This window comes from Silene latifolia, chromosome X, assembly GCF_048544455.1.
Source record: "Silene latifolia isolate original U9 population chromosome X, ASM4854445v1, whole genome shotgun sequence".
Lineage (NCBI taxonomy): Eukaryota > Viridiplantae > Streptophyta > Magnoliopsida > Caryophyllales > Caryophyllaceae > Silene > Silene latifolia.
In genome coordinates this window covers 319828022-319900043 of record NC_133537.1, presented here as the reverse complement: position 1 = coordinate 319900043, position 72022 = coordinate 319828022, and the positions used below count along the sequence as shown (strand labels likewise).

Here is a 72022-nt window from a genome sequence, read left to right as displayed (position 1 = left end):
TATCCTAGTCTTACCATAATTCCTTCGCGTGATTAGTATAAATAGGAGCCTTCGCTCCTCATATTTCTCACGCGAGTGTCCGCCCTTCTCTTCTCCCTTTGCATTCTAGACTTTGTTCTTACTAATTGGCGCCTACGTGCTTGAACATTCGACCACGTAAGCTCGGATCTTTCCGGGTACCAGCCTCTCCGTTGCATGACCGACCAATTTGACCAACTACACTCAATCAACTTAATTAATCAATCGTTTTCCTCTTACGAGGGCACTCTCTTTGCATTCGCGTCGAGCATTCACTAGTCGATATCTTAGTTCATCTCGTTTCGTCAACATGTAAGTCTGAGGGTGTATAATCCTCTTTTATTTATTGTATTTACTTTTCGTATCACCATTGTAAGATTTATGTCGAAAACACCATTAAAACCGATTTCTAAAACCGTGCTTTAAAACTCGTTTTTGCGGATTTCCGTGAGATGACGTCGAGAAAAGACGCAGCAATCGCTGCGCGCCTCTTTCGAAGGAGCGCGAGTTCTGCTGCGCCTCTTCGTGAGGCTGCCGAAGTTCCTGTTTCTTTTCTTCTTCCTCGTCCTCTGTAATTCGTTTCTTTTTATTTGTTATTTGTTCGTCCGTTAATTCTTTGATATAATCGTCACTGATAATTCACATGTATATTGTATCACATAATTCATCATTCATTAACATATATAATTCATCATTGTTCCGACTTAAATCCCAAGTAATTCATATTTGCGGGTTTTCGTCATTAAATTCAATCCGGGTTGTAGAAATTCGATTTGTTCATATTGAGTTTCTGGAATTCGATCTTTGATATATTTTCATCTGTTTATTGTCATATTCGTCGCTAATTTGTTGTCAATTCGTCATATTTAACCTAATTAATTAGTTAGTTTGTTTAATCCATTAATCAATCTTTCACCCCTGTAATTAATTCGTTTAATTCCGTCTCATCCATGTTTATTGCTTTTATGACTAATTCATATGTAATTAATGCATTAAATCACTTTCATCCGAGTCAAATATCATAATCAATCCTTAAAGTCATCAATTAATATTAACGATTTGCAGTTCCGGCTTCACAGCCAGAACTCACCCTTGGAACAGACGCAGCAACTGCTGCGCCTCTTCCAAAGGGCGCGATCTCTTCTTTGCCTGTTCCCAGTTGAGTTCGTCTCGAACTCCGTTGTTGCTTGACCTTAATTAATTAGCTTACGTATGATTAACTATTATCCATAATATCACGCTAATTCCTGTTCGTTGATTTATTTAATTCTTTCTTTTGTTCTTTTATTCTTTTTCTCAAATTATCCGTTTTAAAGGTATTTTCGACATAAATCGCCTATCCATTTTTATTATTGTAATTCATAGTTATTGTATTTCTTTTATTGTTTGTATGTTTTCACATGTAAATCAACATTAAACCCTACTTCGACCCAATTGTATGCTAATTATGTGTCAACCGACTTAGTATTAATTCTCACATGCTAGGATTAAAACTTGGATGTTGCATTGCATGCATATAGCCGACGATATATCAAGTACGAATAACTTCCCTAATCATTAGTAGAGGCCGCTATCGAGGCGGGCGGGATTAGGTGTTCGATCAAAAGAGCTTCCTAATACGTACCCTCGCCCCTTACTCCAGATCTCCGTGACCACCCGTGTTCATTGGCATCCACGAGAGTCATTCTAGACATAGAATGCTAAGGGTAACGATTGCTTAGTGTTCATGTCACTACTTTGTGTCTTGACATGACACGAGGTACTCGAACGGTTCCAATTTCCCATAAAAATTGGTGGCGACTCCATACAAAATGCAAACGCTTGTTTTCGACCTTCACCAAGCGCCCCCGTGGGCGGCCCGCTGTCCACAATATACCCCCTCCACATGGATGTGTAATGGACATCAAATGTGGAAAAGAAGATGTCGCTGGCCGGCGGGTCCAAGGTTGAGAGTGCCGGATGCTTTGATTGCCCCGGCGTCTTTGCCAAGCTTGGTTGATCAGCTGGCCGTTTGGCAAGTAGATAACAAGGAGCGTGTTGAAGAAGATACGTCGATTGGCATTCCGCCAAGTAGCGTGTCAAAGAAGATTGGTAACTGTTGTGACGATTGACATTCCGTGGCTGCATGCTTGACGCGTGTCTCGTTGTTGATTGGTTGACGCTTCATGGGCTTTGCCCTGATTGGTCGGATTGAGTGGGCTTTGCCCTATAAATAGGCGATTAGCCCCCGAATTTGGCCTTCCAAATTCATTCTCTCAAAAAATTTTCTTCTTTTCGCTTAGTTTTCTTTGACGAAACTTCTCTCTAGTCTTTGAAGCGTTACTCGGCGTAACACTCTTCCCAAGGTAAAGAAACAAATTTTCCAACTTTTAATTGTTAAGTTTTTGTTGTGAACATGTCTTCTGCTGATGTCGGACCTAGTAATCCTGCGCCGGGGGGTTCCCCGTCGCGCCTTGATGAGGAGGAGGCACTGGCCGCTATCCCGATAAGGTCTGGGAGCCCTAGGTCTCCTTCTCCTGAGGTTGATGATCAGTATTTAGAGGATTTCTCGGATGATGGTGATGGTGATGATGACGGTGATGATGAGGAAAAGACTCATTCCGATGAGGAGAGGCCGCAACTCCTGGACCACGGCGCCGCCTGTAAGATCGGCCCTGATCGTGCTTGGACCAATAAGTTCGCCAGTTGTTCTGGTTCTGATTTTTTTGAACATCACTTCTCCTTCGGCAGGGAGTATAGGATTGTTATTCCTAAAGAGGGTCAGGTCGTCTGTTGCCCTCCCCCGGGTTGTATCGGCGTATACATGAGACACCTGGAGTATGGGCTCCGGTTTCCTCTCACTGCATACGTTGCTGCTATAATTAAGGCAATGAACGTCGCTGTGGCACAGTTGCATCCGTTGTCCATTCGGACGATTGTTGGCTTTGTGTGGCTATGCCAGTTTAAGGGGGAGGCCCCAACGGTGAACCTATTCCTCCGGCTTCATCACCTTCGACTGAATGTTCAAGGTGGCAGGGGGTGGTATAGCATACAGACCGAGCCAGGTTATATCACCGTCTCTAAGCTTACTTCCTGCAAGGACTGGAAGGCACGGTGGGTATATGTTGAGGTTCCAGGGGATTATCCACTGCCTCGGTCCTTCCAGCACCGCGTCAATTTGCGGTGCGAGAGCAAAGGGGAGCGTGAGAAATATGTATCCCGGCATAAGCTTAAGATGGACGCCTTGAAGGTCCCTCTTAATGCGGATGAACGGCGGGCAATGAAGCTGTTTGAGACTGAGAAGGATGGGTCGCCGAAGGGATGGATGCCCCCGACGCAGATCATTCTTCAAGATGAGCCGCTCTGCCACGCCGGCCTCATACCGGCCCTAGCACAGGGTGAGTGGGGTCGGTGTAAGGCCCATCTCTGCTTTTAATGTTTCTGTTTTTGAACCTTGATTTATTTCTTTTATTTAACTCTTGCTTCGTTTCTTTTACAGACCGTTTTGGCCGGATGCATGTCGAGGAAATCCTCAAGAAGATGGGACTTGACAAGGACAAGAACGTTGTTGAGATGCATCCGAAGGCGGATGCACGTGATCGCAGACCGGCGCCAAACGACCTCATGGACCAGCAGTTGAAGGTCCTAGATGTGACGGCGGCCCAGGCGAAGGTTGCCGGTAACGTGCCGCGCCGAAAGCGAAAAGCAACGTCTTCGGCGGCGACGGCGTCAACTTCAGTTCAACCTCCAATCCCTGCAATCCAAAAGGAGACGGTGGTGATCGTCGATATTACCGATGAGGAGGTCACCTTGGCAGAGGAATCTCCTCTCTTACGCAAGAGAAAAGAGACTGCTGCTGCCGCTGCTACTGCTGCCGAGGCCGGCAAAGAAATGGGTCCTCCGGCCAAGAAGGCCAAGCCTGGTACAGATCTAACCTGTGGCTCAGACTTAGCCGGTTCATTAGGCGTTCCTGATGACAGGCTCTCTGGTATGTCCATGAATGTTGACATGGATGCTTTGTCCGAAATTTTTGTAGATCAACCGCCGCCATCTACCGGTCCTACTGAACGGCGTATTGAGAAGCGACCTGCACAGACGGGTGGTAAAGATGCCACCGTCGTCTCCTCCTCCCCGAAGCCTTCCCCCGCCCAGATTAGGTCGGAGGGCATAAGGTTGTCCAAGATGCTGGCGAAGTGGGCTGACGTGGCCGGTGCTCATATTATGGAGCAAGAAAAGGTCATGGCTGAAGCTGCCCCACAGCTTGAGCGGCTCAGGCTTGAGCTCGCTGCTGCGAAGGAGGAAACTGAGAGGGCCAAGGCTGAGGCTGAAAAGGCGGTCCTTGCTGAGCAAAAACTTAGGGAGGACGCTGAAAAGGCGGTCCTTGCTGAGAGAGCTAAGGTTGAGGCTGCGGGGGCTGAAGCCGCTAAGCTGCTGGAGGAGCGTGACAAGCTTCAGGCTGTCGTCGACTTCACTGCTAAGAAGAGGGACGAATGGAAGTCCCTGTTTAAGGCCCAGGGGAAGGTGCTTCGGAATACGAAGGCTATCATCGCCCAGAGGGAGTTGGACATTGAGACGCTCCAAAGCGTCATCCTCCCTAACATGTGCGCCCAATACCGGGACCTGGCCGAAGAAGCCGCCAGGGAAGTGATCGGGGAGCTCTTTCCTGAAGACTCCTTCCCGTGGCAGAGATTTGACGAGCTGTTTGATGACAAGCTTGATGCTAAGGCGAAGGCCGCGGAGGAGAAGGCTGCGGAGGAGGCAAGGGTGAAGAAGGAGGAAGAGAAGGCCGCGGAGAAGGCGGCCCATGCTGAAAAGGCGAAGGCGGCCAAGGAGGAAGCTGAGAGGGCAAGGGCAGCTGAAGCTGAAGCTGCCAAGTTGGATTCTGGGTCGCCCACCGATGGTGATGTCGTTGCTGCTGCTGATGTCGCCGGTGGCGAGCAGCAACAGGCATAGGGAGACGGGCGGTCGTCACCAGATTCACCCGGCATCTCGGATAGCTTCAGCTGTTCGGGGGCCAATTATTAAGCCTTTCCTCCCTGCCATCTTTTGGCACTTTATGTCATATGTCTGTACCCTTTTGCTGTTCCTTCTTTTTTGTAAACTTTGGTAGGTAGTGTTTAGGTTATCCCTATGGGGACGGCCGTCGATTTCTTCCTTGTAACCTGTAAACATTTTTAATAAGAGTTTGTTTACTTTGCTCCTGGCTTGGCCGAGGTCTTTTTCTCATTTTTGTCTGAGTTGTCTCCTTACGTTATTAATTGAGCGCTTCTTTTCTGTTTCTACCTTCGGCTTTGCCGGGGCAGTTAGAATGCGTATCTCAACTGTACTTAACGTTTTTAAACATGCTGGCTTGTCGGTTGCCTCCTCCACCGCCCGAGGCGGTCAGATTTGTGTTTCCCAACCGCCGCTGTGAACATGTTAGCGTATCGGTCGTTGTGTCCCCGCTGCTTCCCGGCCTTGGCCGAGGGAATCGGGGTTACGGCGCGACAGCGTTCGTATCTATAGACGATATTGATCACGTTCTCGTTCTCGCTCGGTCTTAATTTGCCGAGGTGTCAGATTTGCGTCTCAACTGTACTTATACGTTCTTAAGCTCGGTTTTAATTAGCCGAGGGCAAGTCGTGGTTCCCTCGTTTCTTCCCGGCTTTGGCCGGGGCAACCGAGTTAACGTTTTGACTGCTGTTGTATATATGTTAGCATATCGGCTCGTTCCCCCATCACTCCCGGTTTTGGCCGAGGTGATCGAGGTTTTGGCGCTGTCTGCTGTGTACATATGTCTTCTTTTGTAGGATTATGGGAGGAACACTCCATTTTGATGGAAAACTTGGAACACTCTTCATTAGAAATAATCATGCGTTGGGGTGCCCACAACGGTCTCGGACACCTCCGCCGCTATATGAAGTATTTTCTGAGGTTGTCTGTGTTCCAGTGGCTCATTAGAGGCACTCCCTCCATGTCGGTTAGCCGGTATGTACCCGGCCTCCTTTCCTCAACCACTTTGTAGGGTCCTTCCCAGTTGGCCGTCATTTTGCCATGGATGTTTCCTTTGTTGGTGGCGGCCGACTTTCTTAGGACTAGATCTCCTACTTTTAAGTCCCTTTTATGGACCCTTCGGTTGTATGCTCTTCTCATTCTGTTTTGGTAAACGGCCAAGTTGAGCCGTGCCGTATCTCGGCTTTCTTCAACCAGGTCTAGGGAGGCTTTCAGGCCTTCCTCATTTTGGACTGGGTCAAAGGTTTGCCTTCTAAATGTAGGCACCGTTGCTTCAACTGGCAGGACGGCCTCAGACCCATAGACAAGGTGGAATGGACTGTACCCCGTTGCTTCTTTCTCCGTGGTTCGTAGTGACCATAGGACGCCGGGTAGTTCATCAGCCCATCTTCCCTTTAGATCTTCTACCTTCTTTTTTAAACCGTTCAAAATTGTCTTGTTAGCTGCCTCCGCCTGCCCGTTACTCTGAGGGTGGCAGACGGAGGAGTATGCGAACTTGATACTGAGCTCTTCTAGCCAGTTCATCACCAAGTCACTCCAAAATTCTCGGCCATGGTCAAATACCATGACTTGGGGTAACCCAAAACGAGTTATGATGTTTTCCCAGATTACCTTTCTCACGGCCGCCGTGGTCTTGGCAGGTACTGCGACAGCTTCTACCCATTTGATGAAGTAGTCAACGGCGACAATTAGGTACTTTCTTCCTCCGGAGGTCGTCGGAAATGGCCCCAGTAAATCCATCCCCCATTGTGCAAATGGTAACGGACTGAGTACTGGTTGCAGGTCTCGGGAAGGTGCATGTATCACCGGAGCATGCATCTGACAGTTCTTGCACTTTTTGGTCTTAGTTCTGGAATCTTCCAGCATGGTAGGCCAGAAGTAGCCGGCTCGGAGAGCTTTGTGGGCTAGCGTTCTTGCCCCCATGTGGTGTCCGCAGATGCCTTCGTGAATCTCTGTCAGAATGAGCTCCGCGTCGGCTGGGCCGACACATTTCAAAAGTGGTCTTATCACAGACCTTCTGTATAGTTCTCCTTCGAACACCAGGTATCTTGCGGTGATCCTTTTTATCTTCTGGGAGAGACTGCGGTTTTCCGGCAACTCTTTTGTAAGTTTGTACTTCATTATCGGAGTCATCCACGTCGTCTCGGCTTCTATGTCGCCCACCATGTCAACGGTCTCGGTGATGCTTTTAGCATTCCTGATATCCACCAGCACGGTTCGACTGACATTCTTGATGGTTGAACTGGCAAGTTTTGAGAGAGCGTCGGCTCGGTTGTTCTCGGACCTGAGGATGCATTGGATCTGGAAAGATTTCAACTTTGCTGTGTCAGCTTTTACCTTTTCCAGGTATCTTACCATTCCGTCGTCTCGAGCCTCAAACTCTCATCTGACTTGGTTAGTAACCAATAGTGAGTCTGTCTTCAACACAATGTGTTCTGCCCCGGCTGCTCTAGCTAACTCGACTCCGGTTATCACCGCCTCGTATTCGGATTCGTTGTTTGAGGCCGAGAAGGTAAACTTCAAGGCGTACTCAAATTCGTCCCCGTTTGGGCTGATGATAAGGATGCCGGCTCCTAAGCTGTTCGTCGTGGAGGACCCGTCGGTGTATACCTCCCATACACCGGGGTGTGATTCTTCTTGGTATGTGCACTCGGCAAGGAAGTCTGCAAGTGCTTGCCCCTTTATCGAGGGCCTCGGCCTGTATTGAATGCCGAAGCCGGATAGCTCCACTGCCCATTTTATGAGTCTGCCGGATTGTTCAAATTTTTCCAATGCTTTCTCCAATGGCTGGTCGGTTAAGACCGTTACGAGATGTGCGTCGAAGTAAGGTTTTAGTTTCCTTGCGGCAACGACGACAGCAAAGGCTGCTTTTTCAATCAGTGGGTAATTTCTTTCGGCGGGCAACAGTGTATGGCTGATGAAGTAGATTGGGTCTTCTTGCTTGTTTTCCTCTCTCGACGATTACGACGCACGGCCGTGGCCGAGGTAATCTGCTAAGTATAGATATAGAGTTTCCCCGAGCGTCGGTGCGGACGGGGTCGGGAGAGTTTGTAGATGAGCTTTCGGTTGCACAAAAGCTCGCTCTATTCCTCCCCCCAGCAAAAGTCTTTATTCCCCTTCAACACTTTGAAGAATGGGGTGCTCTTGTCGGCTGACCGAGAGATAAAGCGGGCAAGAGCCGCCATCCTCCCGGTCAGCATCATAACCTCTTTGCGATTCCTCGGCTCCGGCAGGTCTAGAATTGCTTTGATTTTCTCTGGATTGGCATCAATTCCCCTGGCGCTGACAAACACGCCGAGGAACTTGCCGGCCCGGACACCGAAGTTGCATTTCATTGGGTTAAGTTTCATCTTGAATTTCCTTAGTGAACAAAATGTTTCGCTCAAGTCGGACAAGTGCTCGCTGTCCGACTTGCTTTTTACAATAGCATCGTCGACGTAAGCCTCGATATTTCGCCCTTTTTGGTCTTGAAACACTTTGTCCACCAGCCTAGTGTAAGTTGCGCCAGCGTTTTTCAAACCGAACGGCATCATTTTGTATATGTATGTGCCGTGTATGGTGATGAATGCGCACTTAGGCATGTCTTCTTCGGCCATGAATACCTGATGGTACCCAGAAAAGGCGTCGAGCAGGCTCAGCATAGTGTAGCCTGCCGTTGCGTCTATTAAGCTATCTATTCGAGGCAAGGGATAGCAATCTTTAGGGCATGCTTTATTAAGATTTGTAAAATCAACACACATCCTCCACCCCCCTGATGACTTCTTCACCATTACAACGTTTGCTAGCCACTCAGGGTAAGTACAAGGCATGATAAAGCCCGCATCTAACAACTTATCTACCTCGGCCTTGATGGCATCATCTTTCTCGGCCGAGGAGTTCCTCATCTTCTGCTTCACAGGGCAAGCGCTGGGGAGTACGTTCAGCTTGTGAACGATAACTTCTCGGCTCACGCCTGGCATCTCGGCGGCTGAGTACGCGAAGACGTCTTTGTTCTTCCTCAGCAGGTCTAGGAGATCGGCTCTGAACTTTGGCTCCAGGCCGACACCGATAGTTACGGTGCGCCCTGGGTCAATCTCTATCTGCTCGGTCTCGGCACCTTCGACCACGCCGACGTGGTTGGTGCTCATCGGATCACCCTCATGTCGTAAGGATGGGCTCTTCCCTTTCTCTGACTTTTGCGCCACTTTGAGGGACTGCATGTTGCACCCTCTGGCAGATATCTGGACATTGACAACTTCGTCCCTCTCGTCCTTTGAGATGAGCTCTTGCACTTCCCCCCGGTCCGAGACATACATCAATGTCAGGGCCCGGATGGACATCACAGCATCGGCCTCGCTCAAGGTGACTCGGCCTATGAGGACGTTGTAGGCAGACGAACCATCAATGACCACGAACTCAGATAAAACATTCTTGGCCGCATCGGCTTGGCCAAACATCACCGGCAATCTGATAGACCCCAGGGGTACCAGGCCGGCCCTGGAGAAGTTGTACAGTGGGTTGGTGCAGGGGCTCAGGTCCTCAATCTTCCGACCGAGATTGAGAAAGCATTCCCTGAACATGATGTTGGCATAGGCGCCTGTATCAATTAGGCACCTCTTCACCAAGTGGTTGGCTATGTCTAGATGGACCACCAGCGGGTCGCTGTGTGGGGCTACGACTCCTTCGTAGTCTTTCCTTCCGATGGTTATATCGGGGACGGTGTGAGCGGGGATCGCTATGGTGGGCACAAAGTTGATGGCTTGGTAAAGCTCATTTAGGTGTCGTTTGTGCCCATTAGCGGACCCACCGTTCTCGTTTCCTCCGATGACAACCTGGATCACTCCCATCCTGTGGAATACTGATTTTCTCTTCTCCCCGCCGGAGCTGGATTCTGGGTTCCCGGCTACGTACTTGCTGAGGGCCCCCTTTTGGCTCAGCTCCTCAATGGCGTTCTTCAGTTACCGACAGTCGTCGGTCTTATGGCCGGGCTGGCCGTGATAGTCGCAAAATTAGCTTGCGTCGCCTTCCCTCTTCATCTTGGGAGGTCTTGTCCACTTCTGCCCTTCGCTCTTGCTCAGGGCGAAGACCTCGGCCGGTGATTTGACCAGAGGGGTGGGACCGCTGTACCGCTTATGGGTGTATGGTCCCGAACTCCCCCCGGCGCCCGCCGAGTTTTGCTTCCTGTTGGATCTTTCCGTGTGGTCTATTCTTTGTCACGGCGTCCTTCATCCTCGTTGTCTCGGCGGCTCCTCCTTCCCGAGTGCCCAGTTCACCGTGGCTTACCCAGGTCTTGTGGTAGTCCTCCACCTTTATGGCTTGGTCGGCCATCCTTCTGGCGGAGTCCAGGTTGAGGTCCCCGCACTTGATCAGCTCATCTTTGAGCTCGCCTTTCGGGAGGCCCTTCATCAGTGCGAAGGCCGCCAGCTCGGCATTCAGCTCACGGATCTGCTGAGCTTTCGCGTCGAACGTCTTCACGTATCTCCGGAGGGACTCGTCCTCCCCCTGTCAGATAGTGAGGAGATCGGATGTCTCCACGACCCTTCTCTTGTTGCAAGAGTACTGGGCTATGAAGTTGTCTCTTAGGTCGGCGTAGTAATATACCGAGCCATTGGGTAGCCCCTTGTACCAACTTTGGGCCATCCCATGAAGGGTTGTTGGGAAGATTCGGCACCAAACCTCATCAGGTTGCTCCCACACCGACATGTAAGACTCGAAAGCCTCGGCGTGGTCGGTTGGGTCGCTATCCCCTTTGTAGGATAGGGGTGGCAGCTTTAGTTTATTCGGCACCGGGACCTCGAGGACATAGGTGCTGAGGGGCTGTCTGACCACGTGCCGAGTAGCACGTGGCAATCGGCTCCTTGTGGCCCTAGTCCGGCTTCTCTCCCCGTGACGGGAAGGGCTTCTTGTTGTCCGACTTTGGAGAGTCGGACTTCTGTCTTCATTTCTTCGGGGTGGCCTCTTTGATGCCGCGGCGACGCCCGTCCTCCCTCGCGTGGGGAAGGACTTTGGTCGGCCACTGACACCACGGGCACCGCCAGTGTCCTAGTATGCTCCACTCCTTGCATTGCCCCGGACAAGTTGTTCGGGGTCACTTTATGGGCCCTGGTCACCTGCGGGTGTGCTGCCGTCACCGGCGTTGCGGCGGGGGTGATCGACGTATTACCCATTAGGTCCAGGAGTAGCTTCAGCTTTGCTGCATCGACCACATGTCCCATGATGGTGACTTGGCCGGTAAGCAGTGGTGTTTCTGGTTGTATCGGCATCCCGTACGCCGGTTGAATTACTCGGCCGGTGGAGGACGGCCCGATCTCAGAATTAAGGACTGTGTCATCCTGATAGAATGCAGTTTCGTCAGTCACAATTGCTTCTGGCTGTTTTGACATTTTCTTAGCTTGTTGGGTGGGTTTTGTTTTGTGTTTTTTTTTTGTAAGGGATTTGACTAGCTTCTAGTATTTCAGTTCCCACAGACGGCGCCAATTGTTCCGGGCGTAATTCCAGAGCAGATTTGTTTACCACGTAAGCTTGGTGAAATGATGTCTTTCCTTGTCTTGACTCTTCCTTTCGGTCTCTCCTGAAACGATGAACAAACTGAGGGCTCGGCTTTGCACCGAGCGTACTCACTCCGACGCTCAAGTCAGTAAACTTAAAGGGATTAAGTTGTGTGTTACTTGACAAAGTATATTGTAGAGAGATAAGGGAGTTTATACCAGATGAATAGTGAGTTTTTAGGTTAGATTGTGGATCCCCTTCTCAATGAGAGAAGTGGAGTATTTATAGACTTTCACCTTTTGTCACGTAGTGGCCAAGTGGCTAGAGGGTGGAAAGACTGTTCTACCCTCGGCCGAGGGACCCATGGCAGGCCGGCTGACTCCATGCCGAGGGGTCTTGGATATGAGTACGCGGATATGTCTCCCGGCTGTCCGTCACCAGCCGAGACCCAAGTGACCCGCCGACAGGCTGCATCGGTTAGGCGGTCTAACATGTTGACTTGCTGTCTTTTGATCTTTGACCTTGTTCAATATGTTGACTCGGTCAGCGGGTGCAAAATATGCCCCATCAGGAATTATAACGGGCCGTAATTATGCTTGCATCTAGTAATATTTAATTTAATTTTTATTTTTATTTTTTAGGAACAAACAACAACGGTTATTTATAAAAAACCTGTTGTCTTTAGTTATAACAACGGTTTTGTATATTACAACCCGTTGTTATAACTTTCCCCCCAAAATTGAATCACATTTTCCACAACGGGTTTTTATACTTAAAACCGTTGTTAATAGTTTTAACAACGGGTTCCTTAAGAAAACCAACCGTTTTTAAAACCTTTTACAACGGACGCTTTAACAACGTCCGCTTTTTTATATAACAACGGTTTTTAACCGTTGTTATAGCCTGTATCTGTAGTAGTGTAGCCATGAACCTAACAATTTTCACATCCGCATCCTCCCTTTTCCCAGGGTAGTTCAACCAATTAATGATCCATTCCCCGATCTCAATAGACGAGCAGAAATTGTTGCGAATACCCAGGTCCGAGCAAGCCCAGATACGCCTTGTGATACTACAATCCCGGAAAAGGTGCGTCCTAGTTTCAATGGTCTCCTGATCCGTGGAACATAGCTTACAAGTAGGATCCACAGAGATTTTCCTTTTTGTGAAACCACATCCCATGGATAAAGAATCAGTTAAAATTCGCCATAAAAGCACCTTCCACGACCGTGGACCCGGTAATTTCCAAATCTTCGTCCTACAGAAATTAATCCCTATAATGTTAATCCGTGTCTTCTCCTTCATGCTCCCATGCAAAGTCATAAATCTACCAAACGCAATCCCATAACCACTTTTAACCGAGTACTTTCCGCTTGCTGTATGCTTCCAATAAATGTTGTCTCGTCTTTTCGAAACGCAGATAGGGATCGCCAGTATATTGTCCACAGCCTCTTTATCAAATAAATGCTTAATGCCCCTCATTCCAACGACCATCAACCAACCGTAGATCCTTCACCCTCATATCCTTGAGAACAACATTACCTGGCAAAAGCGCTTCAGCACTTGGTTCAGGAATCTCACCAGTGACCCAACCTGAAGTCCAAGTATTGAGGTTCGACTCAATCCCCGATTTCCATGCAATGTTTTGGCAAATAAGTTCTAACCCATTGCCGGAGACTCTTCTCTCCCCAAGACATATTACTCTTCCTATTACACACCAACCCATCATGCATCCCGCGCCTGCCAAATAGTTTAGGTCAAAAAATCCTGCAGAAGACGGACTCGTGGTCAGTAACAATCCATCAAGCATGTTTGGCCAGCAGAGCTTGATTCAAACATTCAGTATTACGCATTCCAAGCCCACCGGCGCTCTTAGGCAGGCTTAAGAAGTTTCTACTACACCAATAGATATTTTTCCCATACTTACATCCAGCCCACCAAAAATGTGACAACAAAGAATTAATCTTGTTTTTCACACTTACCGGTATTTTAAAAACCGATAGAAAGTAGTTAGAAATATTTGACAGGACAAATTAAATCAAAGTACGCCTTTCAGCCGGTGAGAGAAAAATCTCATTCCAGGACGAAATAAGTTTCATGACATTATCAATAAGCCCCTTAAATAAATCACGCTTTGAGCATTGAAACTCCGTTGGGAGGCCAAGGTATTTCCCAATTCCTTTATTATTCCGAATGTTGAGAACTTGTAAGCATATTGTAGCCTGACTCAAAGTTGTGCTAGGACTAAATAAGACTCCCAACTTAGAGTCGTTTATCTGTTATCCCGAAGCCTTACAATAAGAGTCCAAAATAGCCTTCAGACATTGCACAGAATTTCTATTATCATTTAGAAAGAAAACCGCATCGTCCGCAAACAAAAGATGTGTTAAAGGGGGACCTCCCTACATAATCTAATACCTTGCAACAAACCTTGTTTATGTGCCTGCATCACCTTCCCAGATAGGACCTCTATGCAAAGAATAAAAAGATAGGGCGACAACAGGTCTCCCTAGCAAAGCCCACACTTAGGTTTAAAAGGAAGAAGAGGTGACCCATTAAACAGGACTTCATACGACACCGAAGTAACACAATTCATGATCAGGTGAATTATATTTTCCGGAAATCCAAACTTGTACAGAACCATCTCAAGGAAATTCCACCGAACTCTGTCATACGCCTTACTCATATTTGCTTTAAAGGCAAACCTATCATACTGACCACGTTTATGACCATTAATATTATGGATTGCCTCATCTGCCAACAAGATAATGTCACTAATTAATCTTCCTGGGACAAAGCGTTCTGAAGTTCTCCTACCAACGAATTAACCCATAATCTTGGCAAGGCAGTTAGCAACGCATTTGGTAACAATTTTCATGAAGACATTACAAAGACTGATAGGACGGTGGTCTTGCACCACTTCCGGAAAACATAGTAAAAGAATAATATATAATATAATGATGAAGAAGCGTAATTAGTGATCGTATGAAAATAATTTGGTGCAAATTAGGTTGATGTTTTGGTAAGATTTTACCGACTAAAGATTTGTGAGTCAATGCGGTTATTCCAATTAAAATACGATATTAAAGACTTAAGTAGATCGGTAGTAAGAACATAGCGAGAACGAAAATAAACAACTAGTACGAAAGAGAAACACACGAAAAGAAAGAGAGACAAACGACACAAGCGAAATGGTGACGCGGGAAACCCAAAATGTGGGAAAAACCGCGGGGGGAATGGTATCCCACCAATGATCCACTAGTAGTAATAGTATTCGACGGTGAACCTAGCTGGAATGATCAGGAGGTACAGCAGTGATCTCCAAATGACTAAGTACAAATGATACGAACGATATATAAATTTCTAAGTGTGTTAATGATATTAATTGTTGCAGGTGGTGAATGATATTTTTTCGAGTGGAGTCAATGATGAATGCCCTTGAATCTGATGTTCATTGCTTTTTTATAGCCCTCCTTTGACTTTGTCAAAGCTTTTGCTGATCACTGCAATGTTCCTGCTGACCACTTCAACGTTCCTGTTGTCTGCTTGTTACTTAATTCAAACTTGGCCTTTGTATCACTTGAATGTCTAGGTTCATCCCCCCTTGTTCTTCCTTGCGTCTAGCAGCTTGCTGCCTTGTTATTGATCCGTGTGCCTTTATTTTATCCAATTGTGAGTTGCCACGTCATGATGAGAATGAGAGGGTATTTTTACCCATACAATTACCCCCAAACAACTGCCAGGTTCTGTTCTTGCTCGATGGATGCTGGGAGTTGCTTCCCTCCCGGACGTTGCGTGTATTGACGATGTCATAGCGTGACATCATCCCACTTACATTCTTATCCACTGAGTCTGACCGTTAGAGGTCTAATCAGTCACTTCCTCTCAATAACTCCCCACCTCCCTCACGTCTCCTTTCCCTCGATCCCCCTCCCCCCCCCCCAACCTAACTCCCTCCCTTAACTCCCTTCTCTTAACTCCCTCTCTTAACTTCCTCTATTAACTCCCTTCGGTTATAAATACACCCCTCCCCCTCCCACTTCCTTTATTCTCGTCCTTATTAACCCCTTTCCCTAAAACCCTTTACGGTCCCTCCCTTCTTATAAAATCTCCCTATCCACCAGGTAAACCCCTTACTTTCTTCCCTCTCTCTTAATTTTTTTACCTCTAAACTTCGCAATCATGGTCAAAAAGGCTATCCGCCGCACCGCTCCTCCTCCTTCTCCCCGTGGGGGGTCCATCTGCTGCTGCTCTCTCTCCCTTCCGATCCTTTGGGATCCTCGTAGATCACTATTTGTGCAATTCCAGCTTTGTCGATACCCCCCTCGAGGAGGTGAGAGAGAGGTTTGGCCTTGGGCAGGAGGTCGAGATTCACATTCCTCAGCCTGGGGAGGCGCTGGATGCCCATAATCCCGGTTGGGTATGCCTGTTCGAGTACCCTTTTACCCAGGGTTTGTCTTTTCCCTTCCCTCCTTTGGTGCAAAGGATCTTGCGTCACTACAGGTTGGCGATCTGCCAGCTTGCGCCTCATGCATGGCGCATTCTGGTTTCGCTCTGCATCCTCGCTGAGGATCACGCTCTGGGGATTGGTCTGGATGACCTCGCCCTGCTCTATACTTTTAGGCCCTTTGTTGCCGGGCTTATCACCTTGAGGTCCTGCGACACCAGCAACCCTGGCGTGATCCTTCTTCCCAAAGTGAGGGATGAAGGCTGGAATACGAACTTCATCTTCGTTAAGATTGACTCTCATACCCCCACCCCTGAGTACTTATTTGACAAGTGGGGGGGCCTCTAAATGTAATTTTAGTTTTTGGGTGTCTGTCGTTTTTCTTTTATCTTAATGTTCTTACTGGTGTACTGCTGCAGGTTTGAAGCGCCAGTTCCCTCAAGAGATCACAGCGTGATTAGCCGTTTATTTGCCATTCATGTTGCAACTCGTTCTTACCCTGGTGTACTTTCTTCCCCTGTTTGTGCATCTGTCTCCGAACCTCTTGACATTAGTGAAGGAGAACAAGAGGAGGAAGAAGAGAGATAAGAAGAGGAAGAAGAGGACGAGGAAGAAGAAGAAGAAGAGGAAGTTGGTACCTCCACCAGTCAGCAAGAACCACCAGCTGCCGAATTCCAGATGTCGTCTGGTAAGGCTTTGTTTTTTATAGGTTTTCATTCTTACTATATGGTCATTTGCGTTTATGTTCTAACTGTGTTCCTGTACTAGGGAATACTCCTGTTTCCTCTCTCTCCCTGCTGGATAGAAAGAGGAAGCAAGTTGCTTCTGCCTCCTCCGGTCCTTCTCCCAGGAAGAGGTCATCGTTCCCTGCTGAAAAGGAGCCGGTTAACACGCCTGACCTTATTGAGATTGCTCCTCTGGCTACAGTGGCTCCTAGGCCTCCTCTGCCCAATACCTCCACCGTAATCCACCTTCCCAAGGGGTATGGCTCTAGTGGGGTGCCCCTCTGGCCTCAAATGGAAAAACTCCTGCTCCCTGATGTTGTCCATTCCCTGGGAAAATTCCCTGGGAAATACCTCTCTTCCTACAGTACTAGATGAAGCTCCTGGACGCGTCTTGCAGGTACTTTTTTAATTCCCTTTGTGCTTCAGTGGTCTATTTTGTTCGTGCTGCTGACTGTTCTTCTTGCAGGTCTTGCAGGACGGCCTGTTCCTACGCAGGGAGGTTGCCAGCTTGATGAGGGAGGTGAACAACCTCAACGTCAACCTGGGGAAGGTGGGGGCAGATCTGGCGCTGGCTAGGAGGGAGAAGGTGGCGACCCAAAAGAAGCTGGCTGAGGAGAAGGCGGCTGCCCAGAAGCAGCTAGATGTTGAGAGGAGGGCGGCAGAGAGGCGTATGGAAGAGGCTCACAAGGAGGTGGAGCTGTTGAAGCATCTGCTCTTGGACTCTACATTGGTTTCCACCTGGGAAATAAAGATCAAATGCATCAAGGAGTTTGAGGCGGGTGAACACTCCAACTAGGACCTTGCTGAGGAGGAACGACTGTTTAATGTTGTATATCCAATCAAGCCGGACTTCAGCCTCATCAACGACTTGTTGGGTGGTGATGAAGGAGAGACCAGTGCTACGACTGAACAACCAGCTGTCACGTCGGTCGAGGAGGTCAAGGAGGATGCCCTTGTTGCCCAGGGAGGGGAAGGTCCATCTGGGGGAGAGGCTATTGTGGAGCCCAACACCCCTGAAGATGTTCCTACTGGTGCCGACCCGGATTCCGCTGCTGCTGCCTAGTTTAGGCATCTAAATTTTATTTTATTTTTTATCTTGATGTTTTGTTGGGCACCCTGTATGGTGGTCCATTGTAATCCAACTCTTGGTGTCTGGTAGTTTTGGGCAACTTTTAGTACTCTTTTGTTTTTGCCTCGTAGGAGGGACAAAAATACTTACTTTTCAAGTTCCCCCTGCTGAGAGGTGTATGAAAATTCCGTTTTGTTCCTTCTGTTGTTTTGCTAGCAATTTTTTTGTTCTTTCTGTTTGTGTGCCGGCTTCGTACTTGTAGAGGTGTCTATGGTGGTTCAGGGAGCTTTCTGTCCATCAGGATGCTGTGGACAGCGGGCCGCCCACGGGGGCGCTTGGTGAAGGGGCTCGAAAACAAGCGTTTGCATTTTGTAAGGAGTCGCCACCAATTTTTATGGGAAATTGGAACCGTTCGAATACCTCGTGTCATGTCAAGACACAAAGTAGTGACATGAACACTAAGCAATCGTTACCCTTAGCATTCTATGTCTAGAATGACTCTCGTGGATGCCAATGAACACGGGTGCTCACGAGATCCGGGTAAGGGTGAGGGTGCGTATATTAGGAAGCTCTTTTGATCGAACACCTAATCCCGCCCGCCTCGATAGCGGCCTCTACTAATGATTAGGGAGTTTTATTCGTACTCGATATATCATCGGCTATATGCATGCAATGCAACATCCATTGATTAATCCTAGCATGTGAAGATTTAACTAAGTCGGTTGACAATTAATTAGCATACAATTGGGTCGAAGTTGGAATTTAATGCTCATTTACATGTGAGAACATACAAGCAATAAAAGAAATACAATAATTATGAATTACAATAATGAAAATTACATTAATTACAATGGACTAGGTGATTCATGTCGAAAATACCTTTAAAACGGATTATTTGAGAAAAGAAATAAAAGAATAAAACACGACGATCGAAGGTGATAATACGAATATTAGTGAATTAATACGTAAACTAATTAAACTACGTCAAGGCGAGAAAAGGAGTTCGAGGGACAGAACTCATCCTGAACAAAGCGCAGAGTACTGCGCCCTTTGGAAGAAGAGGCGGCGATTCTTTGCGTCATTCCAAGGGTGAGTTCTGGCTGTGAAGCAGGAACTGCAAACCGTTAATGTGAATTGTTAATTTTATGGACCGATTAAATTATCTACTTGGATGAAAGTAATTAATGGATTATTTACATGCGATTAAAGTCATAAAAACAGTAAAACATGGATGAGACGGAAACAAACGGACTAATTATGTGAAGGGCCGATGTTAACGAATAATTAATAAAACAAACTAACTAAACTAATTACTAACGTGATGAATACGACGAATTAATGAATAAACAGATTAGAATGTATCAACAATAAATCCCAGAAACTCAATATGATGAAATTGAACTTCTAAAACTCGAATTGAATATTAATGACGAAAAACCCGCAAATATTGGATTATAAGGGATTTAAGTCGGATTAAAACATGTGAATTATGGATGAATAATATACATATGAATTATTAAACTATCATGATGAACGAATTAACAGACGAACAAAACAAAAGAAATATTTTTGATACGAATTACAGAGGACGGAGGAAGAAGAAAAGAAGCGAGAATCTGCGGCGGCCCTCACGAAGAGGCGCGGCAGTGCTGCGCTCCTTCAAGAGGCGCGCGATTCTTTGCGTCTTTTCTCGACGTCATCTCACTGGAAATCCGCAAAAAAGGTTTTAAAAGACGGTTTTAGAAATCGGTTTTAATGAGGTACTTTCGACGTGAATCTTACAATGATGATTCAATAAATAAAATACAATAAATAAAGAGGAATTATTACACCCTCAGACTTACATGTTGACGGAACGAGATGAACTAAGAAGATCGATTAGTGAATGCTCGACGCGAATGCAAGGAAAGAATGCCCTCGGGAGAGGAAAACGATTTAACAAGTTGATTAATTAGATTGATTGAGTGTAGTGGTCAAATTGGTCGGTCATGCAATGGAGAGGCTGGTACCCGGAAAGATCCGAGCTTACGTGGTCGGAAGTCCAAGCACGTAGGCGCCAATTAGTAAGAACGAAGTCTAGAATGCAAAGGGAGAAGAGAAGGGCGGACACTCGCGTGAGAAATATGAGGAACGAAAGCTCCTATTTATACTAATCACACGGAGGTTTAGGGTTTCGGAGACTCTTTGGAAGTGAATCTCGGAAAGATATAAAAAAGATACGTAAATCATGCAAAGAAGGGCACGGGAAGAGGCGCAGCGATCATCAAGCGTCTCTTGGAAGAGGCGCAGACACTGCTGCGTCTATTCTCAGGAGGTTTCCTCCTGTTTAAGAAAGATTTCCGCGTTTTAGTTATGGTAGGACGGAATTGATTAGATTATCTTTAATATCTTACGTAAATATTACGGGATATTATTTGCCAAAAGATAAAATTTGAGAAATATGGAATAGAATTATCCGGAACATTCCAGAACATTCTGACTCGGGATTTAACAGCTATCAGAAAATGGAGACGGTTTTTGACCCGGACTCCGAATGCACTCTAATTACTGCCAAAACGACCGTATCGGGACGTAGATGACAACTAAGAGGTTGACATTAATATTTGAGCAATCACTTGACGATAATCTTACGAATTGTCACAAATCGTTCCGCGGATCAAACATGCGGCCCAATCATCACCGGGTGGTTTGCGAGAGGTGTAGAAACGAGGTGTCTACAGAGCCCCCACTTTGACTGAGGCTTGGACAAGGCGAAAGTCAAAGTATAGCCATCAGGTCAATCGAAGATTACAACCTGACGACTATGGCGACGCGAGGCGGCTCAAGGGGTCTGAGCCAAGGACCTGTCGTCGGGAACATTTTAGAGTCTGTCGACTATCGGGGAGGGTCGTTTAAAGTCCATTAGACTACGTAAGGAAGCTCGACCACAAGAAGAGATCATACCGAGACTTAATCGAACTTCGGGAAACAAGAAATATTGAAAGCAGCAGGACGTCGGTAGAAACTGCTGGGGATCCGCTTGCGTCGGTCTCAAGCGAACTCTGGCGAAATTTGGAGGTTGAATCCGCTTGCGTTAGTCTCAAGCGAACTCTGGCTGGGTGACCATATCGATGACTTTGGGGGAATCTGCTTGTCTCTGTCCTCAAGCAAACTCTCGTTGGGTGATTATTTTGACGACTAGGAACATCTTGATCGTCATGGGAGAAACTTCGAGTGAGCAGTACTGCAAAATACTACTGTGCTGGATAAAATAAATTGAGCAATACTGCAAAATACTGCTGCGCGGGATAAAATGGGTTTGGACAATACTGCAAAATATTGTCGCGCTGGATAAAACGCGGGCCGGAACGAAAGAAAATCGTCGAAACGGACCAAAATGGTAAAATAGCATTTGAAGAAAAGGCGCACCAAAGATGGGCCCACAAATAACGAACTCATAAAGAACTTTTGAAAATTCGTATGGAGGGAACAAAAGGAAGAGGCGCAGCAAGAGCTGCGTCTCTTGGAAGAGGCGCAGCGCCTGCTGCGTCTTTTCCCCAATTTGGCAATTCTTGCGTAAAAACGCGAAATCAGAAAGGTTTATGTTTCATTATTCGAAACTCATTTTCTTCAATTTCTCTCTCAAATCTTCACCATTTCCGTCAAGGTTGGATTCAAAAGCTTGCTTTAAATATGACTAATCGAGGTATGTGTCTTAATCTTGCATTAATCATCCATATTTGTCGAATTTCTAGCCGCAATAATTAGGGTTTTCGACCCATTTGATCGAAAATTTGGGGCTTTTCCCCCAAATGGATTTGTCTTGCCAAATTGATGCTAGGAATGGATAATAGGTAATGTTAGGAACATAACCATGCATTTGCTTTGAATTTTCATCGAGTTTTGAGCCCTTGAGCGAATTTTGAGACGGTTTCACAGCTAAACCGCAAATTGCTTCGAAAATGGTTTTAGGATTGCCCATTTGTGATGAAATTTGATATTTGGGACCCTTGGATGATGGGTAAACTTCTTGTCATCTTGGAATTTTGGTTTGTGACAACTTTTTCAGGACATTCTTCTAGGGCATAACCGCCATTGTAGCGAAATGCTGCCGAATTTTCAACTTGAACCCGGAATTAGGCCTTGACTCGGACTTGACTTGACCCAATTTGTCACATGAGTGATCGGGTTGGCGAGAACATGGCCAAGGATGGCCAGAAATAGGGAATTCCCGGGCCTTGGAGGCTCGAAAATTTCTTAACAGAGGCTTGTCGTCACGTGACGCGGCCTGAATTCACTTTAATGTTGCAGGTGATGATGCTTCTACTTCTGGGAGGACCCCCATGGATATAGACGCTGCTTTGTTGAGAGGCTTTGGAGCGGCCTTCACCGCCGCGGTGATGGTCAGCTGCAGACGAGGTTCCCGAGGAGGAGGCCGCCGATGAGGAGGAGATTCCGAGACGGGCCCACCTCGGACGAGGGGGTCGTCGAGGGGGGGAGCTCTGCGTGGCCGAGACTCCGGGAGAGTAGACACCTTGTGTGGGCTGCAGAGGGTCATTTGTCCTACAGGACGGTGAAGAGCTTGGTAAATAGGAATTCCCTAACTCATTACCTACCCCTTTCTTCTTTTGTTTAATTTACTTTCAAATTTACTCAAAACTAAAGATAGCTTTATTTCGAATCATAATAGGAGGCTGGGAACATCCGGTCGTTCTCGGGGTATACGACGGCGATGGAGCACTACGAGCGGCTGTCGGCGGAGGAGAGAGCCATGATCGAGCGTGGAGCGTTTGGTCCTCTGGTTCAGGTCTGGAGGGATATCGTGAAGAGGAAGTTGCGAGCCAACCTTAGCCTGGTTCGCGCTTTCTTGGATCGATTTTGGGATACGACTTCCACGTTTCACCCGCCTTTTGGTGAGGTGGGAGTCACCTTGGAGGACTACGGCATGATTTCCGTCCGTGCGGGGATCGAGGAGATGGTGTGGCGGAGACGGCATGAGGGCGGATTCGGCCGAGGCGAGGAGGTTGATCGGTGGAACTGTCGCCGAAGGGCTGTTGCGGTGCGGGTTTGGTACCAGTACCTATGTTCGAGATTACTTTGCGGGGAAGACCCCGGCATCGGTGGTGATTGATGGGAGGGAGATCGCTCCTCCTCCTTGTCTGGTGAGCGAGGGCTCGTCTTTGGCTTTGGTGGTTCTTGTCTTCGATTTACCTCGGAGACAAGGGTGAGAGGCTGTCGACGAAGCTTCTCCCCTTTCTTTCTGACTTGAGTTCCCTAGAGCGTTGGGATTGGGTCACTGCTGGTTTTGCGGTCCTCATCCGCTTTATGAGGGCCATGGTTCGTCCGGAGTTGATGGAGAAAGGGACTTCTCCTGGTGCCGTCGGACCTGGGCTACTGTTGGAGGTATGAACCTTCCTTTAGACCAAAGTAAATTCTTTTCTTTGTTGAGTCACGAAAGATCGTCATTGATTATTTTGTTTTGCAGGCGTGGGTGTACTCCTACTTTCCGGGCCTCGCGCCCAAGAGGACGGAGCCACTGGAGAGGGCCTACCCCGCGGTGAGGGACTGGGTCATGTGCCGGACGAAGAGCAAACGTTCTTCTCACAATGTCTACCGGCGAGATGTGAATGCTCTTCACCGAGCAAACAGAGTATCCTATTTGTATGCACTTATTCTTCTCATACTTTGTTTTAAATTGATCATAGGAATGACCTTTGCCTTCATATCATCGCAGTGGGTGCCCAGACCTTGGGCGGAGTACGCTGGAGCGCCTCCTTTTGTCGCTGAGGTCCTTCGACCTAGGAGCTCGAGTCGGCTGCTGTTGTGGACGTCGATGGGTCCTGTGTGGTATCTGGGCGAGCGGTTAGCTCGTCAGTGCTTTCGGGGCGCGTTGACGGTTCCCGTCGATCCTCCTAGGACGATGTTTAGGGAGCCTTCTGAGGCTGAGAGGGAGGCGGACTTGGCTGGTGCTAGTGGCGACGACCTTCTTCTCCCTGACGAGGATTACTCGGCGTTCCTTTACGGGAGGTTGGCGTATTGGCCGGTAGTGGTGAGTGTCTTTTGTTTCTTGTTGGATTTTGATTTTCGAGAATTGCGACGAAAGATCGTCGATTAACGAGAGCCATTTGTCTTCGTAGGAGGTTGAGGCGGCGGGCATCGAGCCCCAGTACCGAGACCCTCGAGTACACGACGCTGCCGGGAGGACGACGATCTCCGAGCTGCGTGACTTTGACGTGGGCCGTGACGGATCTTGGCCTAGACGACGGCATCGATTCGGAGGGTGAGTTCTATTTTGCGCGATTTTCGTGTAAGAACACATTTGATTGAACTTGTTCGATTCTTGAAAATTCTTTTGAAATGCAGGTCGCGCCATCTCGGTTTGTGGCACTATGGAGGGTGGTCAACCGGCTACGAGCTACAGCCATCGAGGCACTCGTCGGCGGTCGAGGTCGTCAGGTATGAACCTCATTTGTTTTTTTCTTGATCTTTGGTTTTTCAGTTTTGTTTGAGTTTGATTGACATGAGCCAATTTCTTGTTGTCCACAGGCCGATCGTGAGCTGGAGCGAGAGTTGACCCAGTCTCGGGAGGAGACGGCTCGTTTGTCGAGGGAGCTCGAGTTTCGGGATGCCGAGATCGCCGCTCTTATGGCGAGGTTGCCGAGTTGGAGGGTGCCAGCAGAGTCCGCGTGGTTTTGATTTTGAACATTTTTGGATTTGTTTGGGCGCAAGCCCCGATTTAGATTTGGACTTGTTTGGGGCGAAGCCCCGATTACACATTTGAACTTTGTTTGGGCGAAGCCCCTTTTGCTGTATATTTGCTTTTTGTTGTATATACGACGGCCTGAGTGCCTTTTGTTGCTGGGTTGCGTTATTCGTACCTGCAGGTTAGCTTTTGAACAGGTTTGGTAGACAACGGTTTACACCGTCATGCTGCCGAAATTTACATAGACAAATCACATAAAACATACATTTTTATATACACATAAGGCCTTTAATTAGTGCAAAATGAGACTCGAAAAGATGTGAAAATGCAAAAATTTTGTCGGAAATGACCGGACGGTAGGGAGGGTTACCCCCGAAAAAAAGAAAAAGAGAAATCTATAAGTTAGAAAATGGAAAAAATAGAATTTAAGAAAATGAAACGACTAGGTAAATGTTGAAATGAAAAAGAATTATAATGAAAACTAAATATAAAAGTGTGAGAAAAAAATGGCGGAAAATGTCGATGTTGCCTCGAAATGCGCGCTTGTGGATTAAAGGAATCTGAAGCATGGTAAATTACTCGGATTTACCAAAATAAAATCCCGTAGGAATAGGAAATTATTCGCATATAGAATTAGGAAAGATCCAAACGCGGAAATCACAGAAATAAGGCTGGGGAAGAGGCGCAGCAAGAGCTGCGTCCCTTTGAAGAGGCGCAGCCGCCGCGCTTTGTTCCCAAGCAGTCGGTTCGACGGATTTTTGGAGACAAAAATTAGTATAAATAGAAGCGTCGACGAAGCTTTAAATCATATAATTCTTCCGTCTCTTCTTCGTCGATTCACACATAAAAACTCCCAATAAATTTTCAAGAGAAAATTATCATCATGAATACCTTAGAGATTCGCTTGAAGGAATGGACTAATGAGTTTTCGAACATTGAGAAACATGACATGGGTGCTTATAACCTTGGATCTTTGTTGAGTTTGAAACTCATTAAGGTTGTAAAACCGTTCTTGGACGCTTGCCTTGATTATTGGTACCCAAATTACCATGTTTTTGCGTTCCCGGAGGTGATATTTGTCCTTTTCCTGAGGAAATTGTCTATTGGGGTGGGACCCCGAACATTTACCTGCCATCCCTTCTCTTTGCTCAAGGGTATAAGAGCAAGTTTAGAGATTTGCTTGGACTTACTAGACTTGAGGTGGATCGCCTTGTTACTCCGAAGGGCGTGAGGATGCTAGATTTTATAGACCGATTCATCAACGGGGCCGACCCTTACTTTGTCTCTTATGTTGCTAGGAGGAGAGCATTTGGCTTCTGTTTGCTTCATATGTATGTCTTTCAGGGACATGTTGATGAAGATTTGAGAGGTGATCCTCGTCTATTGGGTCTTATTGAGCAAATGGAGCTGCGCAGGAGCCCAGCTTGTCTATGTTTGGGGGAGATCATCTTGGGTTTGGACAATAGGAAATCCAACCGCGATCTTCCATTTTTGGGGAGTCCCGTTATCCTACAGGTAAAAGACACCTTTCTTTTTTTTTTTTTTTTTTTTTTTTTTTTTTTTTTTGTCGGTGTCTAATACCTGTTTTTGGTAGGTTTGGCTTATGGAACGGCTCCGATTGCTCGAGCCCCCAGTACATGCACTTTCCTATCATGCCCGTATGATTTCGATGAGGACACGGTTTGTACATGGTGGACTTCACCCGGTCCGCGATTATTGGAAGAACAAGTCAAGACGATGATGGCCCGCCGATCGGTGGGTCGTTCCGTGGTGGCACCTCAAGTCCATCACATTGGAGTGTCTTCTTTGGATCCTACTAGGTCCGTGCGCATTCCCGGATTGGAGTTTATGGTGTGCATCTTTCCCGAGAGATTGATGAGGCAAGTCGGGTTGAAGCGGATGATCCCTAGGCTTGACACCGTTCATGATCTGCTATGGCGCTTACTACGAGAGCCAAGGGAGTGGGCTATGAAGTGGGCCCAAAGGAACATGTGGTTCTTGAACTTCTCTTCCAATGCCTTGTGGGTGTCGGACTCTTATCTGATGTGGAGGAAGGCCGCAACTTCGGAAGAGCGCGAAAGACTGAGGAAGCGCGAGCCCGTTGACTACAAGGTGCGCGAGGGAGAAAAGAGAAGGAGAAGCATCCATCAAGGAGAAGAAGAAGCCGGGTTCCAAGTCATTCATCCTTCGAAGAAATCGAAGACTACTCCTGTCGCGGAGATGGTGGTTGGCAAAAATGGAAAAGTCAGGCCTCGAGAAAGACCGTTGGTGATTAGGTCTGAAGTGGTGCAAGAGCGCCCGGCTCGAGGTCGTGACAAGAAATATGACAAGAACGACAAGGGCAAGGGAAAGATGGAGGAATAGCCCAAGTCTTATTTATTATTTGATTATTATTATTATTGTTGTAATAAGAAAGGAGGGATTTTTAGAATCCTAGCCTAGTCTATTTTTATTTATTTGCCGTATTATTATTATTAGAAATTGAATGAAATAAAAAGGTTGAGTGGTTATGAAACCGTAGTGATTTTCTTTAATTATTCTTGTCGAATTTCAAATGCAATGCAAATGTCCTTCTATTTACATTTTAAATATAATGGTGGGTTGAATCCCGTGAAGGATTGCCTACGTATTCACTTAAAAAGCGAAATCAAACCCTTGCGCGTAGTTCGAGTAAATGTAAAAGAATAATTGTTCGAAGCAAGAGCTTGTAATGAACATAGAAAATAGGCATGAGCCTTTGCTTACTCTGGAGGTGCGAATTTAGTTTGTTTGATGATATGAGGATGACAAGTTTGCCAAGATGCACAAGCATAGTGACATTCAAATGGGCCAGGGGCCGTTTATTTAGTGCCACAAGAGCGACACGTAGGTTTACGCGAGGCGCGTTTTTGTTCCTGTTCTAGGCATAGTATCGTTTCAGTTGGTCGAGATTTGTGGGGTTTGAGAACTCATTCCGTCTAGGTCCGTGATTCTAACCGCACCCCCAGGAGTATCGATTTGACTAGATATGGTCCGGCCCGATTAGGTTTGAATTTTCCCCTCGCCGGCAGGTAAAAGAGCTCTGACCGATTTAAGAACTAAATCTCCTTCTTTGATGTTTCTTGGCCTAACCCTTTTGTTGAAAGCTCGTTTGATACGTGCTTGATATGTTTGGACATTATGTAAGGCACGAAGTCTACGTTCATCCAGGAGGATGAGTTCTTCGTATCTATCCCTCTTCCAATCGGCCTCCGGGATTTGACTCTCTAGTAGGATGCGCAAGGATGGTATTTCTAGCTCGATTGGTTGTACGGCTTCCATGCCGTAAGTCAAATAGAAAGGAGTAGCCCCATGGGCGTCCGACGGATGTTCGATACCCCCACAAAGCGAAGGGTATTTTGCTTGGCCAATCTCTATAATTGTCAGTCATTTTCTTGAGGATTGTGACGACATTCTTGTTAGCCGCTTCTACCGCGCCGTTAGTTTGTGGTCTATAGGGCGAAGAGTGGTGATGCTTGATTTTGTATTTGGCTAGCAATTGTTCGGTTTCGGCTTGGAAGTGGGACCCATTATCGCTAATGATCTCATGCGGGCAACCATATCGACAGATGATGTTATTTTGTATGAATTTGGCTACATTTTTGGCCGTAAGAGCGGTGTAGGAAGCCGCTTCTACCCACTTGGTGAAGTAGTCAATTGCTACTAGGATGAAACAGTGACCTCTGTTCCGGCTGGGGTTATTTTCCCAATTATGTCAATTCCCCATGCGGAGAATGGCCAAGGAGATGTCATCGTATAGAGCAACGAAGGAGGGACATGTTGTACATTCCCGAAGATTTGGCAATTGTGGCAATGTCTCACATATTTGATGCAATCGGATTCCATTGTGGTCCAATAGTACCCTAGACGTGTGATTTTCTTTGCCATCATAGGTCCACTCATATGAGGACCGCATTCTCCGTCGTGGACTTCTTCCATCACCTTTCGTGCCTGTGAATGATCAAGGCAACGTAGGATTACACCAAGAGGTGTTCTTTTGTATAATTCTCCTTGCATGAGAACGTATTGTGAAGACAATAGGCGTATAGCTCGTTGTCCCCTCTTGTCCATATCTGGTGGATAGGTACCATTAAGCTTGAAGTTCAGATTGCTTGGAACCAGGGTTCTGTGCGATTTCTTCTTCATCGATAATTTGATGGACATAAGCGCTCCGACCGTCGTTCGATACACAAAGGCATTTCCATCATGTAATCTGGCATGTTTATCAAAGATGCAAGTTTTGCAAGAGCGTCTGCAAATTGATTTTCTTCTCGAGGTAGGTGTACGTAGGTTACGTGATCAAAGAATTGAGCGACTTGGTCTATCCTAGCCTGATAGGGTGCTAGGCTTTCACTTCGGATTTTCCAGGATCCCGTAACTTGGTTGATGATTAGTGACGAGTCTCCATGCACTCGGAGGTTTTTGATGCCTAAGCTTACTGCCGCTTGTAGTCCAATTAGACAAGCCTCATACTCTGCGGCGTTGTTTGTCACCTCGAAGTCGAGTTTGACAAAGAATCGGTGTATGCTCACCTTCGGGAGAAATGAGCAACACTCCTATCCCAAATCCTCTTAGGTTTGATGCTCCATCAAAGTATAGGTCCCAGGAGTCTACATCTGTTTGAAGTATATCCTCGTCGGGAAATGACCAAGTATCTATGGTTTGTGCGTCGTCGATGGGATTTTCTGCGAAGAATTCGGCGACGGCGCGACCCTTTATTACTTTCAGTGGCACATATTTGAGGTCAAATTCCGAGAGCATCATGGTCCATCTTGCCAGGCGTCCGTTGAGGACGGGTTTCTCGAAGAGGTATTTGACTGGATCCATTTTGGAGAATATCTTGACGGAATAGCTAAGCATGTAGTGGCGTAGCTTCTTTGTTGCCCACACAAGAGCGAGGCATGTCTTTTCGAGTTGTGAGTATTTACATTCGTATTCCAAGAACTTCTTACTCAGATAGTAGATAGCTCTTTCTTCACTTCCTACGGTTTGAGCTAGCATGGCACCCATGGCGGTTTCGGTTACCGTGAGATACAAACCATAAGGTTGATCTTATTGTGGTGGCATGAGCACTGGTGGTTTAGCCAATATCTCCTTGATTCGGTCGAACGCCTTTTGACAATCATCATCCCACATGGCGTGTTCTGTTTTCTTGAGTTTCTTGAAGATAGGCTCGCAAATCATCGTAAGTTTTGATATGAATCGACTTATGTATTGAACTTTTCCCAGGAATCCTCTGACTTCTTTTTCTGTTTGGGGTTGTGGCATTTCAATCAGAGCTTTGATTTTGGAAGGATCTATTTCTATACCTCGTTGGCTAACGACGTATCCTAGGAGTTTGCCGAGGCGTTACCCCAAATGTGCATTTACGAGGATTGAGTCTCATGTTATACTTCCGACCTTGCGAAGAACTTGCGAAGGTTCGCAATATGTCCCTCTCTCTCTTTGGACTTGACGATCATATCATCTACATATACCTCAACTTCTTTGTGCATCATGTCGTGTAAGAGTGTAGTTGCGGTGCGTTGGTATGTAGCTCGGCGTTGATCAATCCGAACGGCATTCTTTGTATAGCAATAGGTTCCCCATTGGGTGACGAACGCGGTCTTATGCATATCTTCCATGGCCTTCTTGATTTGGTTATAACCCGCATACCCATCCATGAAGGATAGTAGTGCGTGGTCTGCAGTATTGTCCACCAATATGTCGATGTGAGGTAGAGGGAAGTCATCTTTTGGACTCGCTTTGTTCAAATCCCTAAAGTCAACACAAACTCGGATTCTCCCATCCTTTTTGGGTACGGGTACTATGTTAGCTACCCAGTCGGAATACTCGGAAACTTTGATGAACCCGGCTTTGAATTGCTTATCCACTTCTTCTTTAATCTTTAGAGCCCACTCTGTTCTCATTCGTCGGAGCTTCATTTCACGGGCTTGAAACCTGGCTTAATCGGAATTCTATGTTCGGCAATATCCCTGTCGATCCCTGGCATGTCTTTGTAGGACCAAGCGAAGACGTCTTTGAATTCATTTAGGAGGTCTATGAGGTCGGCCCGTTCGGTAGAGCTCAAGGTAGTCCCTATCCTAAGTTCTTTGGGTTCTAGTTCAGTTCCTACATTGATGGGTTCGGTGTCCTCAATTCATGGTCCCCTTCCTTTTCTGTAATATTTCTTTGGCTACGTAGGGAGGTATTTCGGTCAAGTCTGGGTCTTGGTCATCCTCAGTATCATCATAAACAGAATTGCACTCAAGATAACGCAAAGAGTAAGCAGAACCTGATTTATTTATATTAAGATTTGAGTAAAGTTGAAGAAAGAAGCCAACTGATCCATGGTCAGTGGCGGTAAAGGAAACGATGGTGGGGCATTTCCCGAACTACTGTGACTACTCGATGCTAGGCTAGGAGAAACGAAGGGAGTGGGGATGACAACAGGAGTAGACTCTCTAATGACTTCTCTAGACTCCGACTCTGACTCCGACTCCGACTCGAACTCGTCGTCTTCTGGTTCTCCTTTGAACATCTCTCCTTCTCTAGTAGTGAGCTTGAAGAGCCTTCCTTGATTGTTGGTCCATTTGATGGATTTCCTCCATCCTTTCTGATCTTTTGTGTCGATTTATGTGATCAACGCGGTGGGGTTGAAGCGATCGTCCTGGAGTATCATAGTAATGATCTCATCCTGCGCGGCTCTAATGAATCGGTCCTCTCCAAATAATAGGCTAACGGCTTGTTCGTCAAAGCAAGGTGCTTGACGGGTTTTGACGGTAGGAACCGTTTCGGGAGGGATGAAGTAGCAATCGTGAAAGATCTCGATTCCGGCTAACTTCCTCTCAAGGTAATGCCAAGGTTCGGGAAACCCGTGAAAGAGTTCTGAACTTCCTTCTTGAACGAAGTATCCATTTAAGGTGGGGAGATATGGCCTCATTTGGACTCCTACATACTTGCGATTTTGGACTTGAGCGAGCATTTCGAGAACTTCTTCAGCTGTGGGTTTGTACCCTAGTCCAAGTGGTATTCTCGATGAGTTGCCTTTCTTGTATGGCGCGAAGGTGTTCTTCCGAATCGGGTTCAAAGGCATTCCAGGGAAGTATCCCTGATTTTTGAGTATGTGGTTGACCACCAGGTTAGAGTAGGGATTATAGTATAAGGGTGCCAACTCACTTTCTATGATATTTACACTTTGGAAGCCCCCAAGTTCGTATATGGGATCCGTAAGGACTTGATTGTTTGATTGCTTCTCAATTATTGCCTTGATAGGCGACGAAGTGATCGTCACAACTTTGCCATTGAGTGGGATCTTGATCTTTTGGTGAAGAGTGGATGTTACTGCTTTCGAAGCATGAATCCAAGGCCTTCCCAGAAGTATGTTGAATGAAGCTTCAATGTCCACTATTTGGAAGTTGACTTTTCGCTCGATTGGTCCCGTGGCTATGGTTAGGCTAGCAAGTCCAACCACCTTTCGTCGCGTGCCGTCGTATGCACGTACACCTTGATTGGTGGGAGTCCAATCCGACTCTTTCATGCCCAATTTGTATGCCGTTTTGAGGGGTATGACGTTGACCGCAGAGCCATCATCTACCAAAGTCATTGGCACATTCTTCTTTAAACAAATGACAGTGATGTATAGAGCAAGGTTGTGACTAGCGCCAAAAGGTGGCAAGTCTTCATCTGAGAAAGTAATAGGATTACTTAACCTCGGTGATTCTTGGAAGACCAAGTTGACTACATCTTCGGGAGTAGAGTTATGCGCCACATTCAGTTTGGCCAAAGCTTGCAGTAAAGCTTGGCGATGCGGGAATGAGCTTGCCACTAGTTGCCGGCGAAAGATCGGCCTTGGTTTTACGTAATTGCTTGAGCAAATGATCGGTGGGGTCGTCTTCGTTGTCATTTGGTGTGATGACATTGGTTGGACCGTTTTGAGTAGTGCTTTGGTACGGACGACCCGAGCGAGTTAGGTGATCCACATCTTGGTCTTCGCCATTTTGGACTATTTCTTTGACTAAGGAGTTTTCGATGAGATACTCGTCCTCGTCGTCATCGGCCCAAACCCCATTGATTGCAGCTAGTTCCTTCATCCTCATGATGTCACTTTCTAGTTGTATAATTTGATCGACTAGCTTGTCGACCACGGCGACTACTTCTTGCATAGTGGCATTTTGAGCGAAAGTCAATGGTATGCGTTCTTTAGGCGTTGCCTTGGGATCGCGTAAGGTCGTTACCATGTTTTCTAGTTCCCACACTTGTCTATCTACACTCCTTGCCCATGCGATGAAGTCGGAAATGGTAGGGGAGATGGTAGAGTAGAGTCTTTCTTTCTCAATTGCATGAATTTCATTTTCGGTGGGAGAAATGAGATGTGAGTAATCTAAGGTAGATTCGTCACTTGTAATCACTAGAACTCCAAGAGGATTCTGAGTGTTGTTGGGTTTACCTCCTGGTGGGATTGGAAGTCGACCGTCTTCAATCATATCCTGAAGCACGTGTTTCAACTTGTAGCATTTTTCTGTATCGTGCCCCTTGCCCCTATGGTATTCACAGTAGGAATTTTCATCCCAGAATTTGGACTTCCTTTCAGGTTCGGGAGTAGGCCCAATGGGTTGGAGTTTACCTTGCTTCATTAGTCTTTTTAGAGCGTTGGAGTATGTATCCCCAAGGTTTGTGAACTTCCTTGGTGGGCTAGTTTTCTTGGATGGCTCGAGAAGGTTAACTTCGTCGGCCTTGCTAGTAGAGCCGTATGAACGACTTGTGGACCCTTGGTACCCTCGACCTACCGTTTTGGACAAGAGTCCTTTACGGATGTCGTCTTCAATTCGTGTCCCTAGTACAGTTAAGTCTTTGAAGGTCTTGATGTTTTGATATCTCAAATGGTTGGCATATATGGGCTTGAGATTGTCCACAAACTTTTCTACAAGAGTGGCCTCATCCGGGCGTTCAACTAGTTGGGTACTAGTTTTCCTCCACCTACTTAGGAAGTCGGTGAATCCTTCCTTGTCATTTTGGGTAAGAACCTCTAGAGTGCGCATGTTGACTTGTATCTCGGCATTATCAGCGTATTGTTTCGAGAATTCGATGGCGGCGTCCTCCCAAGTAGCGACCTTTTTGTGATCTAAAGTGTAGAACCATTGCTTTGGGATGGTGTCAAGAGATGAAGGAAAGATCCTTAAGAACATCTCGGGTTTGATGCCTTTGATAGACATGTAGTCCTTGAAGGTGCGGATGTGGTTCAAAGGATTCTCATGTCCTTTAAACTTAGGGATATCCGTCATGCTAAAGTTAGTGGGCAATTTGGAATTGACGGCTTCATACTTACGATTGTTCTCCCTGTAAATGTCATCCCCCTTAAGGTACATCAATTGCTCCTCTAGGTATTGGAGTCTTTTCTCACTGATCGTCCCTTGGAGAGGATTCTCATCTTTAGACTCGTCATCAGAAAATTGTAGTACTTCTTTAACGGGAGGCAACTTTCCCTCTACATCAAAGATGCGGCCTTCGATAAGTTCGAGGCGGTCATAGGTTTGTTCTTGAGTGATTTGCATTTGGGCTATCGCGGCTAGGATTCGATCACTATTTTCTTGAATTTGCTTTGGAGGTTTGTTTCATCACTTGACCCGGCATCTTGGAACTGGATAAGAGATCGACGACGAATCAAAACACGATCGACCATTCTATCACACTTGCTAAAAGAGGAAAAGTTTTGACTCGTGAAGTGGGTGTGTGCCACTTGTGTTGAGTGAGTTTTGAAGAAAGAGAAGGTCTTTGAAAATGTGTGTCCTAGCCAACTGTAGTGTAGTTGTAGGAGTGGACTCGAGGTGAGGTTTGAAATGGGCTTATGGCCCGAATTTTGACACGACAAACGGACAGAATTTTGACCGGATTTTGTGCTAATTAAAGGCCCCCTTTTCGAAATTCTTGATTGAAATTGGGTTTTGATTTTTGAAAATTTGTCATGATTTGTTTTGAAATGGTGATCACGTAAGGTATACACATTTATACAAGCATTATAACGGGATGCTGAGTGCATTTAGAAGGGTTTTGGTTTAAAGGGTGGGTTGCCATACCGAACCATCAAACCCGAAGTCTGTGGAGAGGCTCGTGCCAAACAAGAGTAAGGCCGATTCCTAGTCCATTTCCTCAAGTAGTGAAGGTCCTTGATACCAACAAGAGTAAGCATCATGGTATGGATGACGTCAATCGCTATCCATCCTTAGGCCCAAATAAGAATTAGGACCGTTTAGACGGGACGATTGGTCGAATGGGTTGGGTTGGGCCTAGGAAGGCCGAATTAAACGGTCTAGGAAGACCGAGTTATGAAAACCGACAATTGTCTTGTACAAACTTATTCCCTAACCTTGTTCAAGTTTCACCCTAGCTACACGTAAGTGTATATCCCAATGAGTCGCCAAACGTGGACAGCGGGCCGCCCACGGGGGCGCTTGGTGAAGGGGCTCGAAAACAAGCGTTTGCATTTTGTAAGGAGTCGCCACCAATTTTTATGGGAAATTGGAACCGTTCGAATACCTCGTGTCATGTCAAGACACAAAGTAGTGACATGAACACTAAGCAATCGTTACCCTTAGCATTCTATGTCTAGAATGACTCTCGTGGATGCCAATGAACACGGGTGCTCACGGAGATCTGGAGTAAGGGGTGAGGGTACGTATTAGGAAGCTCTTTTGATCGAACACCTAATCCCGCCCGCCTCGATAGCGGCCTCTACTAATGATTAGGGAGTTTTATTCGTACTCGATATATCGTCGGCTATATGCATGCAATGCAACATCCATTGATTAATCCTAGCATGTGAAGATTTAACTAAGTCGGTTGACAATTAATTAGCATACAATTGGGTCGAAGTTGGAATTTAATGCTCATTTACATGTGAGAACATACAAGCAATAAAAGAAATACAATAATTATGAATTACAATAATGAAAATTACATTAATTACAATGGACTAGGTGATTCATGTCGAAAATACCTTTAAAACGGATTATTTGAGAAAAAGAAATAAAAGAATAAAACACGACAGATCAGAAGGTGATAATACGAATATTAGTGAATTAATACGTAAACTAATTAAACTACGTCAAGGCAGGAAAGGAGTTCGGGGACGAACTCATCTCGAACAAAGCAGCAGCAACATGCGCCCTTTGGAAGAGGCGCAGCGATTCTTTGCGTCTTTCCAAGGGTGAGTTCTGGCAAGTTTTAACGCAAACCGTTAATGTGAATTGTTAATTTTATGGACCGATTAAATTATCTACTCGGATGAAAGTAATTAATGGATTATTTACATGCGATTAAAGTCATAAAAACAGTAAAACATGGATGAGACGGAAACAAACGGACTAATTATGTGAAGGGCCGATGTTAACGAATAATTAATAAAACAAACTAACTAAACTAATTACTAACGTGATGAATACGACGAATTAATGAATAAACAGATTAGAATGTATCAACAATAAATCCCAGAAACTCAATATGATGAAATTGAACTTCTAAAACTCGAATTGAATATTAATGACGAAAAACCCGCAAATATTGGATTATAAGGGATTTAAGTCGGATTAAAACATGTGAATTATGGATGAATAATATACATATGAATTATTAAACTATCATGATGAACGAATTAACAGACGAACAAAACAAAAGAAATATTTTTGATACGAATTACGAGGGACGGAGGAAGAAGAAAAGAAGCGAGAATCTGCGGCGGCCTCACGAAGAGGCGCAAAGTGCTTTGCGCTCCTTCAAGAGGCGCAGCGATTCTTTGCGTCTTTTCTCGACGTCTGTCTACTGGAAATCCGCAAAAAAGGTTTTAAAAGACGGTTTTAGAAATCGGTTTTAATGAGGTACTTTCGACGTGAATCTTACAATGATGATTCAATAAATAAAATACAATAAATAAAGAGGAATTATTACACCCTCAGACTTACATGTTGACGGAACGAGATGAACTAAGAAGATCGATTAGTGAATGCTCGACGCGAATGCAAGGAAAGAATGCCCTCGGGAGAGGAAAACGATTTAACAAGTTGATTGAGTGTAGTGGTCAAATTGGTCGGTCATGCAACGGAGAGGCTGGTACCCGGAAAGATCCGAGCTTACGTGGTCGGAAGTCCAAGCACGTAGGCGCCAATTAGTAAGAACGAAGTCTAGAATGCAAAGGGAGAAGAGAAGGGCGGACACTCGCGTGAGAAATATGAGGAACGAAAGCTCCTATTTATACTAATCACACGGAGGTTTAGGGTTTCGGAGACTCTTTGGAAGTGAATCTCGGAAAGATATAAAAAAGATACGTAAATCATGCAAAGAAGGGCCTGGGAAGAGGCGCAGCGATCATCTGCGTCTCTTGGAAGAGGCGCAGACTGCTTGCGTCTATTCCCGAGAGGTTTCCTCTGTTTAAGAAAGATTTCCGCGTTTTAGTTATGGTAGGACGGAATTGATTAGATTATCTTTAATATCTTACGTAAATATTACGGGATATTATTTGCCAAAAGATAAAATTTGAGAAATATGGAATAGAATTATCCGAACATTCCAACATTCGACTCGGATTTAACAAACTATCATAAAATGGAGACGGTTTTTGACCCGGACTCGAATGCACTCTAATTACTTGCAAAACGACCGTATCAGGACGTAGATGACAACTAAGAGGTTGACATTAATATTTGAGCAATCACTTGACGATAATCTTACGAATTGTCACAAATCGTTCCGCGGATCAAACATGCGGCCCAATCATCACCGGGTGGTTTGCGAGAGGTGTAGAAACGAGGTGTCTACAGATGCTCGAATCCCTCTGTTTCGACCACGCGCACATTGGGTACTTCCTGTAGGAGGAACAATTTGCTAGTTTCTGTCCATCAATTAGCCTACTAGGACATTGCCTTAATATTCAACTTACCATATCCACATTCAATCCAAAAACAATGATAAACCTAAAATGGAAGCAATTTCATAAATCCAAAATAGTCTAGGGATTACAAAGTGTGTTCCCCCAGAGTTTTACAATAACTTAAAAGAAATAGAGTTTCATTTTGGCCTTTTGAAATACTAAGTACGCTGCTTCCACATTTTGCTCCTTGTGACACCTGTGAAGTTGACATCAAGGGAAAATAAGAAAAAGGATTTTGACTCAAAGGATTTGAAAGATACGTTGTAAATTGTCATTTCCCTAGTAGTACCTGCTGAATTCAGGAGACTTAACACGTGCTTACTGAACGAAAGACCTTGCCTGGTGACTTAGTTGTTCCTGCTGTCAAAAGAGATGTTACTGTTAGACCAATGCAGGTGGTACAGTCAGGCGGTACGAAACAAAATTATTAGTTCTTTGCGTATGTACCTTATGAGAGAGTGAGCTGTGGCTCCAACAAGTGGGTTTTAGGGTTGTTCCCCTTCAAGCGATAGCTGCTTAATCAAAGACACTTTTAGCAAGTTAGTTCATGTTCTAAGGTTTCTGGAGTATTGAATGCTAGGATTCAAGGGTCCTGGGATGTATCTGTTAGAGGTGGAACTTCTGGGTCCTGCACCTGGAACCTCGGACATAATACTTTTTAAGGTGAATGATGTTCCAGGATCTAGGGACAGCTTCCCCATCCATAGTCTCCAACTTGTATGCCCCATTACCCACGATGCCTTCTATGCGGTAGGGACCTTCCCAGTTATAGGCGAATTTGCCTGCACTCTGATTCTTGGTGTTTAGGAATACCTTCCTGAGTACCAGGTCCCCTACCTGCAGTGTTCTCAGCCTTAAGTTTTTGTTGTAACTCTTGGCAGCTGTCTGCTTGTAGGTTGCCATCCTGATTTGGGTGCTGGTCCTTGGCTCATCAATGGTATCCAGGCTGCTGGCCATTTCTACCTGGTTCCTCTCTTCGGTGGCATTGGCATATCGATGCGTCGGTACTTGCACCTCAGAGGGAATAACTGCCTCGGCCCCATATACCAGACGGAATGGTGTTTGACCTGTTGCCACTTTGAGGGTAGTTCTATCAGACCACAGCACGAAGATGAGCTCATCTGCCCAGTTGCCTCCTATCTCCTCCAGCCTTCTTTTCAGGTTCTTCATGACTATCTTGTTGCTGGATTCTGCCTGACCATTGGACTGCGGATTCCTAGGAGTGGACTTAAGCAACTTGATGTTTCACCCGCGCAGAGTCTTCTTAGTTCTGTTGGATATGAATTGTGACCTGTTGTCACATATGATTTCTGAATGGATGTCATATCTGCTGACTATGTTCCTCTTGATGAAAGATATCACATGCTTCTCCTAGATCTGAGGGAAAGCCTCTGCCTCTATCCATTTAGAGAAGTAATTCGTCATTGCCAGCATGTACGCCCTGTTTCCAGAAGCACGGGGTAATAGTCCCACAATGTCCATTCCCTATTTCATAAAAGGCCAAGGCGAGATGATCGGATGCATATGTTCTGCTGGCTGGTGGCTGACAGGAGCGTGCCTTTGGCCTTCTTCGCATTTCTTGACGTAATCTATGGCATCCTTCCTCATGGTAGGCCATAAGTAACCCTGCCTTAGTGTCTTATTGGACAGGCTCCTACCCCCTGTGTGATTTCCACAATCACCACTGTGGATATCACACATTACTGCCTGTGCCTCTTGTATGCTTAAGAACCTCAGATAGGGTCCTGCCAAGGACTTCCTAAATAGGATACCATCAATGAGTACGAATCTGGAGGATTTCATTTTGAAGCTCCTGGTGTCTTTCTGGTCAGGTGGTAATACCTCATCAGGTAGCCAACTAATGTAAGGCTTGCGTCAATCATCAATCTCTTCCTGGGGTGTGGCAGTACACAGTATCCCTGCTTCGTATGTCCACTGGGTGGTTGTAGCCTTACTGGCGTTCTGCAGTTAATTCTGACGTATGGCAGGTTTCATGACATGTATGAATGGTATAGTACCCACTGCCCATGGAGTAAAGGCTGCTCCCAGGGTGGCAAGAGCATCCGCTTCAACATTCCAATCCCTTGGTATTTGCCGGATGTGGAAGGAGGCAAAGCGGAGTTTGAGCTCCCTCGCCACTTCCAGGTAGGCTATCATTTTAGGATCCCTGGCTGTGTATACGTTATTCACATGGTTTACGATAAGTTTGGAGTCACTATACACCTCGATGCGGCTGATTTGCAATTCTAAGGCTAATTGGAGTCCTAAGATTAGGGCCTCGTATTCAGCCTCGTTATTCGTTGCTTTGAACTCACACCGTACTGCCTGTATTATCTGTTCCCACTGAGGTTATTTCAGGACCAGTCCTACCCCTTCTCCCTTCGTATTGGATGCCCCATCAACATGTAACTCCCATACCTGCTCCCCTTTAGCCTCACTTAGGGTCAAGATTTTACTGTCGGCTTGTTCTTGAATGGTGGGACTAAAGTCTGACACAAAGTCAGCTAGGGCTTGGGACTTTATGGTCACATTCGGGTTCAAATTTCAGGTCGTACCCACTCAGGTGGACAGACCACTTAACCATTCTCCCTGACAGTTCGGGTTTCCTCATTATGGTTTTCAGGGGGTAGTTGGTCATGACTGAAATTGTATGTGACTCAAAATAGGGACGCAATTTGTACGAAATAGTAACAAGTGCTAAAACGAGTTTTTCTAGAGATGTGTACCTGGTCTCTGCAAGTAACAGAGACTTGCTTATATAGTATACTGGTGTACTGCATTCCTTCGTGCTCTCATACCAGTACAGCCCTTACAGCCGCCTCTGTCACTCATAGATACAAGTACAACGGTTCTCCCTGTTCTGGCTTGGAGAGAAGAGGAGGGGTGCTTAGGTACTGCTTGAGCTCCCCAAACGCCTTTTCATGCTCCTGCGTCCACTCAAACTTCTGGCTCTTCCTCAAGATGTCATAGAACAATCGACACCTGTCTGAGGACCTTGATATGAACCGGTTTAGGGCTGCTACCCGACCTGTGAGCCTCTATACGTCCTTTGGCTTCTGAGGAGATTCTAACTGAAGTACTACTTTGATTTGCTCCGTGCTGGCCTCTATCCCTCTTTGCGTCACCAAGTACCCCAGGAATTTCTCAGAGGAGACTTCAAAAGTGCATTTCAGGGGGTTCAGCTTCATATGGTATTTTTTGAGGATCGAGAAGGTATTCTCCAGGTGGGACATATGTTATTCTGCCTTCTCGGATTTGACTACCATATCGTCAATGTAGAATTCCATTGTTCTCCCTATCTCCTCCTTAAACATTCTGTTCACCAGGCACTGATAGGTGGAACCAGCATTCTTGAGGCCAAAGGGCATCACATTATAGTAGTACAAGCCTCTGTCAGATCTAAAGGTTGTTTTCTCCTGATCCTTAGGGTCCATTTTTATCTGGCTGTACCCACTCCAGGCGTCAAGGAAGGTAAGCAGCTCATGCCCTGCTGTAGCGTCTACCATGGAATCAATGTGCGACAGGGGGTACGGGTCTTTTGGGCAAGCTTTGTTAAGATCTATGAAATCGACACATACTCTCCACTTGTTGTTCTTCTTGGGTAAAACCACAACATTCGAGAGCCATTCTGGGTAGTTAACTTCCCTGATCTTACCTGATGCCAGGAGGTTGTCTACCTCTTGGTTTATCACCTCGTTCCTTTCAGGAGCAAATTTCCGCCTTTTTTGCTGGACTGGAGGAAAGCTGGGGTCTACATTTAACCGGTGTGTAATTACACTTGGATCTATGTCAATCATGTTGCTATGGGACCAGGCGAAACAATCCATGTTAGTACGTAGAAATTCAATTATCTGCTCACGGATGTTACTTGCACAATCAGCTCCCACCAGCACTGTTCTTGCTAGAAACTGTGGGTCCAGGTTTACTTCGTCGAGTTCCTCCTGGGGAGGTGCGATATAATCCCTCTAGATGCACAGTTTCTGTAATTGCTATGCTGGACCAGCTGCGGTGGGTTTCGGAGCGTTCTTGTAGCAATCCCAAGCTTAATTTTGATCTCCCCGTATCTCCTGTACCCCCCAGGGTGTAGGGAACTTCAGGCTCTGATGGTACGTTGATGGTACCGCTTTCATTTCATGGATCCAAGGCCTGTCAAGTATCACGTTATAAGTTGATGGACCATCAATGACCAAGTACCGTACCTGTTTGTTCATACCCCCTGCAAGGGTAGGTACCACTATTTCTCCAAGGGACTGTTTGGTTTCTCCGCTGAAACCTACCAAGGGTACTGCCTTCTTCACCAGGTATAAAGAAAACTCAAATTGGGGAAAAGATGGAAGAGGATGAATAAGCTTAACTTGACAAGTTAATGGAACTAGGTGAAAAAAGTGGAGTAATGGAATGAATCCCAAGCAAAATGGAACAGCAATGGAGGTTTTTGGGGAATTTTTGGTGAGGAAAGAGATGAAGATATGGAGATAAGAATGAAAAATGGAGGAGATAAGGGCTTTTAGCCGAGTAGTCCAACCCGTGTGAACCCACTCGGTCGAGTGCCGGGTGTACTCGGTCGAGTACGACTTTACTCGGTCGAGTAGAAGTCCCACTCGATCGAGTGACGGATTTTTCCAAAATGTATAACCTCCTGGAATTGGGTCCACTCGGTCGAGGCAAGGGTCCACTAGGTTGAGTGATTGCTTACTCGGTCGAGTTGGTCTCTCACTCGGTCAAGTGATTCCGTTAGGTCCAATTTCTCAATAAAGTGTTATCGATGGGTTTTCTACAAGACAATACGAGGTTCGGGAGTCCACCGTCTATCGGTGACTCGTCCCGAGTTAGCTCATGCGACATTAAGATCGCCGTTTCTTCTCTACTACATCCATACTCGCACTTACTCGACCAAAATAGCCACAACATATATACCAGCGGTAACATTATTAAGCATTAGACAAATATACGGTATGAATCGAGAGAATGGAATTATCGTCTTCCAAAAGGTGTCACGACATGTAAATCTACTCATCAAATTTTCCGTATCTTACCATACACATCTGAAACTCATAACATGCAAGAGTCTATCAACAACCATATCATTTATGTAATCACACAACATTGTCTATATCGTTCACCCTTACTTGTAACCACCCACGTAGTGACCAACTGAGGAAATAGGCACTAGTTTTGATATGAGGGCGCCCACTCATCCAAAACCGATCTCCTATTGTACTCATGTCGGGTTCATTTTATTAGACACTCCTAGGTTCATTTAGTTTATTTGTTTAGGTTCCAAAATCGAAACTCTGATACCACTTTGTAGCACCCCCTTCTTACCCGGCCAAGGTAATTGGGAGATGTTACCATCTCGGTTTCCCGGGGCGGTGAAATCGGAGTTGCAATTAAGAAACGATTAACATAAATAAATCATTTAGTGGATTACATAAACATAAATGAATAAACAAAATAAATAATACAACTCATGACTACTATACTAATCTAATCAACTATGCATCGACTCGAATGTCATCACGACTCGCCCCTTCTCCCGCACGCTACCAAGGCTAACCTGTAAACAACTGCTCCACATATGATCGTAAATATCATATGGATTGAAATAGGCCACCTCAGAAATAGGTGACATTTACACGGACACAACAAACGTCAGTTTCAATACACAAACATAAGACATGACTCGATAAGTATAGATGCGACATAATTATGTGAATGAGACTCGATTATACAATCACCATACCGGTACCGGGACACGCCCAGACGTACCCAAAACCACCGGTGCCAGAGACACGCCCACGACACCACACCTCACACAAAGGTACCGAGAAACGCCCTGACGTACCGGGTCCGGAAGCCAACCGGATCCCCTGCCAGACGTCATGCCTCAACCACACGAGTCCCTTCGTGGCTCAAGCCATTAATGTGAACATCCCCCTTGGAGTGGGAAGATCCAAGGGGCGACCCGAGCACAAGACGGTTTCCCAATCGTCTTACGTCTCCTCAACAATCAAGTACCACCACCAAAGACTCCCAACACAACACATTCACAACCATACATGACAAATGGAAGAACAACATTAAACATATGACCCTTTCATGAATTCAATCTCGCATGTTATGAATAACAACCCTTCGACTACCCACTTGACATACCAACCGACTCACAAATGCAATAATGAGGAAAGACACTCAAACATGCATACGAAATATATTGAAACCGAGTAGGATAACCTACCTTTTCGCATTCTTCACAAGCTACTCGATTCCGACTCGACTCCGTCTCATAAAAACCGTCCCATGAGACCGTCTCACCCTAAACAATTCATACAACACTATCACAATGCGTTCTATACTACAATAATATGAAACCCTATATTAATAGTCACTAATTACTCATATTACATAAGCTAAATACTAATTAATCTCTCTTAGTAAACCTTAATTCGAGATTAACATAAGACAAAGAGGAAATGTGAGATTTCGACTTACAAAGGTAGATCGGGGAGGTGTTCCATCATTAATCCAAGCTTGAAGGCCAAGGGGAAGGTTTAGAGAGAGAGGAGAGTGTTTTAGAGTAAGAAGGAAGAAGAAGAAGAATGAAGAGGATAAGGGTTTGGATAAGATGAAATCCCGAAATAGCATTTCTCGGGTGCAGCACAGTGCCACTCGACCGAGCGACACTCACTCGGTCGAGTATACACTTTACTCGACCGACTGCCAACTCACTTGGTCCACTAGAGGTTATACTCTGTCCACTGGAAGTCTACTAGGTCTAGTTTAGGTCTTACTTGGTCTCGTAGGAGGAGTCATCCTTTACTTCCGAGTATACATGGGTTCCCTCACTTGTCCCTAGGTCCTTTGTGGGTCCCAAATTATCCGAGTATTACAGTATTCAAGTAAGTCATCCCACAGCTTCGTGAGGCGACCATAGTACGCCATTAGAGACTCGTTGGAGCCTTGTCGGCATGTAATAAGATCGGCATGCAATTGATAAATACGGGGGTCGTTTTCTCGACAAAATCGATTCTTAATATCGAGCCATACCTGCTTCGCTTCGGGACGTAACGAGATTGTTTTGCGAGTATTTGGTTTGTTGGAATTGAAAATCCATGCTGCTACTATAGCGTTGGTAGATCTCCATGTTTTGAAATTTGACGCCGACTTATCTGGTTTGGGAACGGTACCGTCAATATATCCAATTTTACTTTTAGCGAGAAGAGCTAGATGAAAAGAACGTGACCATTCATCATTGTTATTCCCGTTAAAAGCGGTTTGTGTGATATTAGCACCTGGATTCTCGACATGAACCAAGGAGTATGATTGTGGTTTTGCAGAATCGAGATATCAATCGGTGTTCATCATTGATTATATTTTCCGAGTTGTCGATATTTGTGTAGAGAAGGGAAGGCAGAGACAGAGTTAAAACCCTAAGCCTGATACCATAATAAACATCGATATGGGAAGACGTATGCAATTGTATATTATTCAGTTGAAGATTACATTGTACACTAGGCTATTTATACAATACTTTTGCTAAACATATTTATGGAAGGAAATAATATAACAGCTATAATATTTACAAGTAAGGAATCATAGGATTGTTGCCTTACATTGTCTTGAGCAATGGCTCTCTTGCAACAGCTACCTTGCTTAGCCATGGAGTGTGTAATATGCCTCCAAACTAGGCAATGTTAATTTCAACAAATGAGGTGAATTGAAATAAATAGAATAAAGCTGAGCTGAAATGAACCGAATTGAATGGAGCTTAACCGAAATGAATTGAACTGAACTAAGGGTTAATTTGTGAAGAGATGAGATGAGCAGAACTGAACTGAACTGAATAAAATAGAGATGAGCTAAACGTAAATGAGCTTCATTAAGTTAGAAAGAAGAGCACCTAAGACTTTTAAGTCTTTTACTAGCCGCTTTATTCATCGGCAATTTCTATCATAAAGGACTTCAACCTGTAAATAATTATAAAAACTCCGTAATCAATATATATAACTAAAGGAGGCTTTTTTTTATAATTATACTATTAGCATTAGAATTAGGAGATAATTAATTATTTACAATTTTTTTATTATAATTAGGAATATAATTTTCCTATTAGAAATGAGAATTAATTAATTATTTTACAATTTTCCTATTAGAAATAGGAAATAAATTAACAATTTATTAAGGCTTTTTTTTTAATTATACTATTAGAATTAGGAGATAATTATTATTTGAAATTTTTCTATTATAATTACGAATATGATTTTCCTATTAGAAATGAGAATTAATTAATTATTTTACAATTTTATTATTAGAAATATGAAATAAATTAATTACCTACAATTTATTAATATTAAAAAATTATTGATTAGTATTTGTTCATTTTTTATTAAATTAGAAGGAAAAAAACCTTTGATATATTTATAATATTTAATTTTATAACAACTTCCGATTAAAAAAATTAGGTATTATGAGGCTAAAAGGCCCTAGGCCGAACTGGGTTGTGACAAATGTGCATGCATAATACGTACTACATGGAATTTACTCATGTAAAGAGTAAAATAAACGCTGAAATATGCCCCTACGTCTTTTGTTATTGCTAATGTCATATTTAATTATACATAATACGAAGTTTATTTTTCAAATGTCATATGTATTTCTCCTACTAATTTTAAAGTTATTTTCCTCACAATACACTTCAACTTCTATTGATAATTTATTGTTATATTATTTACATTCATTTGTCATTATATAAAAGTATATTAATCAAAATTTATATAAGATATTCACAAATTATTGATAAGTACAAAGTTTGATATCTATTTTTCAAGGAGTATTAAAAGATAAAGAAAGTTTCTAATAATTTGCGAATCGAAATATCATATTATGACAAATGAGTAAATGTTTCGGAAAACTTTATTGTGCGATTGTTTTACAATTTAAAGTAAAAATGGTACCACGAGTAATAAAATAGATTTAAATGAGGCTTGAAGGTAAATTTGATACACTTATTATAGAAATATGTATAAGTTTAAGATTCAATTCAAGCAACGATCAACACTAAAAAAAAGTCATGAAAAACACATAAAAGGGTAAGAGTAGTTTTTCCCTAACATAGTGAAGACCGTCTCTCTCAAACTTTTCTTCTGAAAAATTTACATGCATAAAAAATGATACTATTCAATTATATGGAGCAAACTAATTATTGTTGGTGCTATATATATTTTTTGTGTGTGTGTAAATTGAGCACATCATCACTATAATTTAGGGAGAGATACGAATTGGGGAAGGGTGAGACATATTCGTCATGCATAATACGATGCTTTAACCACCTTTAGGCAAAAATATAAAAATAAATGAAAAAATTTAAACCTAAAAGGGGTCACGTACTTGCCAACTCTTCTATAGTTCTCTACCGCATTAATATTTTTATGAAGTTTATGACATTTATTTCATATTAATAAAAAAAATGATTATACTGCTTTGTACAATTTGTGATTTATTGTAACACCCCCTCATACCAAGGTACCTTACCAAGGACTACCCTAGCATGAAAGGCTGTTACCATCTCGGTTTCCCGAGGTTAGTATATCAAAGTTACAAATTCCAAACAACATTTATTAAAGTATAAAGGTTAAAGATTACATTATCTCAGACCAACTCAAACTAAATGTACAAGGTCTCAATACAAAAGACATCCAAGACATCTAAACTCATAACAACGGAAGCTAGACTTGACGTGATGACTTCCCCATGACTGTCCCATAGCTAAACATCTGCATTACCTGTCACAATCTGCTCACCATCCCCGAATGGATCACCGCAGGTTTTACAAAACAACAACACGGGGTCAGTACTACTCAATCAATATAAGACAACAACAATACAACCAGCTGATCATCGATCTCACACGATGTAGACTACACACCGAAGTGTGTAGTCCCGCCATTACCCATCGCAACAGGTAATCCTCGCCGCCAGTGGGTGACCGCAGCCCATCCCCACCTAGTCCAGCTCATCAACGAGCGACTAACAATCCCTGTCCCTTAATGTGCACATCCCCTCCCGTGACGGGTTTCACGGAGGGCGAACTAGGGTGTGAAGCCACTCCCGCAAGTGACTCCACCACAATCACACACACAAAGATCACAAACTGTCACAACACCACAATCGTCACGGCACAACCACACCAATACCGTCACCGCAACACCCAACCTCCGATGATCAGCAGATAACAACAATTATAAAACATATGCAATCTCAATCAATTAACAGTCCTGAGTAGGAGAAACCCTACCTTTTTCGCAATCCGCTTACGCTGCAATCAACCATACAAATGCATAACAATTACCACATCGTCACCTACAACAACAATCATATAATTCTAATCACTAACTGCAAAACCCCATTTCCCCCAATTCATAATCAAAGACAAACCCTAAATATCAATCATTGATGAGGACTTACCGACGATGAATCAAAGGACAGAATACGATTGCTATGATCACCCAAAGGAGAGATTCAGAGATGATTAGAGCGTCGTAGGATGTTTTAGGTTTTGTCAATTGTAATTAGAAACTGCTTATCGTAATATATAACGCCCTAACCATTTCCAAATCAAACCGCGAAAATAACACTCGACGGACCGGATACTCGGTCGAGTATAGAGCATACTCGGCCGAGTATCCTCTACTCGGTCGAGTATTCCGCATACTCGGCCGAGTATTCCTCGGCAGAAGCCAAACATATCACACACTTAGCACTACTCGGCCGAGTAGGCTCTACTCGGTCGAGTATTCAACTTAACAAAATCCGTAGTGTTACAATCTTCCCTCCTTAAAAAGAACTTCGTCCCCGAAGTTCAACCCATGCATAAAAACAAACCTACCAACTTGACTAAGACACAACAACGCAACTAAGACTCAAAACAAAACCTCACCCTATAACACATGAACTCTTAACACCAACTCCACCAACTATACTTACCTCCACAACATGTCTCACGATATCGTATCAACTACATCATATCTCTCTCAACACTAACTCCATACACCACTGCTAGCTCCGTAACATATCATCCACTAGAAAATCCAATATCAAAACATTCACAAACATCAAACGGAATGTTACATTCTACCACCCTTAAAAGGAACTTCGTCCCCGAAGTTTACTCACCCTCATAACCTCATCCTCCAACTGTCAACACTATAGAACTTATATACATCATCATCCAACTCACAAGACTATATAAAATATTCTCACACTCCGAAGCATCATACTACTACAAGCACGACCATGACCTTTAACAACGTCAACCCCAACACGAATCAATCTTTTATTCTACATCAAGACTCAAACTTCCAAATCTACTACAACCTGTACAACCATTAAACTCCATGTACAACCATTAAACTCTCTTTGTCGCATCCTACTCCTCTTAAGATAAATGTTACGTCCTCGTAGCTCACTAATACCAAACCTTATCTATATCTCATTACCCTCTTTACCCCCACATGTCAATGATAACCGTCTATAAACCAAACACTCACCATGCATATATCTAAGGCTCTCTTACTTAAACAATTCTCATACTTTAATTCACTCATCACTCCACCTAACCTATACCTCAAAATCTTTAGCTTAACCCAAAACTTCAACTCTTCCACATTACTGCAACATGACATACCTCTCTATATAAACTATATAAAACTCCCATTGCCAAAAGCATAACTCACGATCCACACTTGTTACGTACACTCACACTAGATCCTCAAGTTCTTTCTTCCATTACCGAAAAACTCATAAATAACTCAACATGGCACTAATTCCCCAACACCCTACACTCACTGTCTACAACAAAGGATGAAGAACCACCTGCATCTTTCGGGTCATTACCACACATGTTCTACGAATCACTTGCTATTACCATGTCTACCAAAGCCTCATCTAGAACAAGATCAAAATTACTATAACAACCTCTCACAACCGTGTCCCATTAACCGAATATCACTATACTATGACAACAACGAAAACATATACAACTCTATTTCATATCATACTCTACCCTCATTCTCAAATTTAAACTGGTAAAGAAACATCAACAAACAAAACAACAGTCTACATGTCTAACCGAAACTCACAAGAAACAACAGCAACAAAACAACGATCTGTGCATAACTGATCTGTACTTTCGAAACTCAAATCGTAACCACCCCGTATACTCCACCACAACCGGTGACGGCATCGCAACACCGCCACCAACAGCCGCACCGCAGCGCAAAAATACCCGCATCACAACACGAAGTACCGTGCCCGGATCACCACCCGAGGCACCACAACCACATCGATAAACATCACACTCACATATAATTCCCACAAACACTGACTCAGTATAACTCTCCGGACAAGAAAACTTACTCAAAACTGCTTTACTTGATCATAACACAACATATTACACGGAATAAACATACAAGAATCTCATGCATACCATCCATACCTTTTCACGGAATAAAATATGTATCATCAATACACATACGATTTTAACTATCCATGCCAGATCAATCAAATTATTACTTTTTGAACCTTATTCCATTAGATTGTCGTACCCAACATATATCACAAACATTCTTATAACAACTTTATGACTAGCACACCATACCGCTTCTCGTGAGGTCAGAACCTCACACAAACATTTATACACATCATAGACCCATAACCACATCCAACTAGTCAATCCTGATCACGTAAGTTACCCCCGATAAAGGTTACCTCTCGCTTGAGTTTAACTCGTATGCCCCTCATAACACATTCTCCCATTCGCATATCCATCACCCCATGCCAAATGTAACCATACCATTAATACTCAACCACTAACAACCGCCTCATATAACCACATCTTATGCTCTCTCACAACTATACACATCAACCTGGTCTCTACAAAATCAACCTCTTTAGAATTGCTACCTTTCTAATAGACCCTCACCCTTAACCACTAGTCACAAACGATAACACTACCATTGTCCGGACATCAGCCTCTTACACTCATCTCTAAACATCACGATTCCTTTCCTAACTTTGGTCAACATCCCTAATAACGAACATCAAATCCATCAACAAAATTACCTCAACGTTCTTCCCAATACTATTCTTAGTTGTATTATTACCCGACTCACCACCAAGATTTCATATCGTGCAAATTCTCTACCCAACTTTTACTTTACTTAATTCCTCGAAACTCCTGACTAATCATGTTGTTCTGAAACTCCTATATAACCATGATAGTAGGAAATTTGTCGTCTACTCCCTATATCAAAACTATTTGTAAAACCCGAAAAAGCGTAGTATTTAGTCGGGGTCGAACTCAAGGACGGCGGGGGTTGCTACAAAGTTTAATTATGAGTCAAGTTTAATCAAATTTAAGAGTAAAGGTTTTGGTTATAATCACTAGAGCAAAAGACAAACAAGATGATGATAATGAATATGGGTAATTAAAAGCTAGGGCTTTCGGGGTCATCGATATGGTTTAGGGGCAAACATGAAGATCAAAAAGGGTCAATGGTGAGAGATTAACCTAAGATGAAGAACCAATGTCTTGGGTATCTTAAGGGTGGCTACTAATTTTCATTAAGTATCCCTCCTCTCCTAACATACATCAAGACTCCCAAAAACTTTCATTCTAAAGGAGAATTAAGCAATAAATGAAGAAAAGCCAAAGCTTTCACTTGAGCAAATCAACAAACACCTTGAGTGCAATGCATAGGAAAGTTAAACAATTTCACCAAGGACCAAAATATTCAAAGAATCATGCCCACAAATCCCATAAAGAATCACCCTAAACCCTAGAAGGGATCTACTCACTCATGTTAAGGGAAATTATGCTAGATAGAGAAGAAAAGCAAACAACACAAGGAGAAGACATAATGAAGGTTGTAACAAAATCAAAAGACAAGGAAAATGTAAACAAATGATAAACAAGTAAAAGGAAGGAGAGAAATTATACCAACAAAAGGAAAGATGGGAGCTTGATTGATTAATAAGAAGGAAAACCCTTCAAAATCCCCAATACAAACTTCAACAAACAAGTGTAAACAATTGACTATTACTAGAACTAACTAATTCTTGCTAAATATTAATAATAATTATTGAAAGATTAGAACTTGATTAAGGAGATATTACAATAATTATGGAATGTTTTCAGATCTAGGGTTATGTGTCAAATGAATTAAGGAGGGGGGTATTTATAGCTTACAACTGTTTAGGTCGAAAATTACAAAAGGGTTCAAAACGCGGAGAAGGGAGTCTGAGCCGGTGGACCGGCCGCCGGTCATTTGACCGGCACAAAACCCTCTGGAAGTTTTGTGTTCCAATTTAATCATCAGGTATGGCAAGCCGGTGGGACGGCCGCCGGTCATTTGACCGGCTCCAGGGGGGTGCCTTCAGCCGGTGGACCGGCTGCCGCCTAGCCGGCTGGGGCTCCTTCTTCAGGTCTTCAAAAGTCAATGAAAGCTAGTAGGACTCTCAGCCGGTGGACCGGCTGCCGGCCGACCGGCCGGGAGTCCTTCTTCTCCTCAATTCACTCTTCTTCCCTCCACTTCACTCCCTTCTTCTAAGCTTCCCTTGAAAGTTCAACACCTAGCTCCCTTAGCCCTCTTCCTTATGCAAAAATCTGCAGTGAGACATATAAATTTCATAGTACGGGCTAAAGCTACAAAACGGGGCTAAAAAGGGTCAAAACCCGCATGTGATCGGGAAATATGCAAAGAAAAGAAAGGTGAAATAGACACAAAATGGGGACTCATCAAACCATTAATTCAAATCCTCATGCTAGTATCATACATCTCGACGATTCCTTACTTTATATCACATAACTCCGGTGAACATTGTCTTAGTTTTACTCCCCTTGTTCTTTTCTTTTACCCTCGACAAACTCCCTTAATAATTCAACTCTTCGTTATTTCTATCTAACTCTCTAGTGCTCCGGTTACCTTCACCTTACTCCAAACTCAAATCCCATTATTTTTATGTCGATATCATCTCATTCTTTCTTACCATGGGTCTTCTATCATTATACTATAACTCCCAATTGTCACTAATCTATCCATAAAATCAACGTTTAATGTTCAAACAATTGCATCTTCCTTTTTACATCACTAGAAAACCAAAAATTCATCTCATACCGTTAATTGCCCAAGGAATTACCCACTAGGCTCACATCGTGATATTCCAAATTCCCAAATCAACTACTATATGCTCATCGCGGCATAACTTGACCTCACTATACACTATTCATTTCCATCTCTCTATAGCGACCTTTTATCACATATGTCCTTAAGCAACTCAATCCAAACCGTCTCCCTCCATAAATCCTTACACATCCCGATACGCCACTATTCGTATCACTCATCTCAATCTTTCATTCTCACATTTCTTTACACTTACATCACCTTTACCCATATGCATTTACTTTTATATTACTCAACCCATGACTATATCACTCATCATATCTCACATAACATGCTCCTTGTCTCAATGAGCTCATCAATCTACTCTTTTCTTGTTCCACTAACGCTCACAACCACATATAACTCATGTCCTTTATATCTAACACCTATCCCTTCATAAGCCGGCATTCTCCCTAACATAGCATTTGGTAACTTACGTATCAAGATCGTCGCATATATAAAAGAATAATTTAAGACCCAAAACATACATGTACACATACCCTACGACTCAAAACAATGTAAGAACATAATCACCGATTAAAAAAAATTATGGTAAAACATAGCCACCGTCTCAAAGCGGCCGCCCACTGAGGTACTCGGTCGAGTACGTGGCATACTAGGCCGAGTACAGGGTACTCGGTCGAGTAACTATATTACTCGGTCGAGTTTTCGACTCCAGAAGCAAACTCAATTGTCGAAGAAGGATTACTCGGTCGAGTATTGGGAATACTCGGCCGAGTAGACCTTACTCGGTCGAGTATGAGACTACTCGGCCGAGTTCACGACTCCAGACGCTAAACAGTATTATCACAGAGAGATTACTCGGCCGAATATGGAATACTCGGTCGAGTATAAAAGATACTCGGCCGAGTAGGGACTACTCGGTCGAGTATCGCAGCTTCTCAAGACCGTCCAGTTTTCGTAAAACAGTCATATCTCACTCGTTACTTGGTCATTTTGGGCGTGTGACCTATCGTTAGAATCGTAAGAGGACAAGCTATCACCTAAACTTGGAATTACAGCAATATCTTTTCTAGAACTCGACTTATGACAGATTTAAGACAACTCTTCCGTAATCGTTCTTTCTACAAATCAAGTTTTCTCAACCAAAACAATTTGAACATGCATAAGGCAACAACAACAACTCAATACTTCAAGAAACCAGTACATATAGGCACTTTTATCATACTCACATTAAAATTAACACGACATTCACATATATAGACGCATGACCTTAATCACATGCTTCTACCAACAATCAAGCATTAAAATCATCATGTTCATATGCACATGTACCACTACCATACTTCATGTTCAACATTTTATTAAACAGCTAACATGATCACATTCTTCATGCTCAATATCAACCAGATACAATTTCACAATTCACCTTTCATATTTTACCATGTCCAACACTTAACATGCCAAAATATTCCTGCTCAAAGTTTACCGTCAACAATCCTCGATACATCTTTCAACAACTATCACATTCCACTTCTTTCATCATTTAATCCAACCATGCACAAGATTCCAACTATAGGTATCAAACACACATGACTCAACATACAACAATTTCCCCCCATGTGACCGGGTTGAGATCGTAAGGGCCTTAATGCGACTTCGGGACGTCTCCCAAGTCTTTGCGGCAGCTCCAAACAACTCTCCCCGGGTTCATTTTATTTAGACTCCCTAAGTTCATTGGGTTCATTTGTTTTAGGTGCCGGAATCGTCGGCTCTGATACCACTTTGTAACACCCCCTCATACCAAGGTACCTTACCAAGGACTACCCTAGCATGAAAGGCTGTTACCATCTCGGTTTCCCGAGGTTAGTATATCAAAGTTACAAATTCCAAACAACATTTATTAAAGTATAAAGGTTAAAGATTACATTATCTCAGACCAACTCAAACTAAATGTACAAGGTCTCAATACAAAAGACATCCAAGACATCTAAACTCATAACAACGGAAGCTAGACTTGACGTGATGACTTCCCCATGACTGTCCCATAGCTAAACATCTGCATTACCTGTCACAATCTGCTCACCATCCCCGAATGGATCACCGCAGGTTTTACAAAACAACAACACGGGGTCAGTACTACTCAATCAATATAAGACAACAACAATACAACCAGCTGATCATCGATCTCACACAGTAACCGACTACACACCGAAGTGTGTAGCCCTGCCAGATTACCCATCGCAACAGGTAATCCTCGCCGCCAGTGGGTGACCGCAGCCCATCCCCACCTAGTCCAGCTCATCAACGAGCGACTAACAATCCCTGTCCCTTAATGTGCACATCCCCTCCCGTGACGGGTTTCACGGAGGGCGAACTAGGGTGTGAAGCCACTCCCGCAAGTGACTCCACCACAATCACACACACAGCATCACAGCTGTCACAACACCACAATCGTCACGGCACAACCACACCAATACCGTCACCGCAACACCCAACCTCCGATGATCAGCAGATAACAACAATTATAAAACATATGCAATCTCAATCAATTAACAGTACTGAGTAGGAGAAACCCTACCTTTTTCGCAATCCGCTTACGCTGCAATCAACCATACAAATGCATAACAATTACCACATCGTCACCTACAACAACAATCATATAATTCTAATCACTAACTGCAAAACCCCATTTCCCCCAATTCATAATCAAAGACAAACCCTAAATATCAATCATTGATGAGGACTTACCGACGATGAATCAAAGGACAGAATACGATTGCTATGATCACCCAAAGGAGAGATTCAGAGATGATTAGAGCGTCGTAGGATGTTTTAGGTTTTGTCAATTGTAATTAGAAACTGCTTATCGTAATATATAACGCCCTAACCATTTCCAAATCAAACCGCGAAAATAACACTCGACGGACCGGATACTCGGTCGAGTATAGAGCATACTCGGCCGAGTATCCTCTACTCGGTCGAGTATTCCGCATACTCGGCCGAGTATTCCTCGGCAGAAGCCAAACATATCACACACTTAGCACTACTCGGCCGAGTAGGCTCTACTCGGTCGAGTATTCAACTTAACAAAATCCGTAGTGTTACATTTATAACTTTTAGCTAACTTATTTGAACTTGCTTAAATTTATATATTTTAAGTGAAGAATATTAATTATAAATATGATAAAGATAAAGTTTCATCTTTAATTTCCTCAGAGATAAAAAAAACTCAATTTTTTTCCTTATAATATACTAATTAAAGGTCATAATGTAAAACAGGAAATTACACCACAATCTACTATTTCAATATGTCGATGATCAACACTCAAAATAGCACATTTGTTATTTAAATAGTGTAAACACTATCAAAATGCTAAAAAAAAAATGTTCAATCTGTCGTTATCAAACAAAACCTAAGTTTCTGCATTTTTTTGTTATGTTTAACTTAATCTTTATGAGATGTAAAAATGATCAAGTTCAGAAAGTAGCGGTTAGTTTTCTGTTAGTTAGATGGACTTTTCAAGAGAGAGATGAAAGCTTTGCATTTTAGACCGTTTTATGTGTGAACTGAAGGGATTAAGTAGTGGGCTAAAGATTGTTTCGAGTGGGAATGAGGTTGATTGCGACGAGTTGGTTGATTAAAGTTTTTCCTTACTAGATCTAGAAAGGGGATAATAATTATGAGATAATAAAACTTGAAGAAAGGACAATAAAAATGAGATGGAGGTAGTAAGATTTATTTATGCAAAATGAAATAAATAGCAAAGTTCGTGTATATATATAATATTCAAACTTATTCAGTTTACAAACATAGTACCCAAATACTTTGTTTGAGTATTTGGAATGGATGTAGGGGAGGGGACGAGAAAAACACTAGGAAGGGAAAGGGAGAGAGATAAGAGGGAAGATTGCTTCTTAAACTTTTCTTTGTTGAAGAAGAAATAAATTGTCTTCGATAAGGGAGATGAGGATCCATATCATCTGGAGTAAAGATTGGTGTTTCATGGAGGTGAATGTGATTTATGACTTCGTAGATGTAAAATGTGGCAGAAAGGTACTGATAGTGGTAGTAGATTGGAGGTTGTTTCAAGTAGTAAGAACTAATCACAGTGGCTGATGTTTTATTTTGCGAGTAAATTAGTAGGCTGGAGGGAGGGTGCATTTGTGGAGGGTAGAGGTGATCATGGGCCGGGCCAGTGCGGGTTTGGGCCGGACCTTTCTAATAAAAACGGCCCATTTGTATGGGTCCCTTATGGGCTAATTCGGGCTTTTGGGCCTAAATGGGCTATTTGGGCTCTAAAATTTACGACTCTCAGTCCCAAGTATCATATACTCCCTCTAATTCCATATTTTCTTCCCCTTGATTGTAGGCACGAGAATTAAGGAGAGGTATAAAATAAGAGTAAAACGTTTGGTGGGGTTTGGTGGTTGGAGAGAGGGATGAATAATTATGAGTTAAATAAGGAATTGGGGGGCCAAAATATTAAGGACAGTAATAAAATATGGGTAAAAGAGTTGAGTGGGTTTTGGTGATAGGAGAGAGGGATGAATAAAATAAGAGTAAAAGTTTCCAAAATAAGAAAAGCGAAGAAAACCTGAATAATCCGTTTTAGAAAATAGGGAAGAAAATATAGAATAGGAGGGAGTATATAAACTTCATATTGGTTTTATTTTCTTAAAAAAATAACATTGTCGAGAGTAAGGGTTAGTTTCCATTGGATGTTGGATTTTTCTAGAAGTAGGAGTTTAGTTTTTCACTTGGTTGGATAAATTTGAGATAAGTTTCGGAGACAAGGATCGATCTTTCAAGGGATGAGATTGTTTAAGATCAAGTGTGTGAATAGGGAAGAAAAATAGGGGTCTGCGTGAAAGATTTTGTTTCAAATGAGAAGATGGGGGCCAAGACTATTGCAATATAGGGGGGGGGGGGTCATTAGCAGCCCTAGCCATGTAGTATTGCGTCGGAATTTGGTTAACATTCAAATGTACTTCTATAGTTTGACCGGGAGATATAACATTCTAACTACCTCTAAATGTTTTTACATAATTACAATTTGATCCAGCAATGATTAAATTATAGTTGTTATTCGAAAGAATGAGATTTCTTGCATCATTCGAAAATTTTATCGCACGACAATTAGGCCTGCCTTACTTTACGGTTCCGAGTGTTGGGCCGTGAAACATTGTCACATTCAAAAGATGAGTGTGGCGGAGATGCGTATGTTGAGGTGGATGTGCGGTCATACAAGGAAAGATCGATTAAGGAATGGGGTGATTAGGGAAAAGGTAAAAGTGGCGCCAATAGAGGACAAGATGATGGAAAACCGACTAAGATGGTTTGGCCATGTGAGAAGGAGACCTATGGACGCACCAATTAGGAAGTTGGAGACTTGGAGAACATAAAAGGTCCCTAGAGGTAGAGAAAGACCGAGACAGACATGGTTGAGAGTGATAGAGCCCGATATGAGATTTCTGGGGCTTGAGGAGAGTATGGTGACGGAGAGGGCACAATGGAGGGAAAGGATACATGTGGATTTTTAGTATTTGATGTTTTTTTTTTTTGACATATTTAGTGTTTTTATTTAATTTAAAAAAATAAAATTATTTGTTCTTCTCTCTTTTATTACACTTTTTTACCAACCACTTTCTTATATATTTTACTTGGTTTACTTTTAAGGCATTCCGGATCCTTAATTCTATTTCGGTTTTCAAAATCGTTTTAATCTTTTATCTCGATTTAAATTTTAAGTTTTTATAAAAGAAATCCGGAATTCGATTTTTAAAACATCTAAGTTTACCTTGACTTTCCATTACATTTTCGCTCTCCCTTTTGTTTTTCATTTTCTCTTTTCTATTCGCATTTTTAGGTGTGCGTTCACCCACGGACGGTTCTAAAAGATGATTCATGTCAGCCGACCCCAAATCATTTTGGGATTAAGGCTCTAATGTTGTTGTTGTTGTTGTTGTTGTTGTTGTTGTTGTATTGAGTTGATTATGCAGACTACATATTATTGTTTTCCTTGACCAATTGAAAAACAAACATGTATTAATGATCAAATTCTAAAAACTATCAGTCCAAGTATCATATACAATATATAAACTTCATATTGGTTTTATTTTCCTAAAAAAAAAGTATTTTATTAGTCAAACACTCTTTTATTCTTATGTCAATATTATGTTAATTGGAATTATTTGTTGGTCAAGCGACATACATAAATCTTAGACATGAACGATGTACTATATGTCTATATTCCATTTTATTGTGAAATTTATCACACATTATTTTAATATCCGTGCAACGCACGGGCAAGAAAACTAGTAAACTGTAAAAGAAGGAAATATGTATGATGTATACAAAATATGTCGCAAAGGTATATAAATTACGAGCAATAACTATATTAACTCAGTAAGTAGACTACTGGTTGTATAGTACAGAACCTGAGCTTTATAATGTGTTTACTTAAGCTTAGACTTATAAATTACAAGCTTTATTTGAAAGAATCTGAGCTCCATTATAGAAATACTAAACTTAAAAAATTATAATAAAACTCAAAAATAATATATATGAGCTCAATGTACAAATTGGACTAATTCCAGGCAAACTATACAAATTAGGTATACGGTTAAACTGGGACGGTTCCATATCAACAAAATTGTATATCGGGTATACGGTTTTGCTCACTATACAAATTGGACTAAGTCCAGGCAGACTTGGCCAAATTAACTCGACCCACACCCGAATCTAACCCGAAACCTAATTTGACCCGTCCCTATTCAACTCGACCCAAATTTTTATTATCGCAAACTAAATGTTATCTTGAATTAACTTGAAAACAACCCACTCAAAAATGAGCGAACCCGAATTTCTACAAAACCGAAACCAAATTAATCTGACCCAAAAGGCCAAAACCGAGGCAGTTGACCTGTTTACCGCATCTAATGATTTGAAGGAAAGCCGCGAGTTGAAACGGGTTTATCCAGTTGCCTGTTGGTGTTGTATGGTATCGTTAGCAAGGGAATTGGAATTGGTAATCTGTTCCCAATCTCAAAATTCAGTCCCGTAAAAATGTCAATTGCAAGTGTTATTGCTCAGATTCAATCCTTCCTTGTTTTCACTCTAATAATCACGGTACTCCTTCAATCCTTCCTACGTTCCGATCATTTATTTACGTTTCTTATTCTTTCTGATGAGTACTCTTTTCCAAGGTAAACAAATGATTGAGACGGAAAACTAGTCAATTAATGTAAGCTAATCATGAAAATTAGTGATGGGTATTTGTGTTATTGATAATTAGATAACAGGAAATGAGATTAAGAATGAAAGTAAGTACCCAATAGTGGTGAGCACATGGGCATTTGTAGATGCAGCAAAGGCAGCTTGGAGAGTTGCTGATGCTGGGTTTTCTGCTGTTGATGCTGTTGTTCAAGGTTGTTCTACTTGTGAACAACTCCAATGTGATGGCACTGGTGAATTTGATTCTTTATAACCATCTTAATTTTAAGTTATGATCACTAATCTTGAGTGTTGAAACCCATATTTATTCGTAGTTTTCGATATTTCAGCATTTAATTCTTGTCATCATTTTGAATTATGATTTATGTGCTTAGAATTCTTGACTTTAGTTCGAGTGTATAATTGGTTTCAAGTTCCTGACTTTTGGGTTATGGTGATTTATTTAAGAATATTAATTTGCTTGTATTATACTCCCCCATCCCATTTATATCGTCCTACTTTCTATTTTGGGTGGATTTAAGAAAAGCTAATAAAATGAGAAGGATTGAGTGATTTGTACCCCTGTAGTGTAAATAGTTACTAAATTTAGAAAGGGGACAACTATTTTGGGATACATTTTGGGGGAAAAGGGACAATAAAATTGGGATGGAGGGAGGATGTGCAGTTTGATTTTGTGTGTAAGAGCTTAAAGTACCTGACTTTGGGTTTATGGTGATTTTTGGGTATGAATATGAAGCTTTGGTGCATTCGGACTTTCATTTGAGAATGGAGTGGGTAGCATGGTTTAAAGTCACCTATGAAGTACATTTTGCCAGACATGATGCAATTTAGAAGTAGGCAGATTAAGTTTTGGATGAAGTTGGAAAAAGAAGGAAATTTGTGTTTCATATTTCGGATTTTCGTCCATAACTTACAACCGCGGTAAATATTGGGATATGATGCAAGTTAATTGTGGTTTGTTTCGGTACTTTGTTGGAATCTACCAGCTTGACTTGGGTAGTTATACCTCACATAGTTTGTCTTTAATTCGAGTTCTAATCCATCTCCATGTCTCTCCAAGCTGCATTTTTTGTTAATTGAATTTTCAAAGGCTTGCAATGCAGTAGGTAATAAGCTCAGGCTCATTCTGTGCAGAAACAGTTAATTTCTATAACAAATCACTATATTGACGATTTTGAGATTTAATCCTTCCGTCACTCCCCTACATTAGTGGTAATAAGTTGCTGATCTTTTGTACCGAAAACCACTAAGAATACTCTGAAATTATTTGCTCATATCAGTTCCATGTTCCACTAAATTGTTTTATTGATTTCATAAATTAAAATACTCCCTTATTCTCAGCCATTTGTTTAGCTTTGTTTAAACTTTCCCTCGCAAGAGAGGAAAGGTAAACAATTGTCTAGGATGGAGTAGTGCGGAGAATGGTTACGCCTTAAGATTGATTAAAAACTTAAGTCCAATGACCTGGTGCTCATAATATTTTTTGAACAGTGGGGCCGGGAGGTAGCCCGGATGAGAATGGAGAAACTACTCTGGATGCTCTTGTTATGAATGGGGTAATGCAGATAACCTTCCCGCCTTTTATCAATTCTCGGCTTGATATCTAAATAAGCACATGTTTCGTGTTTGTCTAAGATACTGCTTAGGCAACAATGGAGGTTGGGGCAGTTGCTGCTATGAGATATGTGAAAGATGGTATAAAAGCTGCAAGATTGGTTATGGATTATACCGAGCATACTCTGCTTGTTGGTGAGCAAGCATCAGTATTCGCCATTTCAATGGGCCTTCCTGGGCCTATGAACCTTAGTTCAGAGGACTCGCTGCAAAAATGGATTAAATGGAAAGAAAATAACTGCCAACCTAATTTCCGGAAGAACTTATTTCCTTCAAACAGTTGCGGTCCTTACCATCCCGAGGAGAACGGTTATTTTGACGAAACATCTTCGTCGTATCTAAATCTATTGGAGACTACTATTCCAAAATTATCTCAAATTAGTATCCATAACCATGATACAATTTCAATGGCTGTCATTGATAAGGTACGCTCTTCAGTTTTCACGATTAAATTATTTTGATTCCCTTAGTGGACAATGTGTGGTTTGACACAACGTGTCAATTTCGCTGATCATAAATAATTTGATTTGTGTTTTGCAATTTGCATAGATGGGACATGTTGCTGTTGGTACTTCTACTAATGGAGCAACATTCAAGATCCCTGGCAGGTAATCATCGTTACTATAAGTCAGCTTTCTACCTACCTTAGTCTGAACTTTATATGTTCTTATCATTAACTGTAGCTTTTCGAACTGACTGATGAAAAAGGAGTATAAGAGAATAAATGAAAAGGCATAAATGTGGCTGTCCATGCATTCCTGAATGCATGTGATCGTAAAATCTAGTTCTTAAGTCTCTTTTAGATTGCGTCACCTGTTTCCATTTTCTGAAATGTAAACCCTAGTTCTTTCCTTATCAATTTCGAACGAACTTCCTTTTTAGTGGTATGCACAACTCTTAGCCTTCTATTCTCATCACGGAACATAAAATGCTGGATAACGAAATGGCCTCACCCTTTTGGGTTTGGTAATCATGTTGTGCTTGTATTGTTAGTCAGTATCTTAACAATGTAAGATGCTTACTTCCTATTGCATATTATAGGGTTGGTGATGGTCCCATTGCTGGATCTTCTGCTTATGCCGATGATGAAGTGGGTGCGTGTGGTGCAACAGGAGACGGTGACATTATGATGCGCTTCCTCCCATGGTTAGTTTAATTTAATCATACCTTACTTCTTGTGATGTTTGATCTTTTGCAACGATAGAGTTTTGTTCATGATAGAGTGAATAGACGCGATAGCCAAAAAGGGATGACCATCTACAACTTCATGAAAAAGAAAGTGCAAAGGATTTTACAAGTTATTTTGATCTAGTACATTAATATCGAGCCAAAAGAATATCTGAAACAGATGGACACTGTCTATAACCTAAGCTTAGTGTGATGACAGTTAACAAAAGCATTTTTGAAGTGTCGATAAGGAAGTTATAATCTGAATTCAATTTCACACAAGGTTAGTATACCATCCATTGTTTGGTTCACAGTTATCAAGCAGTGGAGAGTATGAGGCAAGGAATGGAGCCTAAGCTTGCAGCTGAAGACGCAATATCCCGAATATCAAGAAAGTTTCCAAATTTTGTTGGAGCCATCTTTGCTGTGAACAAGGATGGGGTCCATGCAGGGGCGTGCCATGGGTGGACGTTTCAGTACTCAGTTAGACTTCCACACATGGACGATGTCAAGGTGTTCACTATCACGCCTCAAACTACAAGCTCTCGTGTGAAATGATCATTTTGTTGTTAATACTTGTATGAAACCCATCCTCGTCTGAGACATTATGTTTGAATATAATGGACTAATTCAAAATGACGGTTATAAACCTGTGCGCTTTTTTCATCTAAGAGTAGTGGATTCTTGAAGGGTCTTAATATTTGCGCTTATTTGATACTTCCTCTGTTCCATTGAGTTGTTTACGTTTCTGAACGAAGGTTTTTGAGGCGGGAGGGTACTATCATATTACTGATTCTGGTAGGTTTGCAACTACGTTGCCAGTTGATGACATACTGTTGCGAAAACGTGCTTGCACTATATTTGTCAATTTGCACCAATTTAAAAAAACTGTTTCTGTCAATTACATCTTTGATTTCGTTTTCATGAACTTTTGCTTCGTATTATTATACAAAAACTCTCACATCTTTATGACGTAAGGGAATATAACAGGGGAATATAACACTCACAAGGCTTTTTTTTTTTTTTTTTTTTTTTTTTTTTTTTTTTTTTTTTTTTTTTTTGCGCAAAAAGATAATACACAAGAAAGCTCCCCCCGAAAGATAATCTCACACTCACAAGGCTTCATCCTATCTGTTGTATAGTGTCCTCGTGCAAAAATTATTCAGTTACAAAGTACTGTAATTTATCAAGGGAAAAAAGAATTCAAACCGTCTCACATTTTCGACATGTAGTCTTCGCGTAATCGCATTTAACCTCTTGAGCCCCTTGTTACAAATTCTTACTTGTGACAGCCACAAACTATGACGGCATTTACATCCGATTTTAAAAATGTTAAAAAAGGAAAGGGATTGCGACTTATGAGGCGTCATAACCTTGTGACCGTCACGAGCAAGACTTGCCAACATACATAGGCCCTAGTCACCCGCACTAATTTGACTTTCATATTATCTTGTGTACCGGTGTTTCATACGGGTAATTATAGCATATGCTATGTTCAACATGTCTCCCTTAAGACGAGCTTTTTTCGTCTGAAAATTAAAACGGAGAAAATGTGACTTATTGACGATAAAAGGTGATCATTTTTTGATAAAAAGTTAGCTATAACTTTAACGGTAACATTTTGTCATTAAATGATAATTTTTTATTACAAAATAAAGATATTTTTTCCGTCTTAATTTCAGACGGAAAAGACCCGTCTGAAATGAGAATTTGCCTATGTTTGTAATACTTGGGCCTTAGGGCATTATTGGTACTCCAAACTCCAAAGGCCATATCATTAGTTATTTCATCATGAAAGCATCATGATTCATGCAAGTGGAAATGAGGATAGAATGGTAGATGTTTGGTGTGTATAGCCGTTTTAACGTCGATGCAAAAACGTCAATAAAACGCGGTTTTTGGCATATGAATGAGTCTAATGCCAAACAAATTAAAATGTATCCTTCCGTCCCGGTCATTTGTTGTCCTTTGGTTTTGGCAGAAAGACCAAGAAAAGAAGATGACAAGTCGAACAAATTGGGTGTGAATGATCAAATTGTTCATCAAGTTTTTATTCTTAAAATAGAAAGAACAACAATTGACTGAGACACCCGATGTAAAAAATGACAACAAATGACCGGAACAGAGGGAGTAGCGGCTTAAATCACAATCCGTTTCTTGAGATGCCTGTGAAGTCCATTTCCACAAGAGGGAAACTTAGACCACGTCACATAAATTTAGAATAAACAAATACAACGTGCATGCCTTTACAAATTAAGTGTTCATTTCAATTTCTGAATCTAGTGTAAATACTTGTGATGATGATACTTCTTTTTCGAGACAATGTTATGATCTTACCAGGGTATGAGTCTCGACTCTCGACACCACCTTTTCATATACCCTTTTGTTAGTCAGTGTTGTAACTGGTGTGATGTCTATTAATGAATATTTCTACCACTTTCAAAAACCTTAGTGAAAAATACTTAACTAGTTTTACTATAAACTTAAAATTTTCGGATTTAACAATGTACCGCTATCATTTGTCTAACAAACGTAAATGACGATGCAAATGTCAGCTAAGGTATATATGATTAAGTCGTAAGGGTGATACTTATGACCTGGGTTTAGGGATGGCAATGGGTGGGATATGGATGGGGTGGAGCCATATCCATATCCATATCCATTTAATTTAAGGTCATCCATATCCCACCCTCATCCATTTAATATTTTTTCATCCATCCATATCCATATCCACCGGGTGAAGCGGATGGAGCGGGTATCCGTTGGATATTTTCACGACTTATAAAATTTAAAGATAATATATCGTAAAAAAAAAACTGTGGCGATAAAATTAAAAGGCATACATAATTCAAGTAACAATATGTGTTAGCAAACAGCAACCCAATATATATCCAACAACAAAGTGTCTTTGCAAAATAAGTGACCATACAAATACGCCACGCCAACTACAAAAAAACCACCAACGCATTATATTATTGATTAAACTAACAAATGTAAGTTACTTTGATTAGTGAAAATAACAATATCCACATAAACACAAGTAATATAATTTTGAAGGAAAATCGTTAGGGTCGTGCTTTTTCACATACGAATTTTACTTTTTTACATACGCTTTTTACAATTTTACCCTTGTCATTTTTTCATCACCATCCCTCAATTTATTTTATTCAACATTTCCCTTCACCACCGACGGTTGTCCCTCAGGCGGTCAACCTCCCCTCTGATCGACCACCACATCCCCGCTACGACTATAAATGGTCTGTGAATATGGACTTATTAAATGGCCCTAAAATATTGGTTTTGTCCGTGAATGATTATGAGATAGTTTCTATTGTCGGCCATGTTTGTACACTGCCTAAAGCATGGTGTGTTTCATGTTGAATTTATTTGTTTTAATCAACATTTAGGGTTTGCACGAAGCTTTGATAATGTACGAAGATTTGTTGGTGTACATTGATGCACTAGAAGCAGAGTACATGCCAGATTGCCCATCCACCAACCATAACTATAAACCCTAATTTCATTCTATAATAACAAATAATCATTGATAAATTTAAATAAAACTCAACAAAAGATACTAACAATTGATAAACAACTTAATTATTTCACTAATTGGAGATTTATTATCCATTGTTTAAGTTTTGAAGCAATTGGATTAAATTTTAGGGAGAAAAAGGTTGACATAAGATAATTTTCTTAGGTTTAGGTAAAAGGGTACAACATGGAAAATTAATGAAAAAATGTATGTGAAAAAATAAAATCCGTATGTGAAAAAGTAATTCCGAATCGTTAATGACCTAAATAATATTAACTTAATAAAAAATTAATTATAAATATTAATTTTGGATATCCACAGGGTGGTTAAGCGGGTGAGAGACGATAATCCATATCCCGCCCTAAATTCACCCATATCCATATCCTACCCTAAATTCGAAAAAAATTCGTCATCCATATCCCACCCATTTAATTTCGGGTGGATGGATATTCACAGGGTAAGGGTAAGGGTGGGACTGCCATCCCTACCTGGGTTGGAGCTCCCTTTACACCACAAAAAACAAATGAACAAATTTTTTTCTCATAATTTTTTTCTCAACATCCATAGAGTCGAATGTGTCGACTCCGACTACTCGACAGCTTGTTACTAGGCTTATTAGTTTTGCTTGGTAATTATTTTCAGTACGTGGCCTTGTACATTTAATTAGATTGGAGAAGAAGAAATAGAATTATAAGAGTAACTAGCTAGGTCCAAAGATTAAGTCCAAGATACTTAGTGCTAATCCATTATGGTTGTTTTTCTGTTCAACATAATACACTTATTTTAATGTTTTTTAAGTATATTCCTACCTAAATTATAAATAATACAAGTAAAATTTATGATCAAATTAGTCAAACGACCTTTGTGTAATGCTTTAGCATCAATCAACCAATAGTATCAAATTCATGTAAATTAGAACGACGTGCATAAGTTTTTCAACTTCTCAAAATACATGAGAAATACTGAGTTGTTTACATTTTTGTGTTCTTCTACTGAATCTTAAGGCTTCAATCCTTAAGAGTAACTTTTCTCATTGGTGTGCGGCCATTTTCATCTTGGGTTATTCGAAAACAGCCTCTTTGTGTTCTAACATAGGGGTAAGGCTGCGTACATCTGCTGGAGTCATTGGTCGTTCGGCCATTTTGAGGTAATGCTGTTGTTGTTTGTTTTTAATGTCATAATGTGTGTTGCAATTGAGTTATAAACGAGGTTTGAGGATTATTGTGACCGTATTCTTGCGCTGTATCGACAAGTTTATTCTTTTGTATTGCAGGTCAAGAATTTTTTTTCCTGTAGGGGAATTTTGTAAGGAAATATGATAGAGAAAGAACATAAAGATGTAGCAGAGAATGGAAAAGGACCTCATGTCATTGCAATAGCATTGAGTGGAGGATCCAAGAGCAGGCATATCGTAAAATGGGCTATCGATAAATTTGGTGCTGAAGGTCCTGTTACTTTCAGGTTGATACATGTCTTCCATAAGATTACTGGGGTTCCTACACCAAGTAAGTCTTAACTTCTTGTCTCCTCCCATTTTTCGGATTCTCTGTTAATAATATATGATAATGATTGTAAATTGTTGTAGTAATGACGAGGTTTAATGTAGTGCTGTTTTACTGGTTGTATGACTGTATCAGTTGACATGATTTTGTATTGATTGCAGTGGGGAATTTGATCCCTCTTCCACAAGTGCGATTTGATATAGCCGCTGCTTACAAGAGGGAGATCGAGTGGCAAAAGAATGAGATGATTCTTCCGTACCAGCAAATGTTCAACTTTAAAAAGGTTAGAATAAAACCCGGTTAAGCATGCCCGAATAATGGCAGACATAGTCACTAATTTCAGTAATTTGGTGTTTTATGCAGGTATCAGTTGAAGTTGTGTTGCTTGAGTCGGATGAAATTTGGACTGCTATATCAAAGGAGATATCTAAAGAAGGAATAAAGGATCTTGTCATAGGGGCTTCCTCCCACAGTATGTTTGCGAGGTACGCCAAGAGTCGGAGGCGAGTATCTATTGATGTGTCAGGCACAACTACAATAACAACAGCATCCGGTTCCTCCGCCTATGGAGAAATAAAGGGTCGGATGTACGTAACTTTATACCTGTGTTGAAAATACAAAGAGTCTGTTTCTGATGACCTAGGATGAAAATTGCGTCGTAACTGTTGTTAATTCAAAATTAAAAACCCAGTCAGTTTAGTGAGCCAACAACATCATTACCTGAGTGATTGTACACAACATTATCGCTGCATTAATGCACAACGTTTAGTCTCGAGTTTTGTCTTTTAACAGTTAGAAGATTGCTGCAACTTTATCATTGACTGAAATATGGCATTATGCAGAAAAATCAAAGGACAATCACTGTCATCAATGATCTCGGAAACTGCACCAGGTTGCTGCACAGTCTATGTTGTTTCCAAGGGAAAGTTAGAGGCCTTACGTCCATCAGAAGGCGAGACACATAGGAGTTCTATTGAATATGATAGTAGTGCAGTCGACTCTACCAACAGTTCATCAAGATACACAACAAGCACTTTAGGTAATGTACATAAATAGTTTCACTTTTAGATTATAGGTAAATGAAACATTATATCAGTTCTGAGATGCTACATATCGACATACTGTCTTCAGGAATTATATATCTGAAACAAATATCTTTATAATTACAACCCTAAGTGACCCGACTTATAACCACTGGATCTGAATGATCCAAACCAAAACGACCTGCAACCCAAAATGATTTGCTGTGAGCTTTTTGGTGTATCTGATTTCTCTTTCAAGTTCACGGCCTTCACGCATTAGAATTGCTGTCTTTCAACGTATATAAAAATATCTAACCTTTAGCGATTTTGACAGACCCTGGTTCAAATTCATCAGAGTATTCTTTTGCGTCTTCTCATGTGACAACAACGAGCTTTGATTCAGGTTCCACTGTGAATTATGGCTCCAATCATAGACGCAACAATACACCAGAAAGCACTAGTTTTGAACCAGATTATGGAAAAGATATAGATGATTCTTTGAGCCAAGGGCTCAGGTCTGCTGTTAGTCTGCAGAGCATTAGTGAAAATACCGATTCCTGGTTTATCGATCAAGTACCCTCAGTTATAGATGAACCCTCATCCTCACGTTCTCATTCAGTGTCGTCTGTTGAAGAGCAGGTCAGTTTTTCATAGATAAATGTATATAAATTATTGCATTAGACAAAAATAATACTCCATAGCCAAATTATTTTCTGAACTTTATACCGAGTCATCACATTCAATGTGATGATCTCATGCTGTACAAACTGGAACATGAAGTTTGAGTCACGTCATCTTGGCTTTTGTTGCTTGCTCTGACATTAGTGCCTGCTCATATTTTACAGAAGAGTATCAATTCGGAGCTAGAGAAGCTGAAAATAGAGCTTCGCCATATCCGTGGGATGTACTCAATAGCGCAAAATGAAACACAGGATGCTACTAGGAAGGCAAGTTCTTCAAAAAATTAGGGTGTTAACATAATTTATTCAGTTTACGTCCCATTAACCTGTTAACCCACTAGCAGATTTCTGTCAAGAATTGTGCTCATAAAATGTGTTATGTATGGGCAGCTAAGTGACCTGAACAGGCTACGCCACGAGGAAGCAGTGAAGCTCAAGCAGATCAAAGAAAAGGAAGAGATGACCAAAGAAATAGCTAGACTAGAAAAGGAGAGATTTGAAGCTGCAAAGAGAGAAGCAGTATACGCGCGGGAATGTGCTCAAAGAGAGGCATTTCAAAGGAGGGAAGCTGAAATTAAAGGTGCGCGAGATGCAAAAGAGAAAGAGAAGCTCAAAACTGTACTTGCAGGTCCTATGAATCAATACCAGACATTTTCATGGGAAGAGATAGTTTCTGCCACTGGATCATTCAATCAAAAGCTTAAGATTGGAGAAGGATCTTACGGAAGTGTGTATAAGTGCAAGTTGCATCATACTCCTGTCGCCATTAAAGTTCTTCATTCCAAAGAGGGAGCTAAAAGCAAACAATTCCTTCAAGAGGTACCCTTTAACACCTGCTCTCTCTACTTATTTTTGCTCATTTTCAGAATATTTTACCTTTTTCGAAGAAAATGTTCAAAAACTTTTTGTACGAAAGTTAACTAAAAATCACCTGATGTTAGGATAAGCCTAGAAAGTCTAAAAAAAATTGTGGGTCGTTGAGTTCATCTGTAATTGGTTGTGGTTTTAGCTGTTTTTGTTTCTTTGTTCTCTTTTTGTACTAACTCGTCTCCTCACTTCGTGTTTGCTGTACCATGATCTTTCCGACCTTAATAGAATTGTCAAAAAAAGAAAAAAAAAGTTCCACAAAAGCTCTTTGTGACTCATGATTCTTTGATTTCAGTTGGAGATCTTAAGTAAAATCCGACATCCACACCTGCTGCTCCTTCTTGGTGCATGTCCAGAACAAGGTTGCCTGGTCTACGAATACATGGAAAATGGCAGCTTAGAAGACCGTTTACTACGAAGAAACGATACCCCTCCAATACCATGGTATGATAGATTTAGAATAATATGGGAGGTAGCCTCAGCCCTGGCTTTCCTACACAATAACAAGCCAAATTCAATCATTCATCGCGATTTGAAACCCGCCAATATTTTGCTTGATCAGAACTTCGTAAGCAAAATTGGTGACACAGGTCTTTGTACAATGCTCAATTTGGAGCCGTCGGCCATGTCTGTAATGACCTTATGCACGGATTCTACCCCAGTTGGTACTCTATGCTACATTGATCCTGAGTATCAAAGGACGGGAAAAATCTCAGTCAAGGCCGATGTTTATGCTCTAGGGATTGTTATTCTGCAGTTGTTGACAGCAAAACCAGCAGTGGGTATAACCAATGTTGTTGAGGATGCTATGAAAGAACGACGTTTGATGCAAATATTAGATAAGGATGGCGGGAAATGGCCGTTTAGAGAGTCTGCTGAATTAGCTCTGTTGGGAGCGCAATGCGCTGAGCTGAGGCGTAAAGATAGGCCTGATCTGCAAACTAAGGTTCTTCCTATTCTGGAACGGATTAAAGATGTTGCTGAAAAGAGTAGAGATGCTGCTGATGGTATTCTTGTTGCACCTCCTAGCCACTTCATCTGCCCTATACTTGTGGTATGCGCGCTCTTCTCAATGTTTCCTTCTCGGCTTCTTAGTATCTAAAGTTAGGTATACAACTAATGTAAATGTTTGTGACAGGATGTGATGGAGGATCCGTGTGTAGCGTCAGACGGGTACACATATGATAGAAAAGCAATCGAGCTGTGGATAAAAGATAACGATACATCTCCTACGACAAATTTCCCACTTTCAAACAAACACCTTATACCGAACTACTCTCTTCTTTATGCCATCACAGAATGGAAGTCTAAGAGAAAGTTTCGAACTCAGAAATCGACTAACCATTGAATTTTTTTTTGTTGTGATAAGATTTTGTAGATGCTCTGGCATAATGTAAGTGCAACATTGACACTCATATGCAGGGTTTTCTGTTGTAATGGGAATCAAACAAGTGATCCATGATTGTATAGTTATAGGGTTGGATATATATATACTGAGTAATGAAAAATTAAACTTGCATTGCGGAATTTTCATACTTGGAAGTTAAAAAGAGAAAAAATGGGGTGAGAGAGGCTCGAACTCTCGACCTCAGGATCACTCAATAAAGCTATGAGACCTACGCGCTAGCCAACTGCGCCACCACCCCATCGTTGTTGAAAACACTCCACGGTTTTGTATAAAATGACATTTAAATATATGCAATTGGTCTCCCTTGTGACGGGTTACCATTTGTGACGGATATTTTGTGAGATAAAATGGTAACAAAATGGGTTAGTGGAGAAAGGGGACCACATGAATAGTGTTGCAGAGAGAGAAAAAGTGGTTACATTGTGAGGTAAAATGGTATCCGTCTTCAGCTTGTGACGGATATGTCATGTCTTCAATGAGAATTTGTGAAATATATGCCATACACATTTAAAACA

At 42.6% G+C, this 72022-nt stretch overlaps 3 protein-coding genes and 1 non-coding gene across 7 annotated transcripts; 2 read left to right on the top strand and 2 right to left on the bottom strand.

The window, feature by feature from the left end:
- Positions 1-37902: 37902 nt before the first annotated feature.
- On the bottom strand, positions 37903-38466 carry LOC141620654 (uncharacterized). Its single transcript, XM_074437468.1, has one exon. It carries the CDS (start codon positions 38464-38466, stop codon positions 37903-37905), a length of 564 nt encoding a protein of 187 aa, XP_074293569.1.
- A 20966-nt stretch (positions 38467-59432) lies between these two features.
- Positions 59433-63159, top strand: LOC141617893 (putative isoaspartyl peptidase/L-asparaginase 3). 4 transcript variants are annotated; one of them, XM_074435028.1, is made up of 7 exons: positions 59433-59607; positions 59774-59945; positions 61204-61268; positions 61359-61751; positions 61876-61934; positions 62368-62472; positions 62808-63159. In XM_074435028.1, exons 1-7 carry the CDS (start codon positions 59545-59547, stop codon positions 63049-63051), a joined length of 1101 nt encoding a protein of 366 aa, XP_074291129.1. In that variant the 5' UTR covers positions 59433-59544; the 3' UTR covers positions 63052-63159. The 4 variants fall into 4 exon arrangements, with proteins under 4 accessions (XP_074291129.1, XP_074291127.1, XP_074291126.1 ...); XM_074435026.1 differs by having other exon boundaries at positions 59439-59607; positions 62782-62962; XM_074435025.1 differs by having other exon boundaries at positions 59451-59607; positions 59774-59906.
- Positions 63160-67309: 4150 nt separating this feature from the next.
- LOC141622009 (U-box domain-containing protein 35-like) lies at positions 67310-71620 on the top strand. Its single transcript, XM_074438096.1, has 9 exons — positions 67310-67533; positions 67692-67813; positions 67894-68015; positions 68373-68569; positions 68887-69191; positions 69398-69499; positions 69623-70051; positions 70395-71153; positions 71238-71620. Exons 1-9 carry the CDS (start codon positions 67344-67346, stop codon positions 71445-71447), a joined length of 2436 nt encoding a protein of 811 aa, XP_074294197.1. The 5' UTR covers positions 67310-67343; the 3' UTR covers positions 71448-71620.
- A 38-nt stretch (positions 71621-71658) lies between these two features.
- TRNAM-CAU (transfer RNA methionine (anticodon CAU)) lies at positions 71659-71745 on the bottom strand. The gene is given in 2 exon segments: positions 71659-71694; positions 71708-71745. It is a non-coding gene; the product is annotated as a tRNA-Met (tRNA).
- Between the last annotated feature and the right edge of the window lie 277 nt (positions 71746-72022).

Excerpts from the sequence above, each read along its gene's own strand:
- LOC141620654 (XM_074437468.1), bottom strand. The coding sequence starts at position 38,466 with ATGAAGAACCTGAAAAGAAGGCTGGAGGAGATAGGAGGCAACTGGGCA.
- LOC141617893 (XM_074435028.1), top strand. The coding sequence starts at position 59,545 with ATGTCAATTGCAAGTGTTATTGCTCAGATTCAATCCTTCCTTGTTTTC. Across the intron at positions 59,608-59,773 it reads TTTTCACTCTAATAATCACG|ATAACAGGAAATGAGATTAA; the intron begins GTACTCCTTCAA and ends ATTGATAATTAG. Across the intron at positions 61,269-61,358 it reads ATGCTCTTGTTATGAATGGG|GCAACAATGGAGGTTGGGGC; the intron begins GTAATGCAGATA and ends GATACTGCTTAG.
- LOC141622009 (XM_074438096.1), top strand. The coding sequence starts at position 67,344 with ATGATAGAGAAAGAACATAAAGATGTAGCAGAGAATGGAAAAGGACCT. Across the intron at positions 67,814-67,893 it reads AAATGTTCAACTTTAAAAAG|GTATCAGTTGAAGTTGTGTT; the intron begins GTTAGAATAAAA and ends TGTTTTATGCAG. Across the intron at positions 68,016-68,372 it reads TCCCACAGTATGTTTGCGAG|AAAAATCAAAGGACAATCAC; the intron begins GTACGCCAAGAG and ends GGCATTATGCAG.